The 69,626-nt window shown below is 52.3% G+C and overlaps 3 protein-coding genes across 3 annotated transcripts; 2 read left to right on the top strand and 1 right to left on the bottom strand.

The window, feature by feature from the left end:
• Positions 1-8,943: 8,943 nt before the first annotated feature.
• On the top strand, positions 8,944-13,271 carry PROK1 (prokineticin 1). The gene is made up of 3 exons (XM_036076397.2): positions 8,944-9,015; positions 11,576-11,701; positions 13,152-13,271. Exons 1-3 carry the CDS (start codon positions 8,944-8,946, stop codon positions 13,269-13,271), a joined length of 318 nt encoding a protein of 105 aa, XP_035932290.1.
• A 19,819-nt stretch (positions 13,272-33,090) lies between these two features.
• LOC118525621 (chymosin-like) lies at positions 33,091-44,805 on the top strand. Its single transcript, XM_036076396.1, has 9 exons — positions 33,091-33,152; positions 35,596-35,746; positions 36,609-36,726; positions 38,058-38,176; positions 40,297-40,496; positions 41,985-42,098; positions 43,041-43,185; positions 43,708-43,806; positions 44,543-44,805. The coding sequence occupies exons 1-9, from the start codon at positions 33,091-33,093 to the stop codon at positions 44,678-44,680; spliced, it is 1,146 nt and encodes a 381-aa protein (XP_035932289.1). The 3' UTR covers positions 44,681-44,805.
• Positions 44,806-67,736: 22,931 nt separating this feature from the next.
• KCNA10 (potassium voltage-gated channel subfamily A member 10) lies at positions 67,737-69,272 on the bottom strand. Its single transcript, XM_036076405.1, has one exon. The coding sequence runs from the start codon at positions 69,270-69,272 to the stop codon at positions 67,737-67,739; it is 1,536 nt and encodes a 511-aa protein (XP_035932298.1).
• Positions 69,273-69,626: the final 354 nt, after the last annotated feature.

The following is a 69,626-nucleotide window of genomic DNA, read 5'->3' as shown; positions in this document are numbered from 1 at the left end:
CTTTTTAGTGGGATTTTTGTCTGGTTCTGGAATCAAGGTAATGCTGGCCTCATACAATGAGTTTGGAAGTTATCCTTCCATTTGTATGTTTTAGAACAGTTTGAGAAGAATAGGTATTAACTCTTCTTCAAATGTCTTATAGAGGGGCACCTGGGTGGCTCAGTCGACTAAAGTTCTGCCTTCGGCTCAGGTCATGATGCCAGGGTCCTGGGATTGAGCCCCGCATCTGGCTCTCTGCTCAGTCAGGAGCCTGCTTCTCGCTCTCCCGCTCCCCCTACTTGTGTTCCCTCTCTAGCTGTTTCTTTCTCTGTGTCAAATAAATAAGTAAAATCTTAAAAAAAAATGTCTTGTAGAATTCCCCTGGGAAGCCATCTGGCCCTGCACTTTTGTTTGTGAGGAGATTTTTTTATTACTGATTCAATTTCTTTGCTGGTTAGGAGTCTGTTCAAATTTTCTATTGTTTCCTGTTTCAGTTTTGGTAGTTTGTATGTTTCTAGGAATTTGTCCATTTCTTCCAGATTGCCCCGTTTGTTGGCATATAATTTTTCATAATATTCTCTTTGATTGTTTTTATTTCTGTGGTGTTGGTTGTGATTTCTCCTCTTTCATCATGATTTTATTTATTTGGGTCCTTTCTCTTTTCTTTTTGATAAGTCTGGCTAGGTGTTTATCAATTTTATTAATTCTTTCAAAAAATCAGCTCTTAGTTTTGTTGATCTGTTCTACTAGGTTTTTTTGTTGTTGTTTGTTTATTTCTGCTCTAATCTTCTGCTGCCTTTAGGCTTTATTTGCTATTCCTTTTCTAGCTCCTTTAGGTGTAATGTTAGGTTGTGTATTTGAGACTTTCCTTGTTTCTTGAGGTAGGCCTGTATTGCTATATACTTCCCTCTTAGGATCACGTTTGCTGCATCCCAAAGATTTTAGACTGTCATGTTTTCATTTGCATTTGCTTCCATGTATTTTTTTTATTTCTTCTTTGATTTCCTGGTTGACCCATTTATTCTTTAGAAGGATGTTCTTTAACCTCCAAGTATTTGTGGTCTTTCCAAATTTTTTGTTGTGGTTGACTTCAAGTTTCATAGCATTGTAGTCTGAAAATATTCATGGTATGATCTCAATCTTTTTGTACTTGTGAAGGGCTGATTTGTGACCCAGTAAGTAATCTATTCTGGAGAATGTTTCATGTGCACTTGAGAAGAATATGTACTCTGTTGCTTTAGGATGAAATGTTCCGAATATATCTGTTAAGTCCATCTGGTCCAGGGTGTCATTCAAAGCCATTGTTTCCTTGTTGATTTTCTGCTTAGATGATCTGTCCAGTGCTGTAATGGGGTGTTAGAGTCCCCTATTATTCTTGTATAATTATCAATGAGTTTCATTGTTTGTTATTAATTGATTTACATATTTGGGCGCATAAATACTTACAATTGTTAGATCTTCTTGACTGATATACCCCTTAATTATGACAGAATGCCCTTCTTCATCTCATGTTACAGTCTTTGGTTTAAAATCTAGTTTGTCTGATGTAAGTATGGCTACTCCAGCTTTCTTTTGATGTCATTAGCATCCCCTCACTTCCAATCTCCAGATGTCTTTAGGTCTAAACTGAGTCTCTTGTAGGCTGCATACAGATGGGGCTTGTTTTCTTTATCCATTCTGATACCCTATGTCTTTTGATTGGAACATTTAGTCCATTTACATTCAGAAAGATTATTGCTAGATATGAATTTAGTGTCATTGTGTTACCTGTAAAGTTGGTGTTTCTGGTGATGTTCTCTGTTCCTGTCTAGCTTTTGTTGCTTTTGGTCTTTCTTTCCCACTCAAAGAGTCCCCTTTAACATTTCTTGCAGGGTTGGTTTAGTGGTCACCAACTCTTTTAGTTTTTGTTTGCCTGGGAAACTCTTTACCCCTCCTTCTATTCTGAATGACAGATTTGCTGAATAAGGTATTCTTGCCTGTATATTTTTCCCATTCAGCATGTTGAATATATCATGCCATTTTCTTCTGACCTGCTAAGTTTCTGTGGATAGATCTGCTGCGAACCTGAGTTGTCTTGCCTTTTAAGTTAAGGACTATTTTTTCCCTTGCTGCTTTCAGGATTCTTTCTTTGTCTGTGCATTTTTTGAATTTGACTATGATATGTTTTGGCGTCGGCCAGCTATTCTTGAATTTGTTGAGAGTTCTCTATGCCTCCTGGATTTCGATGTCTGTTTCTTTCCCCCGATTAGGGAAGTTTTCAGGTATAATTTGCTCAAATAAACCTTCTGCCCCCTTTTCCCTCTCTTCTTCTTCTGCGACTCCTATGATATGAATGTTATTATGCCTTAATGCGTTGCTGAGTTCACTAAGTCTGCATTCATGATCCAATGCCTTTCTTTCCCTCTTTTTTTTAGCTTCATCATTTTCAAGAATTTTATCTTCTATATCACTGATTCGTTCCTCTGCTTCATCCTCCTCGTTGTCATTTCATTTAGTCAGTTTTGCATCCCAGTTATAACATTTTTGTTTTGGCGGGACTAGTTTTTAGTTCTTTTATCTCTGCAATAAGGGATTCTCTAGTGTCTTCTATGCTTTTCTTGAGCCCAGCTAGTATCCTTATGATTGTTGTTTTAAATTCTGGTTTAGACATCTTACTTATATCTGTTTTGATTAAATCCCTGACTGTGACTTCTTCCTGTCCTTTTTCTTGGGGTGAATTTCTCCATCTTGTCATTTTGTCTAGGTCACTGTTTGTGTATGTGTTAGGAAGGCCTGTTATATTCCTGCTCTTGAGAGTAATGGCTATATTAAGAAGAAGTCCTATGCTGTCTTGGGCCTGGTGCTTCAGGAAGTGTTTCAGAGTGTGCACTCTGCTGCTGTGTTTTGGCTGCTCCTTCCCTCAGGTCAGTCCTCTGCAGAGTTTCTCCTTGCCTGCAGTGGGGGGTGTTTGGACCTTGTGAACTGGTGGCAAGTTTTAATGAGGTGTGTTTTGGTCTGCTTGTTAAAAGATGCTAGATCCTATTTCTCCTAAAGCTGAAGCTCTGCAGTGCTCTATGATCAGTAGACCTGGTGCGTGTGAGGTATTTGTGCTGGTCTTCTGGAGGAGGGTCCTGTTGCGCTGGTTCTCAGGGGGACTTGCCCTAATAAAGACGCACTTTCAGGGCACAGGCTGTGGGGACTGGTGTCAGTGGCTCACGTTGCTCACTGAAATTGGTCTATGCTGATGGGCGGGGATTGGGGGGTAACGGCATCGCCCTGCTCTCTCATCCCGGAGCTGGGAGTTTGCACCCACCACTCTTCAGGAAGCCCTCACAGAAGAGCAAACAATCTTTCCTCTTGTGTCCCCAGCTTCCATCAGATCCCTGCCTTCATCCTGTCTGTGTCCAAGCTGTCTGCCTGCCAGGTGGCATAGTACTCCTGTGTGGCTGGATTTATCTTGGGGCATGGCTGGGTTTCAAAACTCCAAATTTTAGGGATCTGCATGGCGTGATCCCATGCTGATCTCTTGGGGGAGGGTCTCGCCTCGCTGTGGCCGGTGCTGGTTTGTCACAGAAAAGCACTCGCACAACTGCACAGTGGTTCAGAGTTTATGATAAAGTGCAGCAAAAAGTCGGCACCAAGGTTTGCTGCCCTCAACAGGTGTCTCTCTGTTCCTATGCTAATAAACAGGGCAGCACATTGGCTCCCACCAGCTTTTTTGTCCCTGGAGAGGCTGTGCCTTTCCCAAAAGCACTCCAAGCGGGGGAACTGTTTCTACCCATGTGACACAGGGGATCTTCAGACCCTGTTGTCTGCTCCAAGGCCTCTGCCCTCCTTCACCACAGAAGTACTGCTAAGTCTGCCAGGCACATCCCTGGCAATGGTGTGGACTTCAAAAACTTCAGACTTTGATCTCTGCTGCTTATAAAAACTTGCAGTAATCAGCCCCTCTCCTTTTCCCAGTCAATGGTTTTGGGGAAGAGTTTTTCTTGTGTAATCCCCTGCATGTTGTTTTCACTCTGTCTCTGTCAGTCTCTCTCTCTCTCATTCTTCCCTCCATTATCAGAGCTCCCTCCCCTCCACAGCACCCACGATTCTTTTCTCCCCCAAATCACCCCTCTGTAGCTCCTATCTGCCATGGTGTGTCCATTTTTCTACCTCTAGATGTGCAGTTTGTTCTCTCAATCCTCAGATGGATTTCTTGGGTGTTCACAATGATTTGATATTTATTTAGCTGTGTTCAAGGGAGGAGGCAAGCCTAGAGTCCCCTTACTCCTCCGTCATCTTAACTCTTCCTCCCAGAATAATGTTTTTAAATGTATAGAATAAAGTGTGCAAGATTACAAAGGAAATCAATATGTTAAAATTTAGTTATCAAACATCTTAAGAACACATGTCTGACATGGTAATAGATGTGCTTCTTTATTAACACTTCAAGTAGCACAGTCCAGCAGTGGGCCCAGTAACTCCCATGACTTTAATATAATGATGAGCTGAAATCTTTTGACCTGTTTGCAACAACAGTGATAGGATATGAAAACATCTGCAACTTCTTTTGGTGACAATGACCTAGGTTTTACTGATACCTTTGTGTTTGTGGCTTATGGTTAGAATCAAAGAAAATGTTCAAATTTGGTTAGACCTTAGTGAGGATGAAGACGCAATTCTTTTCTCTAGCCAAGTGCATGGGTCCTCCGAATTCTGCTCATGAACTCCTTGGGAGTCTGTGACCCCAGGTTTAGAACTCCTGGTCCCAGTGCTTTGGTTTCCATTGTTTGTTGATTTCTTTCTTCCATATCGTTCTTTTTTTTTTTTTTTTTAAAGATTTTATTTATTTATTTGATAGAGAATGAGAGACAGAGAGCATGAGAGGGAGGAGGGTCAGAGGGAGAAGCAGACTCCCTGCCGAGCAGGGAGCCCGATGCGGGACTCGATCCCGGGACTCCAGGATCATGACCTGAGCCGAAGGCAGTTGCTTAACCTCTTCCTATCATTCTTAAATGAGCCAGAGTCAATTCACATTAATCATTGGCAAGGAACCAATGGTAGTGATCACATTCTGTCACACTCAGGCAGGGGCTGGGAGGCCCCTGGACATGCACTGCTTTGTAGCTTGCAGAACAAGGACCTCATGGTGGAGCTGGAAGGGAACGCCAATGCCCTCAGAGTCAATTTATTCCGTGGATGAACGTTAACCTTAGGAGAGGATGCCAGGTCAGCGCTGACCTGGGCCCAGAGAGTGGCCCTTGCTCGCCACACATGCATGCACATGAAAACACACACACACACACACACACACACACACACACACACAGCTGTACAGTCTGGAAAATGGTGACACTGGCATCAGCTAGAGTGAGAAGTAGGGTGACACTGGCATCAGCTAGAGCGAGAAGTAGGGTGACACTGGCATCAGCTAGAGCGAGAAGTAGGGCCAGGTCCCAGTCACAAGGCACGTGACATGGAGCCCTCTCGTACAATCACTCAGCAGCAGGCTGTCCCCGTCCACCTGCCTCACCCCCTCTGGCCCCACACATCTCACCAGCTTTCTTGTCCTTGGGGGACGCAAGGTCATTGTTAGTACTTGTCACTGTGTTTTTCTCCTCACCACTCACTTCTCCTTTGTCTCCTGGGGTTCCTGCCTGTCTAGTTCAGGGCCTCCCCCCTCCTGCTCTCTCTTCTGTGCTACATCTGTCAGCCCAAAGTGACCCTGATTTGGCTAAAACGTGCCAAGAATACTATTGAAATCCACATGTACACAGGAACAGGAGAGCTTCAAGTGCCCGAGAGAAATCAGACCTGGGAACCATGAGCTCCTGGGCCTGGCATGTGGAAGGCATTCGGCGAATGTTTGCTTCATCAAGTTATCAGGTAAAGAACCCTGAAAGCTCCCCAAAAACCTCTTCTGGGTTTCCACCAAAGTCACTAGCTATCCCTTACCTTCCTCTAATTAAGCTGGCTTTTCCTCAAGTGCCAGCGTTCAAGGTGAATACAAGGCTTTCAGTCAATGTTATTGGCTTTGTTTGCAACAGTATTTCTTGCTACCATTCTTCACCAGGTGCATGGGATAATTAGTTTTGTGTTGAAGGGAGGGGTGAGAATGGGAGGCGGGGGAGGACTGGGGGTGATCAGCCATCATCTACTCTTGTCTCATGGAGGGCGGCCTGTGTGAGGTGGCATCTGTGGGGACACCCAGAGCCCACAGGACTGCTTCGGGAGCTCCTCCAGCACCCAGTGTGACCCTGCTTTCTTCCTCCGGGTAAGCGTCTGACAGGCCGGGTGGTCCCTCAGTTCTCTGGCTGTGCACCTGACTCAGTGCTCAGTGTACACGTGGGCCGAACAGGTTCATTTTTTTTTTTTTTAAGATTTTATTTATTTATTTGACAGAGAGAGAGACAGCAAGAGCAGGAACATAAGCAGGGGGAGTGGGAGAGGGAGAAGCAGGCCTCCCACCGAACAGGGAGCCCGATGTGGGACTCGATCCCAGGACCCTGGGATCATGACCCGAGCTGAAGGCAGACGCTTAACGACTGAGCCACCCAGGCGCCCCAGGTTCATTATTTTGATGCCCACCTCACAGGAGATATATTAAGGCAGATAGGCCCATCTTTTTTTTTGTGACACAAATTGCTAATAGTTAGCAAAGCGCTGCTCTATACGGGGCATGGTGATAAGCATGTCACACGCATTAGCTCGGGTAATTCTCTATATGCAGCCAGAGAGAGCCTTTCAAAGTATAAATGACATCCCCCCCTTCCCCTGCCCCAAACCGTCCAAGATCTCTGGCACATTTGCAGTCAGGCCCCTACCGTGTCTGCAAGGCTGGCGGGGCATGGCCCCAGCTCCTGCTCCAACTGTAACCCCTCCCTTCCCCTGCCCACCACCCTCCTTGCTGCTCCTGGAACTGGCCAAGAAGGCCCTGCCACAGGGCCTTTGCTCTGGTTCGCCTCCCCGGGTGCTGCCCAGATCATTCCTTCATTTTATTAGGCCTTCTCTAGTGTCTCTTCGGAAAGACACTCACCCCATCCAAAATATCACCTGTTGTTAAGCTCTGTTGTCTTCTGTTTCTGATAGAACTCAGCACACCTAGGGCGCCTGGGTGGCTCAGTCGTTAGGCATCTGCCTTCGGCTCAGGTCATGGTCCCAGGGTCCTGGGATCGAGCCCTGCATCGGGCTCCCTGCTCCGCAGGAAGGCTTCTTCTCCTGCTCCCACTCCCCCTGCTTGTGTTCCCTCTCTCTAGCTGTGTCTCTCTCTGTCAAATAAATAAAATCTTAAAAAAAAAAAAAAAAAAAAAAAAAAGAACTCAGCACACCTAGCCATTTTATTATAAATCTGTTTGGTTGTCTATTACCTATCTCCTCACTAGAAGAGAAGCTACATGAAAGCAGGAACCTTGTTTTGTTAACTGCTTTATTTCCACCACCAAGAACAGTGCCTTCAATGGAATAGTCATAAATAAATACGTAGTCAATGAAAAAATAAATGGGTGAATACTCACAAAACCTTGTAATGTAAGTGGTACTATCACCCCCATGTTATAGATGAGAAGACTGAGGTTTAGAGAGACTGACAGTATTCTTGGAGTCATAAAATGAATGAGCCATCTGGGATCAGAAGTCAAGATGTCTTGCCTCTGGGGTCTAGCTCTTAGTACTGTGCTAGTTCATCTCTCTTTGCACTCATAAATGCCTGCCAGTGTTTCTATGTAGGAACCCTATTTCCCTGAGACACTCCAAGAAAAAAGCATTTGATGGATGATTCGGTTTGGGAGATACTACAAATTGCATTTCCTGCTCTGTAGCCTATGAAAGGCTCTGAAAAGTCCTGCAGTAAAAAATCCTAGTTGAACTCGTATAATCAGTGTTTCCCTAAGTGTTGACTATAGACATCTTTTATTTATTCATTGGTGTATGTAACATCTATTAACATATGGCAAAGCATGCCTTGGAAATAATAGCTTTTTATCCTTGTGGAGGGAAGCAGATTGCCTGATACAGGATTCTGGGAGCTCTCTCTGGGTTGGCTGGCATGGGAAGTCTGGGACCGGGGGCTTCCTCACCCAGCAGGAGGGACCATGCCCCAAGTCAGCCTCCTACCAGACTGGCACCTGAGCTCACCGTGTTTGTTCGCCCACTCTCAGGCTCACTCCAAATCCAAGAAGGCAGTGGGGAGGCTCCTGGTGCCGTTTAGCTGAAGTCGCGCCCAAGCGGAGACCTGTGCTCATCTTCTGCCCTCTGGTTCCCGTATCAAGTGACACTGAGTCCTGTACCAAGTGACTCCTGAGCCTCTTAGAGAGCTACTCTTCATGTGTGTCTCTCAGAGACATCAACCCCACCGGCATGGCCTTGTCTTCTCACTGTCTTACGTCTCCCTATTGGACTTTTAACCTTCTAGAGAACCAGGGACACTGCCTTACCCATCCGTGTCCTCTGGGCCACCAACTCGGTGCTGAACAAATGGTAAATGCCCAGATAATTCTTGTTGGCTTGACTGTGAGGGGACTGATGATCCTGTATGTTGCATGGTTTGGAGCAGGAAAGGATTAATGGTGATGTTGTAAACCCCTTAATTCATTGCCAGAGCCACCCCCCACCCCCTGCCCCAAGCAGAATAGCAGGATGTCCCAGAGGCGCAGAAGACCATGGAGTGAAATGTATGTAACTGACTGCATCTCTGCGCTCCTCGGAGAGTTCGAGCCACTGTCAATGCCCCCGATGTGCTCATTTTTTATTGGTTTTGATGGTGATTTGATGTCATCAGGGATTCAGGTCTCATGTTCATCCCTGAGATCATCTGAATAGCACTGGTGACGGGGAAGGGAAAAGCAGAGCGAGGCATCCACAGGCAGCCTAGATCGGACTGCATAAATCTGGGAGAAGGGAGGGGGCCAGACAGCCTGGCCTTCCCAGCCGGCGCAGGAGGCTGAGCGGGAGCAAGCAAGAGGCCGTGGAACGGGCAGCGTCGTGCCTTCACCCCAAGTGACCATGAGAGGTGCCATGCGAGTCTCAATTATGTTTCTTCTGGTGACCGTGTCGGACTGTGCCGTGATCACAGGGGTAAGGCGTCCAACTCCCTCTCTGCCCTAGGTTTTGGGAGGGTGTCAGGGTCTGCATGGAGGGGAGCCAGCAACCACGCAGGGGGCAAACCAAAAAAACTGGGGAGTCAGCGGTCAGCCAGCATTTCAGAGAGGCATTCCACATGCTTTTCGGATTAGTTGGACCTTACCCCCCTCCTAGACAGGATCTACTTTGGAGAGGCTGTGTGTAAATCCAATCTAAAATTTTCAATTGCATTAGGAGAACATCGAACATTTTGAAGTTTAGACCTTGGGGAACATGAAGATTCCTAATTGTGTAATAAGGAATTCTTTCATAAAGTTGATTAGCACCCCATAATTTATCTTTTGTGTAAATTTTGGTTTTTATATAATCTGGTCCACATGTCAAGTGTAATTTACACAGCATGTTGACTTAATTAAAGGCAGTGACCTTATTAGCTTTAATTGGGGATGTTTAACCTCTGCTTTTTCTACTCTTAAGAAAGATTGTCTTGAAATTCTTTCCTTCCTTTATTATTTGTATATTTTAACTGTGCCTGGTTCTGATCAGAGCATTTGGCTGGGTGTACCCAAAAGCAGGCATTGGATAACAAGTGGAAATCTAGCCTCCCAGTGGAGGCTCCCCACACAGGGGCGCTTGCCTGCCTTCACACTGGGGCTTTCCCCGGGACCACCCTCAAATGTGTTACGGTGGTGGGACCATTCTTACTAAAACGGAGAGTAATACCTGAGAGCTTTCAGATCAAAGCCACTAGGACAAAAAAAAAGAGAGAGAGAGAGAGAGGGAAATTTATTTTTTTTTCCCCAGCGTCCTTCAACTTTTCACATAGAGAATGGAAATGTAGAAAAATGCCAAATGTCTCTTGGAATCACATTAGTTTTCATGATCACAGAAAGGAAAACTTCTTTCTTCTCCTTTTTAAAGGAAAAAGACTTGAGTTTCAAAGACGAACACATATTAAAGGCAAGTCAATGCTTTTGAGACCCAGAGCATGAATAACATTGTTAGGGCAAAATTATACCTAATGAATCAGCCTCTGAATCCTCCTATTGTGTAGCCTGATGATTGGGGAGGCTAAGAACAAAGGAGAGAAGCCACCAAAAGGGATGGGAGCTGCGGGTTGACCTTGACGCCCAGGTGACCTCATGGGGCCAGCTCCAACATCTGGCCAAGTGGTGGTGGGAAAATCTCTTTCTAGTAAACCCTTCAAGAGGACCCTTTGAATAGCACAGTGAGAGAGAAATCTAGGGTAGGAGGACATGCATGACAGACAGGACAAGGAGAGGGTGGGACCCAGTCCTCAGGGGGTGAGGATCTCTTTCCACTCTCCATGCCTTGCTGAGGCCCCAAGGCTGACTCCCAGGAAGAGGCTGGGCGGACACCACCACACGCCCCTGCTCCCTGGACTGTGACCATCCCGGATTCAGGCTTGGATGGGCCCTCCTGCCAGAGTGGGACAATGATGCTCCAGCTCTGTAGAAAAAGAGTCAGGGAAGGTCTGCTTTGCCCTAACCCCGGGCTTGCAGGACCTCGTGGGTGTGTGACATGTGCCCTCACTGGGCTGGAGACCTGCACAGCCAGGTGACTTCACTTGCACCTCCTCTGGGTGGCAAGCAGACCCCGCACCCCCACTTTCCCTCCCGGGGCTGAGCAAGTTGGCTGCTTCCAGTTTCTGCCAGGTCCCACCCAGGTAGCCAGAGGGTGCTCCGCAGCTGTGAATCTCAGTTCAGAAAAGCCACCCAGCTTCTCTGGGAGTGCCAAGATCGGGTGCTTCTCCATCGTGGCCCTGCTTGAGGCTGGAGCAGTTCAGAGGTCTATTTCCCCCCGTTCAGGCTTTTGTTTAAAGCAGGCTTGGGTGGGCTCGTTTACAAATGGCAACTTCCGGAAACCAGCCAAGGCCGCTTAGCTCCTGTTCTGGGGCCCAACCCAGAGGGGTCCATCCCTATCTGGGGATCAAGGAGGCCAGCAGAGAAGCCCCGGGGGAGCCCCTTGTTCTCTGGGGTGCTGGCACCTCGGGTGAGGCTGAGCTTCTGGTGAGGACCAAGGGGAGGGCTGAGGTGGGGGCCGGCATGGGGAAGGGAGGCACCATCCCCGGGTGTGGGGTCAAGGTTGGGACCTTGCTTCCGGGTCACCACGCCATCCTGGGTGAGCCGAGGGCAGGGTCCAGATGGGAGGAGCTTGGACTAACCAAGGACTGAGCCCCTGGGGCTTGGGCCATCAATGCCCCTCCCACCTCTAGGAACTCAGATCGTCCCATTTCACCAGCATCCTTGGAGCATGTCCTGGGGCTGGAAGAGCTGTGTCTCCTGACCTCTGCATTGGTCTGAAGAGGAGCGTTGCCTCCCTACTGGGTGGCCTCCGAGGAGCTGGGAGGGGTCCCCAGACTCAGTGCTGATGCCCCGCTGAGCCCTGAGCATCCCGGCGCAAGTGAGGCAGGAGCACGGATGTGCGGCATGGGGTGCGAGGCTGCCGTGAGGGTTTTGGATGTACCTCTCCCTTCTGCTTTCTCTTGGGGGGCACTAACGGGCACGAATGGCCGCTTTGTCTCCCCTCGCAGGCCTGTGAGCGGGATGTCCAGTGTGGGGCGGGCACATGCTGTGCCATCAGCCTGTGGCTACGTGGGCTTCGGATGTGCACCCCGCTGGGGCGGGAAGGAGAGGAGTGTCACCCCGGCAGCCATAAGGTACCGCGCAGACCTGCTCAGGGCCCAGAGCCAGACGGCTGACATCTCAGGGGGGTTGGGCACCGCCTCCTTGCTCCTTGGAGGCAGCCTGGGGTGGAGTGGGGGGGTACTAATCACACAGCCTGTTAGACCTGGGGGCCGGAACCCCAGCTGCTCACTTGCTGAGTGGCCTTGGGCAATTAGCATGACTGCTCTGGGCCTCAGTCGCCTCATGTATATGAGGGAAGATACCGATCGCCCCTGAAGTCTCTTTCAGATCTGATGAGCTCAGATTCTCAAGGGGGCCTGAATGCTCTCTACCCATAGGAACTTTCCCTCAAGAACATGAAATAAGACTCACAAAATGGCCTCCCATCCAAGGGATGGGTCTGGTTAGGGTGAGGCAAGCCATGGGCCCAGGGCATATGCTTCAAGGAGGGACTTGTACTCTTTTGGGCCCTACGCACCCTACTCCGGTCCACTGACAGGCAGCTCCCAGCCCAGGGGGCATAGAAGGGCCGGGGACAGGAGCAACAACAGGTGTGCATGGGGACCCCGCATGCCAGCTCCCTCCCCCGGGCTCCCTGCGCTTCGGGAGTCTGTCATGCTCCTCAGGGAAGCACACCTGCACCCAGGAGCCCCGTTTCTTCTGGGCTCAGCATCCTCCGGTGGTCACCCTCCTGATCCGGGCCTCTTGGGGGATGGGGAGGTGGGGTGGCGAGGCAGTCCTTGCCGCCTCGGGGTATGCTGAGTGCTTACTACGGGCCACTTGTCAGACTAAGTCCTTTCGCAGTTGTATAGTTTAAACCTCTTTACAGCTGTATGTGGTAGGTGCTATTATTAACCCATTTTGCAGATAATAAAGTTGAGACACAGAGACTAAAGAACTTGCCAGTTGTCACGCAGCTGGGAAGTGGCAGACCTAGGATTTGAACCTGGGCAGTCTGACCCTACCTGTGATCATAACCGTTCCTGTTCACCCTCCGCTGAGGAAACCTCAATAGTTTAGTCTCTGGGTCAGTCACAGGGCAGAGACGGTGCCTGTCCTGTCCCCCGCTGCATCCCTAGCACCCCCTAGCGTTGAGCACATCGTAGGGGTGCTATAAGTGATGTCCGGTCCACCAGCGTGTGTGCGTGCACGTACGCATGTGTCGGCGAGAGGGCCTGGCTAGGCAGCGTGGGGGCTTGTGGTGTTTTAAGGCTGGAGTGGAAGGACAGTGTTGTGGCTGATTACATTGTCCCGAGAGCCAGATTGCCTGGGTTCAAATCCTGGCTCCTCCACAAATTAGCTGCGTGAGCTTGGCATGTCGCTCAGCCACTGTGCCTCAGTTTCCCCCTCTGTCATAACTGTTATTGTCGGGCTGGTCGGAGGGGTGAGACACCAGCCAGGGCTGGTCTGGCCAGAGGCTCCTGCCAGGAGGCCCACCTCCCTTATGGTGAAGGAGTCCTCCTTCTTCTCCTCTTTTCCCAGGTCCCCTTCTTCAGAAAACGCCAGCACCACACCTGCCCCTGCCTGCCCAACCTGCTGTGCTCCAGGTGCCTGGATGGCAGGTACCGCTGCTCCACGGACCTGAAGAGCATCAGCTTCTAGGAGCCTGTCTGTTGTCGGGACACACATCGCGCCTCTGCATGAGCCCAGCCTGGGCTCACCTCTTAGGCCCTATCTGCCCCGTGGCCCAGCTCCCCCACCGCCCCATCCCCGAACTGTCCTCCTCGGTCCCTCCTCCCTAGCACAGCCGTGTGCGTGCATGCTGACGCACAGCACACGGGGTCCCAGCTTCGGGCTGTGGTCCGAGACGGGGCCTGACTGGTTCTCTTCCCTGTTCGGCTGCCTGAAGGGTTGTAAGTAACAGGAAGGGGATTCTTTTCCCTTAGCCTCTGCCTCACTCACCCGTCTGGTCTTCAGAGGTGGCTTGTCCTCTTCCCTGGGCCCATCTCTCCCCCTTCCTGCATGCGCTCTTCTGCCTGAATCCCACATTCCCCAGCACAGGCCCTGGGTGTATTGCTCCGAGTGACAGGTCCTGGACTGAGCCTCAGGCCCTTTCCATGAGGCCTGTGAGGAGCGACCTTTCCGGGGTGGCGGGAGGCCGGGGTGCAGTAGACGGTGATCTCATGGCAGGTGCGGGGAGCCCGCCCACTAGGCCAGAACTGCATTGCCTCCAAGGCCCCTCCCCGCGCACTTGACCAGTTCACTAGTGAAGCCCCCAGTTCCCACGGCCTCCCTATAGAATGCAAGTGGGGGCAGTTTAATCTAATCAGCCATTGACATTTTAGGAGGCAATTAGGGAGTAACCTCAAACAGCTCCTTTCCGAGGATCAGCCCCTGGGAGCATGTCTGTGACCTTGAGGACGGGGGCTTCTGCCCAGCTTGGGGAGGTGGGGAGGCGGGAGGGGAGACAGCAGGCAAGCACATTGATTTTGGACCTGGGGGAGGCAACTACCCCCCAGAGACCAGGCTGCACAGGCCTCACACCCAGAGAAGGCAACTTCTCTAGACAGCAAGGCTTCCCGGAGCTCAAAGCTGTCTGTCTGGGAGTTGTGTCACTGGTCTCCACTGGCCTCTAAAACACCCAGCCCCACCAAGCTCCTCCCAGCTGGACCCTGCCCTCGGCTCACCCAGGACTGCGTGGTGCCCCGGAAGCCCCGGAAGCTGCGCTCCCTGACCTGCCCCCTGCAGAATAAAAGCATGAACAAAGGGCGAGTGGCCGTGGTGTTCCAGCTGGCGTGGGGACATGGGGTAGGGAGGGCAGGACGGGGCCTTTTCCAGGTGGGGAAGGATGCCATTGGTGTTCCTCCTTTTGTTTTGGGCAATTTTTTTGCGAAAGTGGATTCAGGGTTTCTTTGAATGAAGGGTGACAGGCACTGGGCTCTGGGCCCGGAGGGTGCTGCTCAGGTGTGTGGCTCAGGCGCATTGGTGGGTTGGAGACAGGAAGGGAGCCCTGAGCTGGCGGCTGAGTAGGGACTCCATTGGTGAGATCTGGATGGGTTGCAACTCCCATTTCTGCAATTTAGTCTCTTTTGCTTAGTATCCAGGACCTGATGCCCCCAGACCACCATGTGTGGGATGAGGAAGTCTGTATCAGGATGGCCCTGAGCCTGTGTCCGAACCCAGGGGCTGGGAGCATCACCTAAGTGCCAGGCTACTGTCCCCACAGCCCCTCCTCACCCCAATTCCTAGCCTAGAAAAATGCAAAATGTAAGATGAAAGGACATTGTATAAGCCTCCAAGCACATTGTGATTAATGAGGCCCTGGGGGCTCCTGCCCTCCCCCATTTGCCCTGGATCTGCCAGCGCCTTGCTCAGGGATGCTCAGAACAGGCTTTACTGCAGGACCCACTCAAGCCAGACCTGAGCCCCACTCAGGGCTCCCTCTCTTTGTTTTCGGCTCCTTTGATAGACATCACTGCCTGCTTTGCTGACTCTTGGCCCTTCTTGCAGCCCATGCACAAATCTCTCCCCCCTGCACTCAGCCTCAGGGGCTGGACATAGAACTACTGTCCATGTCTAGGGTTCCAATCTGCCCATCCTTGTCCTTTGGGTCTCTAGGTACCGCTGATTGCTGCCACGTCATGCTGGCGTGCGGGGCCCTCCCCAATCAAGCCGTGTCCTCGGCAGGCAGAGCCATCCTGGGTGAGACAATGGCCACGTGCTTTCAGCACAGCAGAGACGGGGTGATGGCAGAGGGGTGCCCATGACGTGGCGCGCACTGACTTGCCACCTGGAGCACCCCCCATCTCTGTCCCCATCTGGGAGCTGGCCAGTCTGCAGACCCTATTTAGTTTAACTGGAACAATTCTCATTTTTTATACCAGAATGCCAAGGAATGTATAATTGACCTCTGCCCCAGTTTCTTGCTGCTTTTTTTCTGAAGCCCTAAGAGGAGAGATGGGGAGACTGGGGGGATGGTGGTGGGGTAAGAAAAGTGTATTTGTGAGAATTCTTTATATTCAAGAATACACTCTTCAGAAATACAATTATAAGAAGAACCTACTTATAAGAATAATATATCCAAGATAAGAACGTATTCCTGAAGAATTAAATTAAATCAGGGTTAAGTGAAAAGGACACCCCTTCAGGATGTGGGCCCCTTCAGTGACTGCCTTACCTCCCCTTAGTCCAAGCCCCTTCCTCCCCGACAGGTGGAGTCTCGTGCCATCTAGTGACCAACCTGGGGATGGCAAGGAAGAGTCAAAGATGCACCCTTCTCAAAGCAGACAGGGACCATTCCCCAGATGTCCCCAAGATTCAACCAGAGGCTTAGAGGGACAGTGCTTCCACCTGTGGAAAGAAATCTGTCAACCTAAGGAGCACAGGAGAAATATTTAATTGCCCCTTTGGGTCCCGTCCCTCCTAGATGCTTCTTTCCTAGAAGCTACTGTCATCTTCCAGTGAGACACGCTCCAGCTTCCCCCGGAGTGGGACCGTGGAGGTGGGCGGGGCCAGACGAGGATGATGGGATGCCCCTTCCCCCTACCTGCGCCCCTGAATCTCCATCTTCTTTGCCAGTCATCTGGGTCAGTGCTCCCATCACCCCCAGGATCCAAGTCGGAAGCTCAAGAGCAGTCTAGATTTCTTCTCTCTTCTACTGTCCCTTCTCACGGCAGCCATGGCCAAGTCTAAGCAGTCATCCTGCCCAGAATGGCCTGTGGCAACTGCTTCCGACCTATTCTCTCTGCCTCCAGTTTTCCCCTTAAAATCCACCCTGGCCTGTCTACCAGCATCTTTCTAGGCGGCACATTTACCTGGTTTGTGCTCCCCGATGGCCCTTATCAGCTCCAAAGGAGAAAGCCCAGCCCTTGGTAGGGAGCGACAAGCCCCCGCCCACCTTTCTCTGCCTCTCCCATGCTCCCCACCAGGCTTCTCAGCTTCGGGACTGCCTATGGTCTGTGGAAGCGGCTACATGTGTCTTTGCCTGAGCTGTTCCTCTGCGGGGAATGCTCTGCTTCTCTTCTGTTGTCTGGGGACTTCAACACCTCCTTCAAGAGCCACTCAAATGCACCCCCTTGCCCCATCCTCATCCATCAACACAAAAACACCTGGGATGCATCTCAGGCCCCGAGTTGGCACCTGCTCTTAGAGAGCACCCCCCACCCCTCGAGAGAAGGAAGGGCAGTGTCTGCGTCCTGCCTATGTCCCCGGGTTGAATAGTGGGGGCCAGGGCTGGAGCAGCTGCATAGCCAGAGGATGGAGGCTCACCTGGGGGCAGACCCAGCCCCAGCCTATCCTCTCGGTGGCCTCACTTCCCAGGACCTGGACTCGCCTCCTGTGCCCAGTAGACAGCAGACTGCATCCGCAGGGGCATGAGGTCGAGGGACTGAGAACAGCCAGGCCTGTGGTGGAGGTGGGGGATGGAGGGGGGGCAGGAGGGGCTTCTGGGCCCAGCTCCTTGCCAAGTGTCTGCACCGCCCTGTCGGCCACAGATCCCTTCATTTACTGAGGCCAGAGGCTGCCCTCTGCCGGGGCTGGCTTCAGGGCGTGGGGGCCAGGGTTCTTCTCATCACAGACCAAGCCCAGTATCAGGTGTACCGAGTCCAAGTACCAGGTGTACTGAGTACTTGACAGAGGATGTTGGTGGGCTGCCTGCCATCCGGCAGCCCTTCTCCAGACCCCAAGCTACACAGGTGGTGTCCTCCTGCTGTCTGCACTGTGGTCTGTCACTGCGGGCAGAAGGGAGCTGAGGGGAGGAGGCAGGGGTGTTCTGGGCTGGCTGGCCTGGCCCAGACTCCTCCCCACAATGTTTGGAGTGGAGACGTGGGACGTGGCAGGGTGCTTGCTTTCAGGATCTGGGTACACGCCATGGATGGGGAGGAGGGGGGGACACCTTGGCAGATCTGAAGGGAGGGCCCACGGAGGACTGAGAAGTTTCTGGTCATCTGAAGTGGAGCCCCCAGTTAATTTATGTATTAATTAATTAGTTTATTACTAGTTTATGAGCTAAGGGGTCCCTTTATTGCATGGTTAACAGAGGACCATGAGCTGCTGGAGGGCGGAGACCATGGTTTTCTCCTGTGTCTGGTGCCTGGCTTAGAGCTGGGCTCAACAGACATCTACTGAATGAACAAATGAACGAAAGAAAGAACAAATGAATGAATGAATGAAACCGCAGTGGCATTTCCTAGGAGGAGACAGGCTGGCGAGGGTCTCAGGGGCCTCTGGTATGTAGGGTTCATAGCTGCCACGTGTCACAGACCTTCTCCCCCCAGAGTCCCCACACCCCAGCGCTCACCTCCCGCCCCCTTGCAGTTTCTGGCTCAGCAGAGGGAGGCCCTCTGAGGTCCTGGAGATTGGGCGAGCCATACACAAAGCCCACGATAGCCCTGAGAGACCAGGACGGGCCCCGGGGTGCAGACTAGGAGTGGGAAAGTACAGGATCTGTGAGTGAGAACATCTTAAGTTGTACAAATTCCATTTACTTTTGTCGGATGGACTTTGCCATTGGGGACACAAAGACAAAAAAGGACCGTCCCCTCTAAGAGAATGCTAGCGGAAGGTAGGGCAGAGGGAGGGGACCCAGCTGCTGGCACCAGTGAGGGGAGATGTCACCAGTTGGGGGCTGGAACTGAGCTGAGCAAGGGGAGGGCCTAAGGGAAGCCGGGTGCGCTAGCACGGAGGGTGGGGGTAGGTGAGTTCGTGGGTGCTCCTCATGGAGGACCAAGGGCCAGACACTGAGTGGCTGAGCAGAGCCGAGCATCTGCCTGGAGCTCTCTCAAGGGCCTAAAATGCTAGAGGATTCAATGGAAGTCTGCCGCTAAGCCCCGCTCCCCCTGAATACCGAAGGATGAACTCGAGATAGTGTATTGGGTAGGATTCCAACTGGCCGGCACCAAGCAAGCACACGAGTGCGTGTTGCTCAGTGTCTCTCCCCGGCACTTCTTCCATCTCACAGACTCTGGCCACCAGGCTCCGGGGGCAATGAGCAGAGGGAAGACCCAAGGCGGAAGCAGGAAGCCTCCCTCAGCCAGAGAGAAAGGTCAGCTCAGGGGAGGCTCTGGGGCTGGGCACTCGCCTCAGAGCCGAGTCTGCACAGCAAACACACTGTTTTACTTCGACTGTGTATTTACCCAGCGTGGTTTTGGTTGGGGGTGGGTTAAGCTGGGGCCAAGGCCTCAAGCCCCCACAAGGACAACACTTGGCATTCTTACTCTTTCGGAGCTTTGACAGTGATAAACCCTGGGATTGAGGAATTGCTCTTGAAAATTTGCCCTGTGTCCGATCTGAGACCAGCCCAAGAGTCAACCTGGAGAATTCTCCTGGAGTGTACCAAAACCTCGGATCCCACCAGATGAGGAGGGAAGCACAAGGTGGTCTGGGGCCCGCTCTGCATAGGGTTTTTCCAGTGGGGAATCAGAAAGAAAAGTGAAGGACCATCTTTACACAAACAGCTTGCCTCCATCAACTGGGGAATGAATGAAAGATGCTGTGCCCATACAGTGGAATGTCATTGAGTCGTAAACTGGAACCTAGTACTGCTATTACCACAACAAGGGCGGACCTTGAGAATGCTGTGCTAAATGACAGAAGCCAGGGGCCCCTGGGCGGTGCAGTCCGGCTCAGGCTGTGATCTCAGGGTCTTGAGATGGAGCCCCGTGTCCTGCTCTGTGCTCAGTGCTTGGGACTCTCTCTGCCACCCTCCCCCTCCCCCACTCTTGCGCTCTCTCTAAAATAAATTAATAAATCTTAAAAAAAAAAAAAAAAGAAAAGAAAGAAGCCAGACACAAAACATACACATTTCGTATGATTCTCTTTATGCGAAATGCCCACAATGGGTAAATCTCCAGAGACAGACAGCAGATTGGTCATTGCCTGGAGCCGAGTGTAAGAAAATAGAGAGTGACTGTTGGTGGGTACAGGGTTTCTTTTTGGGGTGGCAAGAATGTTCTAAAATTAGGTTGTAGCGATGGCTGCATAACTGTGAATATCTAAGGAATATGGAATTCTAGATGTTAAGTGGACGAGTTCCCATGGGATGTGAATTATGTCTCAATGAAGCCGTTTAAAAAAAATCAATATTAAAATCCATAAAGTAAAAAAAAAACAAAAACCTTTCCAACTTGTTGGCAGAGGTCCGGCCAATGTGCCCAGGCTGAAGAGAATGAGGCCAGGCCCTGTCTCAGCACTGCCCGAGGCTGCACAAAATGGCCCGTGTTTCATGAAACCAGGCTTTGGCTTCTGAGGTTTGGGGCCTGCAGGCACCTGGGAGGTCCTCAGGGTCTCGGGCACAGCAGGACTGGAATATTCCAGGCTGGCAAACGATTTGGTATCTCTTAATGTTCATTTGACATTTATCTTGTGGGCCGGGGAGAAAGATGCACCCAATAAAGCATTGTAATGAGTGGTTTTCTATACCCGACAGCTCTTTGAATGGTATACTCAACTGTTTACAATTTGGATAATAAAAGAAATCCCTCATTAGCAGGACAAAAGCGCTATGTGGTGCACTGTGCAGCTTGGGCTTTCGGGTTCCTGGTGCCTGCATCTTAAAATGAGTGGCAGCTCGCTGCACCTGGAGCTGGGAGCTGGCGGAGCTCGGGGAGGGACACTGGCCTAGAGCTGCCCTTCGGTCCTCCACGAGCCTGCTGCAAAGATGTTACGTGGAGGCAGGATGTCTCCTGCAAAGAAGGTTTTTTCTTTTACCACTACTGGGCACTGCCCACCTTGGCAGGAGTGGAGAAGTTCCTATGTAGCAGCTGAGTTAACTGGCACCGAATCTTCTTTCTTGCAGGGATGTTTGTGCCTCTTTAAGAACCGTACCCTGGGGCGCCTGGGTGGCTCAGTCGGTTAAGCGTCTGCCTTCAGCTCAGGTCATGATCTCAGGGTCCTGGGATTGAGCCCCAAATCCGGCTCTCTGCTCAGCGGGGAGCCTGCTTCTCGCTCTCTCTCTCTCCCTCTGTGCTCTCTCTCTTTCAAATAAATAAATAAAATCTTAAAAAAAAAAAAAAAAAAAGGAACTATACCCTGGACAGCTGACCCTGGGTGGGAATAAGGTTGCAGGATGACCCATTCCCTGTTCCAGTCCTGGTTGGGGCCACACCTAGCCTCAGAAGCCCAAAGCCACAGAGTCACCGGGAGAACAACTTGTAGGTGGTGTCCACCTTAAAAACGAAACACAAAGTTTCTCCTGCAGCAAATGAGTGTATTCGGGAACAGCAGAGGAATTGCAATTCAGGACAAGCCAACTTCGGTGAAGCATAGGCGAGTCTGGAGAACACAGCGGGAGAGCCTCCTTTTTTAGAGGAAAGGAGGGAAGTTGGGAGGGGTCACTTTAAATGAAATTGGCTGGAGGAAAATGAGATTCAAAGCGGTGGCAGCTACTCATTGCCCACAGGCAGGGCCTCTTGCTGTTGCCAGGCTGAGGAAATCTTCCTTCTTCCTGCTGGGCGAGGCAATCTTCGATGATGTTCCTGACACCTCTCCCATCCTGGCTTCCCAACTCCATTTTTTTTTTTTTAAGATTTTATTTATTTATTTGACAGAGAGAGACAGAGCAAGAGAGGGAACACAAGCAGGGGGAGTGGGAGAGGGAGAAGCAGGCTTCCCGCCGAGCAGTGAGCCCGATGCGGGGCTCGATCCCAGGACCCTGGGACCATGACCTGAGCCCAAGGCAGATGCTTAACAACTGAGCCACCCAGGCGCCCCTGACTCCATTTTGAATGCTCTTTCTTTTATTCATTTTCATGGTTTCCCCCTCAGCTCTCCTGAGGCCCCTTTCGACTACCTTTCAAAGTTCCCTGGTGGAGCCTGCAGCCAGCTACCGGCCTGAGAGCGCAGTGCCCGGGCCTCAAGAAGACCACGTGGCCCAGGCCACAGGAGGGCCACAGCTTATGGCCCTCTGTCCAGAAGATTCTTTCTTATCTTCGCCTCTGCCTGTTTTCCAATAGGCCCTGTGGCCCATGGATCATAGGGACATTTGTTTCGTTTAAATATGAGTGCACCTTGGAAGAAAAACCTGGGTGTTGTTCTCAGAAGGGATCAGAGCCCCCCCGAGCCCCTCCCCTGTCCTACCGAGGACAGGGGAACCTTTACTTGGGGGCTGAAGATTCATGAGGAGGAGGAAGTGGGTCTACACGGAGAGAAACACTGATGAGTAAGAAGCTGTGGGCACAGTTCTGACAGAGACAAGGTGGAGAGGAGCCTGTGGAATTCTATCACAAAACTAAGCCCCGAAGACTAAGTAAACAAATATGTTGAATGGCAGCTTGACGTTTCCTCGTCATTTTGCATTTTGCTCTGTTGGCATTCCTCGGGGAATTTGCGGCAAACTTACCCTGTTTCTGCTTCCCGACAGGTGGCGCAGCCCGGTGGTGGATGGCGCAGACAGTGTGGGTCTGAGCCCTGGTCAGGCCACTTCCTAGCTGGGTACTTTGGGCAAGTTGCTAAACTTCTCTGCCTCAGTGTCCGCATCTGTAAAATGGCAAGAACAATAATAGTATCTGCCTCCTAGGGTTGCAGTGCAAGCCCATGCAAAGTGCTTAGGACAGGCTGTGCATGAGGAAGCGTACTGGGCATGCTTTATGCTTTTTTGTTTATTTATGAAAACATCTTGGTCAGCCCGCACTGGGATCTCTCTGCCCAGAGCCTGCACCTCCTGGAACCGGCTCACCAAGCCCGTGTTACTTGGAGGCACCTCCTGGACGTGCTTTAGGTTCCCAGGATTGGAATGTGGTAGGAAGAAATTACAGTTTGTCCAGATCAGGTTCTGTTAATATTATGAAATTTAGAAGCACAGGTTTATGTAGGCAAAGCTCAATAACAACCCTGTTTGGGAACATAGATACACAAATCTTATCTAAGTGCCTCTTAATACCTTGCTTAAACATGTGAGTCACTGTTTTAAAGTAATGTTTGCTCAATATGGGCCGTGATCTTAATACTGCGCTATGCAATTTTTTTTTCCTAGAAAAAGCATAAGGAGAGTGGGCTCTGAATTCTAATCTGGCTCTTCTCAAATTGGGTTCAAATTAAACCAGCCAAAGCATGTATGTCCCCTGAGACAGGTGTCACTGTGGCTGGTGACCACCCCCCTCCCCCCCAGGAGCAGGCGATCCTAGGAAATGTCATTTGCCCCATAAACCTGCAGTCCCCAAACTTCAATGTACATAGAAGCAGCAAAGGAAGATGCCAAAATGCTGAGTCCTGGAGACTCAATTCGAGGGGCCTCTAACAAGCTCTTCTTCAGTGAGGGGCTGCAAGTCTTCCCCGCACCTCCACCTCCAGGGAGCCACTGTCCTACCTGATCACCCTAACCTTTGGAGGAAATCAAATAGGCCTATAATGAAAATTCCAATTGTCTTCCCAGGGGGGACAGAGAGGTTAGCTTCCATTAAGAAAAGTTCCATCCAGCTAGAGCTGATCTTCATGTTAAAACAAGGACTAGCAAGACAGGAGTTGGGGAGGGGAGTGGGTGTGTGTGTGGCTACGCCTGGGTCTGCATCCATCCAGAATTAGGTTTCCAAGGGGGCATAATTGTCCCTGAGGAAACTTCCATCATCAGAGTGGCGAAGCAGGAAGAGGAATACGTAGAGGGGTGACAGTGGAACAGAGAGAGGAGGCTCCTCTAAGGGGCTGTAATTTCCAAGTGCTTGAAGGCCAGCAGCTGGGCCCACACCTGGATGCTGCAAAGCCTGCAGGTGAGGAGGCATGCTGGATGGCCCGGGGCCCCAGCCAGGAGGCAAACACATGTCCTGCGTGCGTCCCGCAGGTGCTCTCCAGTCCCCAGCTGGGGGCCAGCTGCAAAAGGGAGCGAGGGGGATCTGACCGACCAAACGGGATGCTCGGTGTTTGGAGGGAGTGTTAGGGAGTCAGGCAATAGAAAAATGGGTCCCAGACCTCTGCTGGGGTCCCCCACTCTGGGGCCTGCTGGGGGCAGCTATCTCGGTAAGTAGCAGTCACACCTGCTCCCAGGTGACAGAAAGGGACCATACACCTCCTCTGCCAGGTGCGCCTACCTGGTCGCCTTTGTCTCCAAGGAGGGACACAGAGAGGAGGCCCCGGTGCATGCCCAGTGAGGTGGGGTCGGAGGGAAGACCTGGGAATGTTCTCAGGGGTACTAAGCACTGGGGACGATGGGATCCCAGCCTGGTGGCCAGGCCGCAGCTGGAGAAAGATGGGAGAGAATGTTCTTGCTCCCTGCTGCAGTTCTGTGTGGACAGGAGGATCTCCCAGGGCCCTAACTGGCAAGGGACAGCTGTGAAATGACTAAGAGGTGTACTATCAGTGGTCTGCTCTTGAGATATCCATTTCCTTCCTCCCCTTAAGCTCCATGGGTGCCTGGGATCATGGGGAAGCCCGCCAATGGCCACCATGCCCCCGGACAGCCTGCACCCTCCCAGACGCCCTGGGGTGGTGGAGCCCTGTGGAGACCGCCTCATCGCAAAGCTTGTGTGCCAGGAGGGGCTTTGCTGGCTGGCCCCAGGGATGCCCTGAGCCACTGGGGAGCTGGAGACTATCAAAAATGGGGCCCCCAGCATCTCTTGCCCTCCTTCCCAGACACTGCCCTCCCCACTCCTACCTGCCTTCTCCCCTCCATGAGGTGCTCTGTCTCTCCCTGCCCTTCCATCTGGTTGTCCAATCCCACCTGGTGGCACTGGGACCAAAGCTTCAGATTCTCCGCTCAGCTGCCTGAGGGGTCAGGCAACTCCCAGCGTCCGTTAGCACATCTGATGCATGAGGACAGTCATTCCTGCTGCCTCCCAGGGGGGGGAGTGAAGCCGGCCCCTGCCAACAGCGAGGAAGCAGCCCAGAGCCCCTCCCTGCCCCTGCCCCTCCAGCGCCCTGCCTCCCACTCCAAGATCTCTGTCTTTAAAAAACAATTTTAGGGGCGTCTGGGTGGCTCATTCACTTAAGCATCTGCCTTCGGCTCAGGTCACGGTCCCAGGGTCCTGGGATTGAGCCCCGCATTAGGCTTCCTGCTCAGCGGGAAGCCTGCTTCTCCCTCTCCCACTCCCCCTGCTTGCGTTCCCTCTCTGTCAAATAAATAAATAAAATCTTAAAAAAAAAAAAAAGCAATAAACGCCACCACCCCAAACAGACCCACCCAGGACTTCACTGCGCACTGCAGCCGTCTTCATTCTGTAAACCACCCCATGGAGCCCGTCTGTTTGGTTCAAGGTGAAGATTTGAACTCAGGCTAATTATAATTCCCGCGATGGAGTGGGTGTCAGTTTCAAAGCAGTCAGGCCAGATGTCGCCGTGGAAGTTGAGAGGGAGACAAGCATTATTATAAATTAATGTTGCCAGTGATTAATATTTGATATTTTTAACACGCATTCACCTCAGAGGAAAAAAATCCTCTTTAATTAATGTGGCTGGATGGTGTGCGTCTTCCCAGCCAGGAGGAGGGGTTGCAGAAAATCTTTGGGTGTAGCTTCAGGCAAAGATCTGACGGAGGAAAATTAGTGAACCCTGAATATAAGTGAACCCTACAAAGATTTGCTTGTCGTCCTGACTCTGTAGGCTGAGACTGTCAGGTTTGGGCATCCTGCACTTCCTTCCCTCTGCCCATCCTCTCCGCTGTGTCTCTTGCTCTTCGGCTGGGGAAGACCACTGGTGGGCTTCATTGGAGTCTGCAAAGCCAGAGCTTCTCTTTTGTCTGAGCTCTGCCGATAAACCATGCGACTTCCTACTGGAGCCCGACACTGAAGGGCTTGCCTGCACGCCTGCCTTATTTTGTCTGCATGGTATCAGAATAAGGGTCACCTTTATTTGGAAGTTGGTACATTTTCCCCAGAGGCCACATTTTCTGCATCTCTTGGAAAATGGAAAGTTCTGGCATCCCTGCATTGGGTTCCCATGGTGGCATGAAGGAACTGGTGGTTGGGGTAGCCAGTCGTTGGCAGGAGTGTAGACATTCCCTGAACCCACCACTCGTGGGGGCCTCCATCACACCTGCCTCTGGGGTTTGCATCGGACCTGCAGATAATGTATTGGGTCTGCACAGCGTTGGCATGCATCGTGCTGAAAAATTTTTTTTGGAAGGGAATTAAATGAATTGAAAATTTATATTTTTTGATACTTATTTATAAATTAGAATCAGAAACACAATCATCAGTATCATGAGGCTCCTCTTATGTTATATGCCTAACCGGTGGAGTGAAAACAAAGACTATTTTGGTAGAGTCTTGGCAGATGATTTTTCTCACACTGCCTACCAGACTCTTCTGCGTTACCCGCCCAGCCATCGGCCTCTGAGTTTCTCCCCTTGCCAATGTCGCCGTGCCATAGGTCTCTCCTCTGTTAAATGAGGCCCGAGAAGGGTGGAGTGGAAAGCTCACGGGTCCTGGATTAAAATCCTGGCACCACCACATTCTGATCTGGGAGCGGGGTAAGTGACTTAACCTCTTTCCACTTCATTTCCCTCATTTGTAGAATATGGGTAATAATACCTACTCTGAATACTTTTGGGGATGATTGGAGAAGAGCATAATAATAGGAGCTGGTGATTACTGAGTGCCGGCTGTCTACCATGTACTTTACATGGCCTCATTGATCATCACAAAAACCCTATGAGGTGGAAGATGTTTACGGATGAGGATGATGAGACTGGCAATCACCTAACGAAGGGCAAAGCTGGGGTGCCCAGCATACAGGGGTGCAGGGACTGAGGGCCATGTAGTAGATACCTGGCCAAGTTCTCCAGTTCTGAAAACCCCATGACTCAGACCCCAGGTCCTTTCTTTTCTACAATGACAAATGTCCTTGGGGAAAGCATACCAGGAAGGGGCAGGTTTTCCAGATGTTCAGAGAGAGGATGTGACATGTGAAGTCATCCATCTCTCAGATGGTGAGTTGTAAAGAGATGTGTATTACATTTTCTATTTGGTTCACAAGATGGTATTTCTTTTTGTTTACAAGTAAACTTCAATTTTTTTATGGTCAAATATATGCAACAGAAAAGTTACCCATTTAAGCCATTTTTTTTACTTTTATTTTTTTTCTATTTTATTATGTTATGTTAATCACCATACATTACATCATTAGTTTTGATGTAGTGTTCCATGATTCATTGTTTGCGTATAACACCCAGTGCTCCATTCAATACGTGCCCTCTTTAATACCCATCACCAGGCTAACCCATCCCCCCACCCCCTCCCCTCTAGAACCCTCAGTTTGTTTCTCAGAGTCCATAGTCTCTCATGGTTAGTCTCCCCCTCCAATTTCCGCCCCCCTTTAAGCTATTTTTAAGTGTACAGTTCTACTGCATGAAGTCCGTTCACATTGTTATCCAATGGTGTTAACCATCACCACCATCCATCTCCAGAACTCTTTTCATCTTGCAAAACTGAAACTCTACACCCATTAAACAGGAAGTCTCCATTTCCCCCTCCCCGCCAGCCCCTGGCAACCACCATTCCACGCTGTGTCTCTTTGAATGTGACTACTCTAAGTACTCCATATAAGGGGAATCATACAGTATTTGTGCTTTTGAGATTGGCTTCTTTCACTTGGTATACTGTTCTTTTTCTGTTTTTATATTTACTTATTTATTTTAGAGAGAGAGAGAGAGTGAGAGAGAGAGAGAGCATGAGCAGGGGGAGGGGCAGAGGGAAAGGGAGAATCTCCAGCACTGAGCTATGGGGGTGGGGGTGGGGGGGAGGCATTCATTCCCACGATCCTGAGATTATGACCTGAGCCAAAATCAAGAGTTGGACGCTCAACCGACTGAGGCGCCCAGGCGCCCCTCACTTGGTATAATTCTTAAGGTTCATCCATATTGCAGCATGTGTCAGAATTTCTTTCCTTTTTAAGGCTGAATAATATTCTGTTGTATGTGTACATCACAGTTTGTTTATCCAGTCATCCAGCTGTGGATGGAGGCTTGGGTTGCTTCCACCTTTTGGCTAGTATATAATGCTGCCATCAACACGGGTGTACGAATATCTTTTTTGAGATTTTAATTTCAGTGCTTCGGGGTATACATCCAGAAGTAGAATTGCTGGATCATATGGTAATTCTGTTTAATTTTTTTGAGGAACTGCCACACTGTTTTCCATCATGACTGCAAGGCTTTACATTCTCAGCCATAATATACAACAGTTGCAATTTCTCCACATTGTTGCCAACACTTGTTATTTTCTGTTTGTTTGTTTGTTTTGATAGCAGCCATCCTAATGAGTGTGAGCTGATATCTCATTGTGGTTTGATCTGCATTTCCCTAGTGATGAGCGATGTTGAGCATCTTTTCATGTGCTTGTTGGTCATTGGTACATCTTCTTGGGAGAAATGTCTATTTAAGTCCTTTGCCCCTTTTGTAATCGAGTTACTTGTTTTTTGTCTGTTGTTCAGTTGTAGGAACTCTTGATATATTCTGGCTATTAACCCCTTATCAGATATTTGATTTGCAAATATTTTCTTCCATCCCGTGAGTTGCGTTATCACTCTGCCGGGAGTGTCCTTTGATGCACAAGCCTTTAGTTTTGGTGTAGTCTAATATATCTATTTCCTTTCTTTTTTTGTCTATGGTTTTGGTGTCATATACAAACAATAATTGCCAAGTCCAATGTCACAAAGTTTTTGAAGCTGAAATTTTGGACCAGGTCCTCTTCTCCAACTATTTAATGATTCCTTAAAACTGTATTTATAAAGTAAAACTTTCATGATCTCAAGATGCGTGACACTGTGATTCTGTTTCATTGTCCTGCAATGGCCTCGAGTTCCCCAGGTCCACCTTCAGCGTCCCATTTCAGTACTGCCTTGCTCGGTCATGAGGCGTAGGCACCACGGAGAGGTGCAGGCACCATTGGGAGAGGCCTGATTTCTACCAGAGAACCTTTCTATCCCATCCTTCCTCTCCCTCATTCTATTTTCTTCCTCTTTTCACCTCCCCACCTGAAAAACTGTCCGGAATGGGATTTAGGGCCGGCTGTGCGCCCCCTTCCCCGCAGCCTCAGCTGAAGGGCTTTCCCTGGAGCAGGGCCCTGGGCTGCTCTGATGTGGTTTGGTTTCCATCCTCCTCCTTCTAGAAGTGCTGGACGCCATGTGTCAAAGTAGTAAATATGGAATTTCTTTGGAGAAGTGTTTGAGTTATTTCAATCTTTAAAATCTTTTTATTTATCAATAATTTCCAACGTACAGAAACAGTACAAAGAATTCCTGTATACCTTCCCCAGACATCACAAATGCTGACACCTTACCACATTTGTTTTATTCTCTTTTCTCTCCCTGTAAATTTTCTGATCTGTGAGAAATTCTGTTAGAACTTACAGACACAATACTCCTTTACTTTGGCGTGTCTCCCAAATCAAGGACATTTTCTTATAGTTATTAAAATAAGAATCAGTACAAATATCAAATCTGGGAAATTGACATCAATACAACACTATTACTTAAAATTTTGACCAAGCCTCCCCCCCCAACTATATAGTGATTCCTTAAAACTATATTTATAAAGCAAAACATGGTCTCAAGATGCGTGACACAGTGATCTAGACACCGGATCTGGCTGAGTGCCCAGTTGGGACAGCCTTGACTCTTTCCTACTTCTTCCCATCCCGTTCAGGAAGCTGGATGGGCTTCCCCATTGCTGTTTCCCATAACTAATAACACCCTCTCCCGTGTGCAGGGTGGGACTCCCACCCTACCCTTCTCCCAAGAGGACCTGGCAATTCCATGATGCGTTGGACAGATTTTTCCAGGGCTTAGGGTGCTTACTATAGAACAAATAGAAGTGCATTTTTGGAGGCTGGGAGCTATTCTCCCCCCAAAGTTCTGCTGACCATGGATGGTAGACAGGCCAGTGTATCACTCACAGAGATCACTAGGGGGCAGGAAGGGAGAAGGGTGGTGTGCAGGGCAGCCTTCTGATGCATTTTCCAGGTCTCTTCCCTCTCAAGGTCTCTCCCAGTTGAGTCTTTGCTCTTCCTGGGTCCTGCATTAAAGACCCCAGGACCCCTTCATCTTCAGCCTGAGACTCATCAAGTGTGGACACGGTGTGGCCCTCTTTGCTGACGTGCAGAACTGTGGTGCTGTGAGAGTCACGTGGTCCAACTGAGAGCATGTGCGGTCAAGGACCAAACAGACCCAAGTTTGCATCCTAAATCCATTTGCTGTTAGCTGAGTGACTTGGAAGATCCGTTGAGCTTTCCAAGCTCCTGCTCACTCGTCTGTAACATGGAGGTATTTTAAAGGGCTCACGCACAGGGTCTGGCGCTAGGTAAGCACACGATACGTGTTATGGTAGTATGGCTGGGCAATATTTAGAGATAATGATTTATGATTTTTAAAAAATCCTCTCATTTTGTCCTTTCTCTTTTCCTCAGGAAAGGAAAAGCCAACGCTGCGGGAAGATGTGGGCAGGGCAGAAACCAGAGGTGACTTGCAGGACCTCCAGCTCAGGATGTTGTGCCCTGAAGCCTAAGCCAGAGGGAAACTCAGGGTTCCTCGGAGGGTGTAGAAGGAAGAGGTGGGGGGCGGGGAGACAGGCAGGTCCTGAGTGACAGGGACCTGGAGTCTGCTTCCTGGTGGTGGTCCAGAGGGGTGGCAAGACCAGAGAGGAGGGAATGTGTGGCCCATCTTGGGGAGTGTGACCAAGGCAGCTTCCAGAAGGCTGGGCTGGCCCAGGTGAAGCATGGAGACAACAGGGGCCCAGGCAGGGGCGAGGAAAGACTACCGAGCACTGCCCCCACCCCCAAACTCAGCATGCTGGAGAGTCATGGGTGCCAAAGCATATCTGTGGGGCACTATGTAAAAATGGCTAAGATTAATTTGCCCCCAGCATGCAGGGACGATGCAGAAATTCAGTTGATTTCTAGAACAGGAAAAGAACCGATGGTCTGTACATACCTGAGCTTCAGACCAGCTCCAGGGGCTTGTGAATCCCACATTTTGAGGTTGGGCAGGGGGGTGACTTGGAACATTCAAGGTCACACAATGGCAGTCATTTATGACTCAGATTTGTAGAAGTCCTAACACACGGCAGCACTGGACTGTCCTGTCTTTGATCCTCCCATGAGCATCTCAGTGTCAGAAAAGGAAACTGAGGCACCAAGAAGTAAAGGGACTTGCTCAAGGCCATACCACCACGTGGCAGACAGACCCAGGATTGAAACCCAGGACAGTCACACATGCCCTTTCCAGGAACCACGCTCCCCTGTCAGCTGGCTCCTTGCCATGGAAGATGTTTGTCCCTTTGGATTTCCCCCTATACTGCTTGTCACAGCAGGGTCCCGCATATGGGATCCTATCTGTCCCCACCCGACTGTGGGCTCCCCAGGCATGGAAATGACACCAGCTCCATATCTCTGTGGCCCTCGTGAGCACATTGAAGATCCTGCGTCGAACCGGCTTTGAGGTTGCTCATGTCTGAGTGGAGATCATGGTGGGGGTGGGTAACCCAGGACAGGTCATCCCCAGGCCCTGATTTAGTTTGGCCACTTTTGTGGGTCAGTCCCCAGGCACAAAGAATCTAGACCAAGGGGAGTCGTCCCCACTTGGTGCTGGGTAGCCAGTGATGAAATCTTATCACGGTTTTTCTAAAAGCTTTTGGCAGTTCTCGCCCTGCCCCCGTGGATAAGCAGTTCTGACGCTCTGTGAAGCCTGGGCAGCATTCCTGATAGCGCGCACTTGAATGCTGTTAGAATGATCCCAATCTCCTGAGTAAACCCAGAGCAACCAGTGCTAAGGGATCTTTAGTTTTTGGCTTCAAGGGTCACCTTCCAGCGGGAGGGATGGCTGAGCCTGACTTGCCAGGCTCATTGTTCAGGAGTGTTTGCTGCTGGGTCAGGCTGGGCCCCTGGGGTATGGAGCAGAGTGCTCCGGTGCATGTTGACCCAGGAGGGGCCCGGCCCCAGGTGCTGCACACAGGCCTGCCCGTCCCAAGCAGAACCGCCCCAGACTTGATCTTGCAAACTCGTGAGATTCCCATAGCATGCCGGGCCCCGGGGGGCTGTGTGTAGTGTGTCAGACCAGGGCTATTGTGACAGTTCAAGGTCTTCTTCCTCAGGGGCAAGTCCATCAACCTCTCTGAGTCTCCATCTCATCATCTGTAGCTCGTCATAAAGACGGGGCCCTGCTGTGCTTTCAGAGTGCTGGCAAGACCGTTCATTCAACTCATTTGCTTAACCAAACGTTTAGTGAGCATCTACTATTCGGCGTGCTCCAGGCTGGTGTGGGGCAGGAAAGACCACTCAGATGCAGGGCCGCTGGGACCGGGATACACAAGCCTTCTGAGGAGGGACGAGGATGGCTGGGTGGGGCATTGCCATGGGAGGGATCCCATCTGGCTGTCTTCCTAGCTCCTGCCATAAAACTCTCAGTTCCCCTGTTGGCGGGCCTCATCAAATACAAGAAGCTTCTGGGTCTGTCCCTCCTGTGTGCCCCTGTGTCCGGGGCCCACCGCATGCCCACCTCTTTGGCTACCCAGCCTGCCCTCTCTGTTCCACTCCCTTGCTACCCAGACATCTGTCCCGCAGGGCACACTCTCCCACACACCTGTGGCCCCAAAACCCCTGCTGAATCCTGATTTGATCCTGACTTTCCAGTTTATAGCCTCCCCTCACCCTGGGATGTGGTCTTCTCTACCTCTTCTGTGGCTGAGGCTTTGTTTCCCTTTCTGCCCTAATTCTCTCTCGGGGGGCCGTCTACTCATCACAAAGCCCTGCATGTATCCTTCTGAGAAGCTCGGCTTAGGCCTATGTGTGGGACTAGGGTGCCAGCTCTTGGCCTCACCTCTTGACAAAATCTGACCATGGCGCCATGTCCTCCTTCCTCTGTGTGTGTGATGCACATCTGCCTTCCCTGTTCACCCTCGACAGCCCCCCCAGGGGCTAATGGGTTCTGGCATCTACCCCCCATCTTCCCAACACCCTTCTAACATAGAACCAGGGGACACAGGCCAGACGGTGCAGGAGTCTTGGGCCTGCCGTCTCTCTTAGACTGGGGTGACAGATTGAAGGAGCACTCTCTGCCTCAGGAGTAGACGGAGTGTCCCCTGGAACGTGGGCCCGGGAGCACTGAGCTGGAGGTTCCTGGATAGGGCAGGCTGCGGGCTCCCTGTGAAGTCAGGCCCAGGGAGGAGAGGCAGCTAGGGCAGGAGAGGGGTCTGCCACTAAGAAACCTCTTTACAGACCACCAGGGGGAACATGAGAAGGGTTTCTGGCGGTGGCCCCATCTGTGTTAGCTCAAGAAGTCCCATCTGGAAGGGGAAATCAGTCGGGGAGGCCTCTGTGGTATTTCCAAGCCTAAAGATCAAGCACGTGTACCCTTTGGCTTTGAAGTCCCGCGGTGGTGGAGTCTGGGGCCCTTATCGCGGTGGGTGTTGGGTACTCGGGGTACTATCTTAATGTGTTTGTGGAGCAGCCCGAAGTCAGGGGGTCATCTCTGCAGCCCGGGCTTGCAGCCAGAGGGGACCCAGTACTCTCTATAAAGGCTGTGGGAAGGGGGACTGGCTCCAGCAGTGGCCAGCCCGCGGTCCAGGATGAGGTGTCTCGTGGTGCTACTTGCAGTCCTCGCCCTCTCCCAGGGCAGTGGGATCTCCAGGTGGGTGTCAGGCGCCCGGGGCTGGAGGGGGGAGGGCGTCACAGGCACCTGCTCTGGGTGGGTCTCTCCTGTGGTCTTCCACCCTGCCCCCAAGGAATCTTCAGAGGCCCTGCTGCGGGTTCCCAGGATAGTCTTGCCTTTGCATTTGGAACCTTTCCCTCAAGGTATGCCCCCACCACTGCAGGGGTGGTGAGCAGCAACACAGGGTCAGATGGGCAGCCTGGGAAACCAAGGGCATGGCTTCTGGGGTCAAACTGCCTGTGATTTGATCCCCAGCTCCATCACTAACCTGACTTCCTGTGCCCTATTTCCTCTTCTGTTGTAAAATCAGGATAACAGACAGCATCCATCTTGCAGGGTTGTTATGAGGAATATATGAGTTGGTATTTGTAAAATGCTTTGAATGGTGCCTGGCACATGATAAGAGCTATGTATGCATTTCTTAAACAAAATAAAGTTCCCTCTATGGGTGAGATTCCCAAGTTTTCCTCCAAAATTAATAACTGATATTTCTTTTTTTGATACTTTTGTTTGAAATGATTTTTTAAAAAAGTCATCTCTATACCCAACATGGGGCTCGAACTCATGACCCCAAGATCGAGTCACATGCTCTACCGACTGAGCCAGCCAGGTGCCTCATAACTGATATTTCTTGAGCTGCTTGCTGCTAGGTGCCACTAAACCTCCTGGATTAGGTAGGTATTATTATTTGCATTTTACAGATGAGGAAGCTGTTGCTCGGGGAGGGTCCCTGAGCTACCCAAGGCCACATGGTTCATAATGGAAGAGCTAGGACTTGGTCCCAAGTGGACTTAGCTCTTGCCACAACATCACACTATCTCCAGTTCCCAGGCTCGAGCCCCATCAAGCCATGAGCCTGGGGTAACCTGAATCCATCCCTGGGAAACTGGATCCCTGAAAAGGACCCAGGGTACCTTTGACCAGTCAGAGCTCCTTGTGTCTTGAAAGTGAAGTTCTTTCTAACCAGGCATTGGGTGATCTCAGTGCAGGGGGGCAGCCCTGGGGGGATGGAGGTTTCCACGTGGTTGGAGCCTCCTGGTTCTCGGCGTGGGGCAGTGGGCTGTCGGCGCCCCTCTGAGGGAGGCTCTCTGGGGCCTCATACTGGACACAGCAGCTCAGCGGAGAAGAAGCTGCTGCTATGGGGGTCACCAGGCATTCCACGAGTGGGTCCTGAGCTGAGTGGGAGCAGGAGGCCAGCAAGCAGAACGCTTTGGGGACCTGGAGATGAGGACACAGGAAAGGGCAGCTGAAGGATTGGGCCCCGGAGCCTCCTTCCTTTTCTATCATCCGAGACAAAGGCTGAGAAATGTCTCAAGGACCTTTTATTTCTGTTGGGTCCTGGCTGAAGCCACACTTGAGGGCTGGGGAAGGGAGGCACCAGAGGAGAGACCATAATTCACATACAGGGCTGTTCCATATGGGATCTGTTTGGCATGTGAACAACACGAGAAAACCCATTTTCTCTGAGGGTCTTAGAACTCCTGCCATTTTATTACTCTCAAAGGACTTTCATAGCTGTGGTCTCTGCTTGTCCTTAAATCAGCCCCGCAGAGGAGGACCACATGGCCCTTAGAACTGGAGGGACACCAGGATCATCAGCCTACATTCCTTCAACCTAGAGGAGGGGAAACTAGGAACCAGAGAGGTGAAGCTACTCTGTTGGTCAAAGGCAGGGCTGGAGAGAGGCTGGAAAGGAAGGAGGTCGCCCATTTTGCAGAGACAGAGCTGAAGCTCAGAGGGCCTTGGGGGGGGGGCGGGGGAGGCTACCCCAGGGGCCACAGCCTACAGAGCAGGGTCTAGAACCTTTCTGCTGTTCTCTCCCTCTCGATGCTCTTCTGTTGATTTGCTTCCATCATCCAACTCCTAAACTCTATCAGAAGCTCCCTGAGGACCACACTCTGTACTGAAACTCTGAAGAATTTCCACACACTTCAGGCTACCCAGAGAGCCAATCACAGGGGTCGCAAGGGAGGGAGCATTTTTACAGCATTTAGCAGAGTGTGGGGGACATCATTTCCTCTCCAGACAGCCTGCTCCCAGACAGCAGAGGCTGCAGTCCTGAGCCCAGTACAATGCCTGGCACATGGTAGGCAGGCAGCAAGAGTTTGGAGACTGAACGAATGATACTGTGTCTCTCAAACCTCGGAGTTGCGAAACTTATTAGCAGGCTATAAAATACATATATTGAGTCTCCACCAGCATTAAGAAAAGAGAAAGGAATAGGGAACATCAGAGCGCATCGTGTTTAGTAAGGGTAGGCACTGAATTGTGAACTGATGTAAAATCTAATTTTTCCTTTGAGTTATGTTTAAAAAAATGTGAGGGCAGAGCTTACAGAGCCCAGAGTCTGGGCAATTCTCTGAGGCGGGGCAGCCCTGAGGAGATGCCCACCGGCATCACGAATTGTTCCCTGTCTCCTCAGGGTCCCTCTGCACAAAGGCAAGTCGCTGAGAAAGGCCCTGAAGGAGCGTGGGCTCCTGGAGGACTTTCTGAAGACATACCCGTATTCCTTCAGCAAGAAGTACTCCAACTTGGAGAAGGTGGCCAGCGAGCCCTTGACCAACTACCTGGACGTAAGTGGCTCTGCCCCCCTTCCAATAATGCTTCTCACATAGAGTGTGATGGATGCTCCCTCCCGGCCCCTGCCTCTTTCCTCCCTTCTAGGAATCATGGAGCCCCACGGGCTGTGGAGGCTGTCCCCCCGCCCCTCAGTCAGCTCCGCACGGGGCCAGCAGACCCGGCAAAGGCGAGGCTCTGAAGGTCACGGCCAGGAGGGTCTGAGCTCAAGCCAGCAGACAACATCCCTCGGGGGCACGTAATTTGCTCCCAGGTGCACCCCCATGCCTGTCTCTCCCAGCCCAGAGGACCCATGTCTTAGTCTGGACTCAGCAGGGATGGGGCTCTGGTGCCCATCTATAGCCGCCCCTGGTGTCCTCTTCCTTCCTGGAGCCTGTCTCTCCCTCATCTGTCACTCTTGGCAATAAACAGCCTGCCTTGTCTTTCCTGTGTTCTCGTTGCCTTATCTAGGTCATGCTCACCCCTGCCCCGACCTAAGTTCTGACACATGGGGAGGCTGGCCAGGAGGGGTGGCAGGGACAGCTTGGGTCGGGATCTGGGGTCCGTACCTCGCTGGTGTCCTATCTCTATGTCCCTGGCCCTGGTAGGCAGGGCCCAGTCTTCCTACCGGGAAGGGCTGATGTTTTGATCTAATGTTTGCTTCTGGGTCTGATTCCAGCGGTGGTTGTAGGGCTTGTGGGAGGGGCAGGCCAGCACAGCTGGGTGGGCGGTGGGGGGGAGCCCAGTGTGGTCACTGGAGATGGAGAACCCTCCCCAGTGATCCTCATTTCCCCCTCTTCCCCTTTTCTCCATGCCAAGCATTGACCCTTATCCCTATGCTGTACTCCCCACCCCTGACCCCGTGCTATCTGTCCCCAGTGTCAGTACTTTGGGAAGATCTACATCGGGACCCCACCCCAGGAATTCACTGTGGTGTTTGACACCGGCTCCTCGGACCTCTGGGTGCCCTCTGTCTACTGCAAGAGTTATGCTTGCCGTGAGTGATCTCCCTTTCCGGCCTGCCCCTCCAGGCTTAGACCCCAGGGCCACTGTCAGCCCTGCGTAGTGAAAGGAGAAGGCTGGACTCCTTTGGAGCCTACTCTGCAAGTCTGTGAATCTCAGTGACATCAACAGATGATTATGGAGGCCTGGCCACTTTGGAAAAAAAGATGTTATATGCCGCTAGGCAGAGATGGGGTCAGGCTTCATGTTTTAAACGTCAGAAAGCAATGTCAGATGTTGGTCTCGTGGATTCGGGCTGCATCAGAAGCTACGCTGGAGGCTTTTGGACAAGAGGTTGGGTCAGCTTGGAAACAAGGAGAGGGTTTGCTTAGATTCTGGCCACCACTCTTGAGTTGCAGCGTGCTGGGGAGAACGTGGGTATAGGAGAGCTTGCTTCGACATTCCCAGCCTCCTGGTTGCGCCCCATCTCCTTGCTCAGCCCTTCCAACTGCTCACAGATTGAGAAGGTGTGCAAATCACGGGTCTGATGTATAAAGCACCAGTTGGAAATTAGGGAAGCTTAGGCTATTTATTTATTTTAAAAATATTTTATTTATTTATTTGAGAGAGAGCACAAGAGAGAACAGAGAGCACAAGCTGGGGGAGCGGCAGGCAGAGAGAGAAGCAGACTCCCCGCTGAGCAGGGAGCCCGATGCGGGACTCGATCCCAGGACTTGGGATCATGATCTAAGCCAAAGGCAGATGCTTAACCTACTGAGCCACCCAGGAGCCCTGATATTTACTTATTTAGTCTTTATCAAGAAGCAAGACAAGCTGCTGACCCTCCTGGGTCTTCAGTTCTCCTTTCTATAAAATGGGGCTATGATATGCCAGTGGGTGCTGGGAGAATAAAGTGACAGGGTCTATTGCTAGTGATGAGTAAACGTTTAATACATGTTAATAATTTAATTTAATACATGTTAATAATTTATTTCTCCAACAATCCTGGGAGATTGGTGCTCTTGTTATCCCTCTTTACCAGAGAGGGGAAGCAAAGTTCAGAGAAGAAAAGTCTTGCCTAGGGTTACAAAGCTGGTAAAAGTGACAAGTCTATGGAAACCACAAGGATGGCTTTTTTCTTTCTTATTTCGTTTGGAAGCCACACAGGTTACACTGGGGTTCCGAGAGGTGGGTGGAGCAGCAAAAGATAATTTTTCTTTACCAGACTATGGGGGATCAAGAGAGAGTGGGCTGCTTGTTTTCTGCAGTGAGAATGGTTAGTATGTAGACCACATTCTTACAAGACCCAGGGAGGGTCTCAGCCCTGGCTGGCGCTGTCAGCAGCGAGATTCTGCAGGCCTCACTAACCCTGGGTCTGTGTTTCAGAAAACCATCACCGCTTCAACCCGGCCAAGTCCTCCACCTTCCAGAACCTGAACCAGCCTCTGTCCATCCAGTACGGCACGGGCAGCATGCAGGGCTTCCTGGGCCTTGACACCGTCACGGTGAGTGGGGCTGGGGGCCAGTGGGGCTGCCACGCAGACACCCAGGCTCTGGTGGGCCGCACCTCCAGCCGGGGCAGAGAGACCCTCTGCGTCCTGCCCCTGGGGAGCCTGCTGGGTAGGGATTCTGGGAGGGATCTTAGGCAGTAGGGACCGTGGCTGGTCCTTCCCTCCTCTCCTTCCCATGCCAGCCCCCAGAGTCCCCCCTGAGAGGCTTCTCCGTGCCCAGTTTCCACCTTCCCCAACCTTTTTCATCTGTCCTGGCCATAGTTGGTTCCGAATCCCGAGCCCGTGCCAGCACCGAGCTCCCCAGTGTCACCTGTGGGATCTCACTGTAAACGGAGTTCTTAGGAAGGTACTTTACCCCATTGTGCAGACGAGGAAACTGAAGCGCCCAGGTGTTGGTCCCTTGCTGGAATCACACAGCTGGTGGCTGGGAGCTGAGTGTCAGACCCACGCCCCGACCCTCTGAGCAGTGCCCTTGGCTTGCGCTCACTCCTTCGCCTGGGAAGGCGAGTCCCCTGCCCAGGCGCCGTGGAGCAGCATCTCCTTTCAGTCAGGGAGCATCTGTGCCCTCTGGACAAGGGTTCCCCTGCCTTTGGCCGCTTTTTGGCTTCTAAAGTACTCAACACAGTGGTGGGCACATAAGAAGTGCTCAGTACACATTAGCCTCCTGCTTTCCTTCCTCACCCACTATCCAAGACTAAAAATCAAGCGGCATCCCCTGGGGCATCTTCCTGGAGTTCTTCCTGGGTCTGGCTGAAGGCTCGTTTGCTTTGAGCCCGAAGGGACACGGCTCCTCTCTGCTGACGGCCCTCTCCTCAGCCTCATCCACTGGCAGGGCAGGTGCCCACCCAGCTCAGGCCTCCCCAGGGGTCGGCGCCAGACAGCGGAGGCCCCAGGGCCACCGGCTGAGGTGGTCCCAGCAGACAGGGCCCGGGAAGGCGAATCCCCTGCCCGGGGGTCCTACTTCCTCTGAGGCCTGGAGTCATTTGCTTTCTTTTCTGCGGTTCTGAGTTCAGGGGGGAAACCCCACATCTTCATGAAGGAGTTGGTCTGAGCCTGCTGGCCTCAGCTGTGGTGTGCTGGGCGGCCTTCACCTGCCCACCTTGGGCAGAGGGTGGGAGAGAGAGCCACGGGGGTCAGGCCCTCCTCAGCACGGTCACATGCAAATGAGGACAAGTTGGGGCACTGGAGGAGGAGAAAGAAGATTGGCGTGGGGGAAGAAGTGTGGGTCAAGGGCTCAGAGGCAAGAGATGAGGTGTGAAAAACAGGGTCAGCACGTGAGGGGACTCTAGGACAAAGGGTTCCTCCTGAGTGCCATTGGGGGCCTCTGGAGGGTCGTTGCAAGGGGTGACATGACTGGACGTCCATTTTCAAAGATCACTTTGGCTGTATGTGTGGAGGATGGTTTGGCTATAAGGGGACAGAGTGGAAGCTGGAGGCCCCTGTGAGCTCAGAAAGGGCTGGTGGGCACAGCAGCCTTCCAGGAAGTGGGCAGATTAACAGGAGATTTGGAGGTAGCGCTTCCTTAGCATAGTGCCATTAATGTCCACGGGCCAAACATTTCCTAAGTGCTCCATACAGGTTCAGCATTCGTATTATATGGGCCTCAGCATTGCCTTGAGATGCAGGTGGTGGCTCAGAGAGGTGCTTGTTCAAGGTCACACCATCAGCACTCAACAGAGCAAGGACGCACAGCTAGGTCTATTAGATGCAAAGTGGGTGCATGTTCTTTCTGTCCGTTGTGCTGCCCCCAGCTGCTCCCTGGCAGATGCCCCAGGTGCAGCTAATGATAAGGCTGCAGGCTGGCAGGGGGCCTTGGAGCCTCCCTCACCCCACCCCCTTCTTTGGGCTCACCCCCCAACTTCTGCACCGTGAGCACTGCTGTCTGCACCCTTCACCGGGCCCTCGATTCCTCCATCCCTGACCTCTCCAGGATCATTCCCTCACAACACAGCGCAGAGCTGGGGAATGAGGGCTTTTCGTCTTAAGCTCACACAACTACCTTGCCTGGAGGAGGGAGGGTGGGGGGTGGCCTCCAAGGCTGATCCCGATACCGGCCTGCCCTGGGATCTTCTTGCCTCTGACCCCTGGTGGAGGACACTCGGCTTCTCTTGCAGGTCTCCGATATCGTGGACTCCCAGCAGACTGTGGGCCTGAGCACCCAGGAGCCTGGCGACGTCTTTACCTACTCTGAGTTCGATGGGATCCTGGGGCTGGCCTACCCCTCTCTGGCCTCCGAGTACTCAGTGCCAGTTTTTGACAACATCATGCAGAAGCACCTGGTGGCCCAAGACCTGTTCTCTGTGTATTTGTCCAGGTAGGAGCTGTCCCCAGCCAGAGCCAGACTTTCATGGCCTGGCAAGGTCTGTCGGCTGAGGAATGTCCACCCCTCTGGGAGCCTGCAACTCCAGGGTGGTGGTCAGAATCCAAGCAAACCCTCTCCTTGTTTCCAGGCTGACTTAACCACTTTTCCAAAAGCCCCTAGTGTAGCCTCTGCTGCAGCCCGAATCCACGGGACCAACATCTGACATTGCTTTCTGGCATTTAAAACATGAAGCCTGACCCCTCTCAGCCTAGGGGCATTTAACATCTTTTTTTCCAAAGTGGCCAGGCCTCCATAATCATCTGTTGATGTCACTGAGATTCACAGACTTTCCAGAGTAGGCTCCAAAGGAGTCCAGCCTTCTCCTGTCCCTACGCAGGAAACTGAGGCCTGGGAGGACAGTCACCCTGGGAACTGGTGGCTAAGTCACACGTGGAACCCAGGGCTCCTGACTCCCAGTCCAGTGCTCCCTCCTCTGTCCTCCTGCCCCCGTGCTGGTGCAGCTCAGCTGGACAGAAGGGCGGGTGGCAGGATGGGGAGAAGGGCACCACACTCAGGAGAAGGAAGGTGCTGGGCCACTGAGGTCAAGGGCACCCAGGCAAGGGGTACACTGGTGCGTTCATGCATTCATTCACTCCATCAATATTTATGGGCTGTTACTATGTGCAGGTGCTCTGCCAGAAGAAGGGGATACATCAGCAAAGAAGACAGAGTTAACTTTCTAGCAGGTGGAGCAGACAACACACAATCACACAATTACACTTACAGTTGTGAAAAGGGCACTCACTGCAGGCAGATCTGGGTGCAGGGAAACCTTAGCACTGAGGAAAGCCCAGTTGGATGGAGGTGCATGCGCAGGGTGGGCAGGGGAAGCTTCTCTGAGGCACGAGGGGGAGCTCTCCAGGTGAGACAGAGGACAGCATGCTTCAGGCAGTGGGGACAGCATGTGCTAGAGCCCGGGGGGTGAGACAGAGCTTGCTGCGGTCTAGGAACTAAAAACTGCAGAGTGGGAGCAGGTGACCCATGCTTCTTGGCCGCGAGGAAAGCCCCAGAAGGAACAGAGGGGTGGAGGGGGGCAGTTTTAATCCAAAGTCTGTGGGACCTGGTTGAAGACCTTCTCTCCTACTTGAAGCCAAAGGGCTGGGGACAGGGGGGTGGGCACAGGGCGACAGCTGTGGTTGGCCCCAGCCGAGCCTGGTGCTCATGTGAACTGTGTGATGGTTACTTCCTGCGTCCGCCCAGGCTGCAGGTTCTGCCTCAGCCTGGGGGCTGCAGAGCTCAGAGAGAGGACGCTGTTATCAGGGAAAAGCCCTGAAGAGCAGGGAGGCCGGGAGAGCTCACTTGAAGCCTGCGGGGTGGAGGTGGGGGTTGAGGGCAGGGAGGGTGGTGGGGCCCGGTCTCAATGGCATCTGCCCCCCTCCGTGTGGGGCTGCACCCAGCCAGGGTGTCCGAGTGCCACTACTCGCCTTTCCATGGTTTCAGGAATGGCCAGGGGAGCATGCTCACGCTGGGAGCCATTGACCCGTCCTACTACACAGGCTCCCTGCACTGGGTGCCCGTGACCGTGCAAGAATACTGGCAGTTCACCGTGGACAGGTGAGTGAGCGGCAGCCCTGGGCCCCAGCCACAGGCCCGCCTCCAGGTGTGGGGACGCCAGGGCCTGGGGATCAGCCCGCGAGGCTCCGAGAAGGGCCGCAACACAGGAGCTCCTAAGCCCATCACATCAGATTCTGAACTGGACCCTTGCAAGGCCAGTGAGCTTTGTCAGCAAGAATGCTGATGTTCCCCGCTACTTTATTAATAAGAGCCCTGCCCTTCCTGAGCCCTTACTACCTGCTAGGCATTGGGCTGAGGGATAACAGGACTGTCTCGTTCATTCCTCACTAAAACCCTAGGAGGTGGGTGCCACCCTAGTATCCTCATTTTATAATTTACTAACATCAAGTCTGAACCTCACGACCATCCCTGGAGGAAGTCAAGGAAGGGGTTGTTAAGGTACCCGTTTTGTGGATGAGAAGCCCGAGGTCAGGAAGGTTGGTAATTTGCACAAGGCTTGCAGCAAGTGACTGGCAGGGAGGAAGCCTGAAACCAGACCTTTAGGCAACTAGTGTGGTACTCATTCCATCCCTTAATCACATGACTCCGCTGGTTTTTTAAAAGAAGATTTATTTATTTATTTGAGGGTTGGGGAGAGGCAGAGAGTCTTTTTTTTTTTTTTTTAAGATTTTATTTATTTATTTGACAGAGAGAGACAAAGAGAGAGAAGGAACACAAGCAGGGGGAGTGGGAGAGGGAGAAGCAGGCCTCCCGCGGAGGAGGGAGCCCGATATGGGGCTCGATCCCAGGACCCTGGGATCATGACCTGAGCTGAAGGCAGACGCTTAATGACTGAGCCACCCCGGTGCCCCAAGAGGCAGAGAGTCTTAAGCTTGGGCTTCCTCCCTGCCTGAGGATCCTGGCAGGGGAGGATGGGAGGGGCCAAGGAGGGCGTGCCGGATGCTGGACGCACTGCGAGGCTGTCCTTTTTCCACTCTGCAGGGTTACTGTCAATGGCGTGGTGGTGGCCTGTGATGGTGGCTGTCAGGCCATCCTGGACACAGGCACCTCCATGCTGGTCGGGCCCAGCAGTGACATCCTCAACATCCAGACAGCCATTGGAGCCACAAAGGACCAATATGGCGAGGTGAGGCCAGGCCCATTTCCCTGGAGGGGCTGGGATGTCTCAGGAGGCCTCCGCCGTGGTCTTCCAGCTTGGCCCACCATGGCTGTGGGAGCTCTTCCATCTCATGCAGAGGCCGAGGTCTGGCTTCCTGTCCCCCAGGAGGATGGTGCATCCCTGACTCACTGAGCTCGGCTGTACCCCCTTGTTCCTCATCTACCCACGGGTCTCCTTGCTTCCTCCCTGACTCCTAAGGGTTCCCAGGGTCCTGGGGGAGCTCTGGCTGAGCCTGGAGGGGAAACATGGAGGCCAATCCCCCTTTGTCTCAAGCTGGGGTCTGTTCCTGTGTTGGCTGACAGCAGGTCCCACTCAATGTAACTCTTTTGAGGCCTCAGGGCCTCCCTAGAGTCCTCTGCGTGGGCAGACATCCGCCCCCCCTCCCCCGCACTTGACTCCAGTGCAGAGGAGGGGGTCCTGCCCTTCTCTGCCTCATGGAGCTCGATCAGATCCATTGCCCATCTAAGATGACTTTCTTCTGGTCTTTAGTTTAACATCAACTGCGGGAGCCTGAGCAGCATGCCTGAGGTGGTCTTTGAGATCCACGGCCAAAAGTACCCACTGCCCTCCTCCGCCTATACCAGCACGGTAGGAGTTCTCAGGAGAGGAAGCCTGGGTTCACCTAGGCCCCCTCCTCTCTCCTGGCAGGTCAGCCAGTTGTAAAGTGGGAGAATGCAGGAGGTGCATCTAGACAAACTGGCCTTTCTGAGTGGGGCCCTGCTGTCCTCGGGCCTCGTCTGTGGCCAATACAGCCTCATCCTGGGAGAAATGGGTCAAACAGAAAGTACAGAGCCTGGCAACCTGAGGGAGGGTGGGGTAGGCAGGACCGCAGCCTCTGTGGGAACCTCCATCTACTGCTCTAGCTTCTAAGCCCAGGAGCCTGGAGCGTTGTCTAGGACTTTCGTAGGTAGCCTGGGCTTTGTGGGGACCCACCTGACCCACTGGCCTCAGCTTTGACCTAGCCCTGAATTCACACAACTGGTAAGGCCTCGGGCCTCCAGGCCTGGTGTGGCTGGTCAGCAGGGCAGTAGGTGATGAAGAGGATGGAGGGTGCTGGAGAGGACAAGTAAGGGGGAATGGGGTGAGGGGACCCCACCGAGTTCTCCTGCATTAAGTCACTTGATTTTCTGAATATCAATTTCTTCATCTGTTGAGTGGGATGAATCTGATACTTGTCTGCTTCCCTCGGAAGGTGATTTCAAGGATATGAAAAGAAATGCTAGCTGGGAGAGGGACTGTGGGGTTTGGTGGGGGGAGGGGGGGCCACCTACAGACACGGTGACCGGGCTTGGGCCCAGCTTCATCTCAGCCTTGCCTTTCCCAGGATATGGGCTTCTGCACCAGTGGCTTCCAGGGTGAAGGGGATTCCCAGCTGTGGATCCTGGGGGATGTCTTCATCCGCGAGTATTACAGCGTCTTTGACAGGGTCAACAACCGCTTGGGGCTGGCCAAGGCCATCTGATGGCACTGCAGAGCACGGACCACGCACGCATGCCCCAAACACGTGTGCGTGCACACACACGCACATGTACACATACAGATCAGGTTTTCAGGCGCATGGTTCAATAAATACCATACCTCTGCAAAGTGTGGCTTCTGTGCGGCCGGAGCCCTGCGCCGTTATGGGGGTGGGGCCGTGGCATCATGTGGTGTCCGGCGGCATTGGGGCTACATGGGTGGGGGAGGGTTGGGGACACTGTTGGTGGGTGGAAACTTTCACAAGAGATTTGGCCACTTCAAGCTTAGGTCAGGTAAAATCAAGACCTGTCTTGCCTTTGTGTTCTCCCACTCGGTCTTTCTGGGGAAAGGGTACAATAGGAGAGACCTTTGCAGGGTGACGCTTCTACCTGGGGATCAAGGGCTTGGGTGTGGGGCTGCGTAGAGAACACTGGCCCAGGGAGAGGCAAGCTCTAGGTCTGTTAAGAAAAGGGCTTCAGGGCATTTTAGAGAACACAGTGGAATAGGCAGAAGGCACCTAGGAAGGTCTGAGGGTCCTGAGGTTGCCATTAATGAGGAAGAACCACAGCTGAAAGTCCCATCCTCAGTCTTGGACTCTGACCCTGACTCACCAGCACATGGAGAGTGGCTCCGCAGCTGGGGCAGACCCACCTGCAAGGGCTCTGGGAGGCTGTGAATCAAAATAAACACCAGTGCTCAGTGAGGACCCTAGTAGTCAAGGGAGACCCTCTAGTGCTCAGTGAAGACCCTCTAGTACTCAGCAAGGACCCCTAGCTCTCAGAGGGGACCCTAGTGCTCAGTGAAGACTCCCTAGTGCTCAGGGGGGACCCCTAGCTCTCAGAGAGGACCCCTAGTGCTCAGTAAGGACGCCTAGCTCTCAAAGAGGACCCTAGCGCTCAGTAAGGACCCCTAGCTCTCAAAGAGGACCCTAGTGCTCAGTCCAGACCCCCCTAGTGCTCAGGAGGGACCCCTAGCTCTCAGAGAGGACCCCTAGTGCTCAGTAAGGACCCCTAGCTCTCAAAGAGGACCCTAGCGCTCAGTAAGGACCCCTAGCTCTCAAAGAGGACCCTAGTGCTCAGTGAAGACTCCCTAGTGCTCTGGGGGGACCCCTGGCTCTCAGAGAGGACCCCTAGTGCTCAGTAAGGACCCCTAGTACTTAGTGAGCACCTTTAGTTCTCAGCAAGGACCCCCTAGTCCACAGCTGTCAGTGGACGGATCACTCCTGCTCTGAGGTTCCTGCAACTCCTTTCAGGAGGGGAGAGGCCACATGGGAAATGCAGACCAGAGGGTTAGAACAGAGGGATCCAGGTGGGTTTAAGGGGTTTTCCCAGTTACGTTACCCTGAGGCCCCATGGGGGTCAGGCAGACAAGCTTCCTGGGGGGGATTTCAGTGCTCAGAGCCCCCTTGGTGGGCTCCCTGGACAGTTCTCGGCTGAGCTGCACACATTTGCTCCCTTGACCCTCCTTCCTTTTTCTTTGTGCCCCTTCTCTTGGCAGTCTCCCGACAGGCTTCTGTTTTCTAAACCACAGCCAGTCGGGCCCCCAATTTTGTGATTGGGCTTCAAGTCACACCTTTATAGTGGCTGGACTCTCAGACGGCTTGGAAAGGGGGCTGGGGCCAGGTTCATATCTAGTCTCCGCCCCATCTTATCCTGACCACACTTGCCCTGCAAACAGCTGGGGAGCAGGGGAGTCATGCATGCAGCAGTCTCAGAGAACCAGATGGAAGCTACAGATCTGGCCATGACACTTGACAAAGGAGACTGTTCTTTAGGAAGAGGAGTGGGGGGCGGGGGGCTTCCAGCGGGAGCTGCTGATGGGGTCCTGTTAAGAGGCTCCCCTGGGGGCATCTCTTGGGGTCTTTCTCAGCTGTATGCAAAGACAGACAAGATGAGGGATGCAGGGCAGTGCCTACCTGGGTCTGTGGCTGAGCACCCAGGGGCCTCTAGCTGGGAAGGAGCAGGGTTGGGCTGTGGGGGGTGGGAGTACATAGAGGAGGAAGAGCTCAGGTGAACTGAGGAGCCTGGGGTGGGTTGGGGCAGAGACTACAGGAGAAGGTTCCAGGACTTTAAGGATAGAGGGTAGGCCTTGGTGCTTGAGTCTTACACGGTCAGGGAGGACAGCATGGTGCCAAGGAGTAAGTTCTGGCTTTGAGAGACTTCTCTAAGCCTCACTTTTCTTATCCAAGACCAATACTGCCTGTTTGCCAAGAATGAGACAGAACTGGGCCACTCTCATTATTTTTAGGCTTCTTGTAGATTAAAAAAAATGCCGAACAAGCTCACAAAAAAAATTGTGTCATATTTCAATGGTTTACACTTAGCAAATTGCATTTTAAACATCCAAACTTCCAGAAGGTCTGTACATGATGACTTTCATAAACGGGAAGCTGGGACCGAATGGCCCTCCACTGCAGCCCCCGGCCCACCTGACCCCAGTGGCAGTCCCTGTCCTGAGCAGGTAGTGACCAGACAGTGGAAGCAGGCCCTCCCGGGATGTCTCCTGGCTGCAGAGGATGCCCTGCCTGCAATGTTCTCCACACCCCCCCACCCCTTTGACCAGCTTTTGCTTGTCCTTTGAACCTCAGCTGGGCGCAAATCTCTCCAGGATGCTCCCGATCAGGCTGGGTTTGGGGCCCTCCCCCAGGCCCCCTCTGCCCAGTGCTCTCCTTAGCATAGTGCTCAGCGTTCTAACATTTGTTTCCTGTCTGTGTCCCTCACTGACTGTGGGCTCCCTGAGGACACACACTGCACCTCTCATTTTGATATCTTGGGTCCCTAATTCACGGAATGCCCTCATTGAGGATTACTGAATGAACGAGGGAATGAACCAATGATTCAATCAGTGAGGTCCTCAAGAGTGGCGCTGCGTGCTGCTGGTCTCCCCCTTGGATCCTTCCAGCCATGCACCACGCCCCACATTTAGGCCTGCTCTGCATCCTCCCCCTGGTGCAAAGCCTAGAACACTCCCCATTCTTTGCTGTTCCTGGGGAACGGCTCAGCCAGTGTGGGAGGATAATGAGGGGGAGAGAAGGCAGCCCAGCAGGCTCCAGGGTTTTAAGGTTCTGGGGGAGCACACTGGGCTCTGCACCAGGCCCGGCTCTCTGGGGGGTCTGCCAAGTGAGGAAGGGGCCTTGGAAGGGCTGTCAGCACATCCGCTATTTGCTTGTGAAGAGGGGCAACCCCGAGGCCAGTGGGGAGCTGTGATGCTGGGCGCGGGTTCCTGCAGGACCGGGCTGATCCTTCCCACTCTCCCACCTGCACTGTCTACCTGTGAGAGCCGGGGTAGGGACGCCACGGCTGAGAAAGCCTCAGTCGCTGCTCCTGTCCCTGCAGGACCCTGACCGGCTGTCCGCTGCCTCTGCAGCCACACCTAACCCCCTGCAGCGCCGGCCTCCGGGCCTTTGTGCCTGCCGCTCCCTTGTCCCGTTATTCTCTCCATTCTCCCTGACCTGTGAATTGCTCCTCATCCTTCAAGATCAGCTTATGCGTCCCCTGAGGTGACAGCCCTCTCGGCCAGACTTCTCTCCCGGCTTCCTAATTGCTTCGCAGGGATCTTTACAACCGACTCCTCCTGTTGTCACTATTCACTTACACACGGGTCTCTGCCCGGGTCCCTGATGGGCCGCACAGGCGTCTCACCTCTCTGGATCCTCAGCACCCCGGCGGGGGTGGGCAGTCCTGGCACGCCCTGGAGGCTGAGCAGGCGCCCAAGGGTGGCTTGTGCTTTGTGACGTGAGCAGGTGAATCTATGACCGGGTAGTGTGCACCGTGAGTGCTGAGAAACACAAGTTCACAAAGCCATGAGCGTGCACATGTGCGTGCACACACACGCGCATGCACCCCCTCAGGTGCGCGTGCCAGCCCAGCGCCCCTCCTTGCCACCCCCCCCCACACACACGCAGGCAGAGAGAGGCCTCAGCCCCAGACGGGTTTCCTGTCCCTCTCTCCCCCGCCTCCCCCTTGTCACTCAACTGCCTGCCGGTTCCTCTCATGCTAATGAGAGGAAGCTTTGGCCAGAGAGAAGCTTGGAAAGGAAGTCTTTGAAATGGAAATGTTATGACAAAATGATGGATTGTTTTCTGAGCTGTGCAGTTGGTTTCTTGCTGGCGGCAGCAGAAGGGAGGATATAACTGAACCGAGAGTGGTAGAGGTTGCCCCTTGTCAGGAAGCCCGAGGCAGCAAGACAGGCAAGCAAGACCCACTCCCAGAGCTGGAGGTGGGCCATGGGGATGTGGGCTGAGGGACAGCGGCCCGGGGCACGCAGAAGGGCATGGCTGAGGCTGCTCCCCCTGTCCTCTGTCTCCCCCCCCCCCCCAGGGCATGCTGCAGCTTCCAGCTGAGAACAGCAGGGTCTGACCTTCTGCCCGGCCCTACCTAGCACCCTGCAGGCCTGGCCTCTGGGCCTTTGCATAGGTCATTCCCTTTGCTAGAAGCCCTATCCACTGTCTCCAACCTGGGAACTGCACCTTCTCCTTCAAGACCGGCTTAAACGTCACCACCTCTGAGAAGACCTCTACTGCATGTGATGCCCACCTCACCCAGACCCTCCAAATCTCGGCAAGACCTGCTGACTGACCCCTGGCTGCTCGGTTTACTGGGGGCTACTTAGAATTGTCACCTGTCTTATTTATTAAAAAATAGTTTTTGAATATGTACCGTGTATGAAATATTGTCCTCTGCACCGTGTCCCTCAATAAACACGACAGATAGAAGCCTCCACTCTCACGGAGCTCTGCGGGGACACGGACGATGGAGATAGTACATGTGTTCACTGTGTAGGGTGTGGGATGGTTTTGGCTACCATGGGAGAAAGTAGAGAGGGTTCATGAATGCTTGAGAACAGCATAGGCTTTAAAATGAGGTGGGCAAGACAGGCTTCACGAGAAGGTGACATTTGAGCAAAGACATGCAAGAGGGGGTAAGGCATGCCGGTATGAAAGAGGGATAAGCATTATAGATAGAAGGAACAGCGTGTGAAGACTGATCAACACTTAACAAACAGAAGTTACCAGTAGATAAATACGGATACATTATTATTTGCTTACACCTCTTACCTTTCTGAGATAACCCTTTGAGGGCAGGGGTCACATCTCGATCCTTCTGAATCCTTCATAGCACTTAGTGTTTGACACAGCGTAATTGTTCAGTGGATATGTGTTGAATGAATAAACAAACTCCAAATTGTCCTTTCTAAACTACACAGGGTGAGGGCTGCCCAGACTCAGCTCTTGTCCTGGAGCGCCCTCTAGTGAGCTAATTTCAAATGCCAGCTTTGTACCTCTTCATAGTTTTGCAACATTCTTTCCATCCTAGGCCACTTTGCAGGAGGTCGGGGTGAGGGTGGGGCCCCGCAATGCCCAACAAAATCACAGAATTTACTACTAAGTCCAGGGCACAATGTCAGCTTCTGCAGGAGGCACAGACACAGGGGGCATGGTCCCTGCCCTCAAACCCCTCGCTGGCTAGCCTTCCCCTTCTCTGTTTTCGGGTATCCTCCCGCTCCGATCTTTCTGGATCATCTGTAATCCCAGGATTACATTTTGAGCTAGAGCTGGCCAGGCGAGGATGTGGCTGCTGTGTGTGCAGAGGGGCTTGGGGACGGCATTGGCCCTTCCCGGGGGTTAGGACTGGCCTTCACCCAGAGGAGTTAGAGCTCCGGGGAGCCTGGGCAGCAGGCAGGGTCCGCTGAGCTAGACACTCCCTTGATCCTCAGGGCTGGGGCTAGGGCTAGATGAGATGCAGCCCAAAGTTGTCTCCCCGCTCTGGCTGGTCCTTTTGGAGGACTGCTCATGGCCCTGGCCACCTCCTCTGGGCTGGTGGCCTTGGTCTCCTCTGCACGACTCTGAAGTTCCATCTATAGGTGTTGAGCTCCCCACACCTTTTGTTCTTGCCCTGTCCTCTGGCCCCAGCCATGAAACCTGAGAGCCCCTTTCTTTCCCAAGGCTCTGTTTAGCATTGAGACCAGAATAACTGTGTCCTTAGAACTTTATTTTTAGGACGTCTGAGAGGGAACAAGGAGCCTCCAGAGAGGCTGCTCCTGTGTTGGGGAGGGTCCTGGGCAGGGACCAGCCATATCTTCCATACTTTCTGCAGCTTTGAACTGTTGCCTGGGAATTTCTATAAGCCTGGCCCTCCCGGGGGAGTGCCAAATCTCAGCCACAGTTCCCGCATCAGCTCCCCGGGGGGGCATTTCTCATCCAAGAGCATCATTCATTAACAATGAAGTGCCCCTGGGACTCCCTGAGTCGCCTTGGGGGCCAGTCTCTCGGCCTCAGCTCCTGAGACAGTGAGGCAGGCGGCCCCACACTGAAGCGATGTGGGGGCCAGAGCTCTGGTACCTGGGCTATGGCCCTGCTGGGTTTGGATCATGTGCAAAGAGTGGAGAATCCCCAGGCACTTTTCTGAGTCTGCACATGCCCAGGGCGTGGCCACAGGCCACTCCGGGAGACATAAGCCAGTTGGAACCCGAGAAACCATTGCCTTTGGCCTGAGAGTCAGTCAGATGGACCGATGAGCAGGCTGGGGCAGGCGCCCTGTAGATGTTCTACTCACTTGGTGGCAGTTGGACTAGAGGTTTGGACTGGATCCCAGGGACTGATGTAAGCCCATGCTGCCCATGGGGGGCTCCCTGGCAAAGGTCACCAGGCACTTGAGCCTGTGTCTCCCCGACCCCTTGTGCTCTCTGACCACCTTGTGACCTGGTGTGGTGTCCTACAACAGATCACCACCAACTGGGCAGCTTAAACAATAGACATTTGTTTCTCAGGTTCTGGAGGCTGGAAGTCCTGAGATCAAGGTGCTGGTGGGGTTGGTTTCTCCTGAGGCCTCGATCCGTGGCTTCAGAGGGCTGCCTTCTGTACACACACCCCCCTCACGGCTCTTCCTCTTCTCATAAGGACACCAGTCGTCTTGGATCAGGGCCCCACCCTTATGACCTCACTTAACCTTAGCTATCTCTTTAAAGGCGCATCTCCAAATGTAGTCCCACTGGGGACTGGGCTTCAGCATATCGAGTTTGGAGGGACAGTTCCATCTATTACAAGTGGCATCCTGGAAGGGTGTCCTCCCCTCCCCCACTGTGCCTGTCACCTCCACGCTGCCCTGCTGCTCATCAGTCCTGCTCCATTCGGCCCCCAAAGCAGCCCCTCCCCCAGGGCTGCAGCTGCCCTGACTTTTCTGAACCCCCCAGCTCGTTCTGAGGGGTACGGGTTCCAGGTGGGGTTCAGCATGAATCCCCAAGCTAGGGCAGAGGAACACTGGAGAGTCACTTGTCCCATCGGAAGAACCTGAGCAGAGTGATGCAAGAGGGTGACATGGAGGACTCTGTTCTTTCCCACACAGCTGGGGGGCCAGGACTGAGGTCTGGGACTGATCCCCTGGACGTGGGCCTGGGCCTTGTCAAAGTGCCTTCTCCCTTTCTCTCCCATTGGAGATTTACAAAATGTCTAACACTAAGATCTTTGCGTCCCACTGGTGAGTGAAACATGACCTTTGTCCTCAGAGGGTTTTGCAGGGGTGAGAGCTATTGGGAGCTTCATCGTGGTGAGATTCATGGAGAGGGACCATATTATACATTTTAAATATTTTGTCCTATTGTTCTCTCCATTGATTGCAGTGTCCTAAAAAAGGCTGGTAATTCTGAAATCAGACTCCATCTGCCAGATTGTTTCTTACGCCAATGAGTGTCCCAGTTTCTAGTCTAGAAGGTATGGCCCCCGTTCAGTCTGTGCTTCTGAGCCCCTGATGTGGGGCAGGGATCTGAGTGGAGGAAAGGGGGGCAGGCCTGGCACCTGGAAACTGTCCCCAGTCGGGGGGGCCCCCAGGCGTGTGCTATGTTGGCTCATGGAAGCCTGTCCCTTTCTCAGGCAGCCCTCGGACCCGCGTCCCCTGCTCTGCGGCTCCAGACCAGCCACCTGGACTTCGACATCTTTTGGACAACCTCCAGAGGGCCCCCAGATGCGATGTGACCTTTATAATCGCGACAGGGTCTGTTGGAGGGTCTGAGAGCTGAAGCCAGAGGGCGGCCGAGAGCTGTGACCTACGGGGAGAGGGGAGAGCGAGGAAGGGGAGTTGCTGCGGGCTGCAGGGTGGGCGACTGGGGCTCACCAGGCACTCGAGTCTGTGCCCAAAGCTGGGCCCGGCAGAGCGGAGAGGGGCAGCCTCCCCACGACTTTCCCTTGAGGATTTGGCACCTTTGGCTATCTCCTTAGGTCTGTTGGTGGGCAGCCCCCTGTGTGCAGGGTCCTGGAGCTGAGGACTCTTGCAGCAGGCTTCACTATAGGGGATGTCGGGGAGGGGGGACCCCAAAAGCTTTCCTTGATGAAATAAGACCTGATTCTCCAGGGTGGGCATTTCCAGAGGCTCTCTCACTGGACAGCAGAGGCTGGACCTCCCAGGTGAGTCACCTCTTCTTCGGGAGGTTGGGGGGGTGTCTCTGGTAATCACCGATGCCATCGCCACCTGACCCCCCGAAGGGGCTGCTCCCTTGAACTCTCTGGCCCCAGTGTGGGTGCACGACTGTAGCCCACGGGCTCTGGGTGACTCAGAGGGGAGTAAACCAGAGCAACACGTCCCTAGACGGCTGGGGTTCAGAGCTGTGCTGTGAACCCACTCTGTCTCCTGACTGATTTCTTTTTAACGGATATGATTGCCGTGGCATTGAATTAGCACAAACTTAGTGGCTTGAAACAGCGCAAATGTACAATCTCATAGTTCTGGAGGTTGGAAGTCAGTGAGCTAAAATTGAGGTGTCAGTAGGACTGCCTTCTTTTGGGGAATTCTAGGGGGCAATGTTGTTGCCTCTTCCAGTGTCCATGGGCTGCCAGCATTCCTTGGCTGGCGGCCTCATCACTCTGACCTCTGCTTCCATTGGCACATCTCCTGACCCTCCGGAACCCCACATCTTCTGCCTCCCTCTTGTAAGGGCCCTTGTGATTACATTGGGCCCATCCACATAATCCAGGATAATCTCACCACCTTGAGATCCTTAGTCACATCTGCAAAGCCCTTTTTGCCATGTTAAGGTAACATATTCAAAGGTTTCAGGGATTAGGATGTGGACATCTTTGGGGGGCCATTATTCTGCCTCCCACGTCATCCTATTGCCCTCACTCTGAAGTGCATATCGAGTTCCCCTCGGTGAGGTCCAGATTCAAGAGAGGGAGGTTCTAGTAGATGTGGGGGCTCCCCCTCTACCTGCCCAAGACCGTCCTCCTTGGATAACTGATCAAGAGTCCACTTCCTTCAGAGCACATCTTGCCCTTATTCTCTGGGGGTGACTTTTCTCTATGGTTTTTGTAGGACAAGCTCATTGGAAGACCATCTAGTACCCCTGACATTGGCACCCCAAACCACAGGAGAATGATCTCCTTATGAAAACTCAGAGAGCCGAGGGCTAAGATGTCATAGTCAGATACTTGTCCGCCCAAATCCCAAATCCCACCCAGTCTATCAAGCCTCGCTGTCTTCTTTACTGAGAATTGTTTCTATGAAGGGAGGGAGAATATTTTGGGGAAAGGGCACCAGTGTGGAGGAAGGGAAGGAAGGAGCCATCTCCAAAACTTGGAATCGCTGAGATCCAGAGGTCCCTTTGAGGTCCCAGGGTTGATGCTTGGGCCCCTTTGGGGGCTGGACTTGATTTCAAGTGGCCAGGGAGCATGTGGTCACTGAAGTCAAGAGTCTAGGGAAGATGGCACTGCCTTGACACTAAGTTTTGGGGAAATAAATAGAAGGGCCTTGTACTCACGGTAGGCTAAAATTGTATAGAACTTCTTTCATTTAGAGGTGGGACTGTCTTGATATAGAAGCAAGTTTTTAAAAGTTGAAATAAATTGGAGGCTGTCAGACAGGGTTCAGTTCCGACCCTGCCATTCATTAGGCTCTGTGATCTTGACTTTTGCGGGCCTCAGTTTCTTCAGCTGTAAAATGGGAATATAAGAACTTATCTGCTGAGGACAGAAATAAGGAAAGTGAGGGAATGAATGTGAGAGTGTTCTGTACAAAGGGGTATGCTATGCGGGGATGTTACTGCTATTAAGGGAATGTGAGCAGGCTAGGGAGCATTCAACAGCAGGAGTCCAGGGACCAGGAACACAGTTGCACCTTGAGACAGCCGTACCTGTGGCAGAAAACCCGGTGGTCACACTGGTCCAGGAATTGAACCATTGTGGGAGACCTTATATTTTCATGTGGTGAAAAGACTCACAGCCCTCCCCGCCCCCCCCCCCCCATGCGCTCTTCTCATTCTGACCGTCCCCTCCTCTGGACCAGCTCCACTTTGGCAAATACTGTCTTATGAAATGCTTTTCCCTGTGTGGTTGACGGCCTCCCAAAATGGCTCCCAGTAACCCCTGCCTCATTGGATTCAATCGCTTGTGTAAGCCCTCCCCTGGAGTGTGGGCTGGAGTTCGTGTTGCAAATAGAAAACCCAAAGCGATGGACTATCCCTTCCAAGATTGTTTTGCAAAGACAAGCAACACTCGCACTTGCTCACTCGGAGGAAGCAAGCTGCCCTGTCGTAACCTGCCTATGAAGAGATTCAGATGGTAAGGAACTGACGGTGGCTTCCAGCCAACAGCCAGAGGGGAACTGCCCCCCTCAGTCCAATGGCTCCTGCTGATGGTCACTTGAGGGAGCTGAGAGCGGACCCACCGCCTTTTGAGCCTTAAGGTCATTGCAGCCCCAGCTGACACCTTGTTCAGCTGCATGACAAACTGGGAGTCAGTGGACCCGACCAAGCTGAGCCTGGACTCCTGACCCACAGAAACCCTGAGACAATAAATGCGTGTTTTGAATTGCTAAATGGGGGGGCAATTTGTTACACAGCCATAGATAGCTAATGCACACTATAAAGTGGTATTCAACACTAAGGACTTGCAGTATCATTACACTTTTTTTTTTTAAAGATTTTATTTATTTATTTGACAGAGAGAGACAGAGAGAGAGGGAACACAAGCAGGGGGAGTGGGAGAGGGAGAAGCAGGCTTCCCGCTGAGCAGGGAGCCCAATGTGGGGCTCGATCCCAGGACACTGGGATCATGACCTGAGCCAAAGGCAGACGCTTAACCAACTGAGCCATCCAGGCACCCCTATCATTACACTTTTAATTTAGTGAATACACCTGAACACTTACTCCATGCCAGGCACATGGTATCAGGGTTCTGAGACTCTGGAGATGAGCCAGAAAAGACCCCGCCCTCCAGGGACTCCCAGTGGAAGGGGACAGGTACACATGGGATAGGCAAGGTGAGATCAGAGCAAGCTTCATGGAGGAATGAGCGTTTGGAATGTCTTGAGGGATGGGTAGGATTTCAAAAGGCAGAAATAAGGTGCCTGGGTGGCTCAGTCGATTGAACGTCTGACTCTTGGTTTTTGCTCAGGTCATGATCCTAGGGTCATGAGATGGAGCCCCACATCGAGCCCCGCACTCAGCATGGAATCTGTTTGGGATTCTCCCTCCCCTGCTCCCTCTGCCCCTCCCCCTGCTCTCTCTCTCTGTCTCTAAAATAAATGACCAAAATCTAAAATACAAGAAATAAGGTAAAGAGTATCTCTCACGGGGGAAGGGACAGAGGTGGTTCAAAGTGTTTTCAAGCATGTGACACTGAGCTGACCACAGAGGAGAAAAAACTGGGCAGATTTAGCTCCTCTTTTTCGGATGGGGTTAGCACTAGGCAAAGTTGGAGGGAGGATGCCTCTTCCCACAGCTTTCTAGCAATGACAACAGCACAAAATGGTCAGGCTAGCAGGGGAGTTGTCCTGTAGGGGGGAGGTGTGGAGGAGGAAGGAGGGGACCCGATGGCTCTGGCTGCCTCCTGGGCTCAGTCATCCTGGCTCTCCTGAGACAGCCCTGTGTGAGGAGAGGTGGTTTGGGGGCACAGGAGAAGCATTGATACCTACCGCTGAGCCCCTGGCTTCCAGTCCTGCCTGGCCACTTGCTAGCTGGAGCATCTCGGACAAGTGATGACAGCACCGCCTCATATATAACGTGCGCTCATGACACGTCCTACCTCATAGGGGGTCATGAGCCTAAGCTGACTCATTTACACCAAGCATCTTGGAATAGGGCATGGCATGCACTGAATGTAATTTACACTGTTATTTTTCAAGGGACATGATCTGCTCTTTGCAACATCCCTCTTTCTTTCTCTTACTCTTTTCCTTCTTTCATCTGTGGAGCATCTGCTGTGCACCAGACGCCGTGTGGGGACGGTAACGTTAAAAGGGCACAGCCGTGGCTCTGGAAGGGTTTGCAACTCACTGGTGAGTTTTCATTCTAGATCTTACCCACCTTTCACATGTCCGTTGAGCATGAACCTGTCACCATCCACCTGCACCCTACTTTGCACAGGACCTTTTACTGTTTGCTAAGCAATATCCTGTATTATCTATTGAATTCTTCCAATCCCTTGGCTGATGGATGACTGCCCCACTGGGCCTTGCAGCCAGCGCAGGGCGTGGGTCTCCCCACTCTCCAGGGCAAACAGAACACAACCCAGACAAAGGAATCCAGTGATGCCTAAACGGGAAGCATCTGCTCTTGCAGAGTGTGCTTGCAGAGTTTTGTTTCCTGGGTGAGTGGGGCAGACATGGAGGGGGTGGTCGGCAAGCTTGGGGTCCCTGTGCTCCCAGCAGAGGGAGGGCAGCAGGTGGGTGTCATCTTGCTGGAAACTGCCTTTGGTGCTGGGCTGCCTGTTCTGCCTCCCTGCTCTGTCCCACGGCCCTTCTTGCACCCCCCACAGGCCCAAATGCTTCTCCGTGTCCCTGGGAAAGGACTTCAGGGACGGTGTGTGTGAGCAAGGCCAGTGGTGTATAGTGTGCGGAGTTAATTCTTGACTTCAGGGATCCTTTACTGGGACTGCAAGGCAGGAACCAGTCCGTTAAGAAACTCCAAAACATGACTCAAGCATCTGAGTAAAAACAGCTTCATTTTACAAGTCTTGAGTGGGAGCTGTTTCCAGAACCCGCGCAGGCTCTCCGCTGAGATGGTGGCACACCAACCAGCCTGGCGAGCTGGGGAAGGGGGGTGGGGCCCACCCCTTGGGGACTTGCCTAGTACCCCCAGCCTCCCCCCACGCGCTGGCTGCCTCCCCTCCTCCCCTTCGCACCCACTCCTTGCCTGTCACGTCTTCCCCTCTCCTGTTCACACCCCCTGGCCTGAGGAGGCAGCAGCAGGGAGGGAGGGGACCCCTTCTCTCCCCTTCCCCTCTCTAATCCTTGACCCAGCCATGAGGGGCAACTCTGCAGCCCAGTGCCCTTTGTGCGCATGGCAGGCGGGGGGCTCCACGGAGGCCTAGCCACTGAGCCAGGGACATGGTGTTGTGGGTGACCACGTAGCCTCTGGCATCCGTGCTGGTGGCTGTCTCTTCTCCTAGCTGTGTGACTTTGGCCATGAGACTTAACCTCTCTGAACTGTTTTCTTCATTTGCAAAAGGGAGATGATAATTTTTATGGATTGAATTGTCCCCCCCACCCCACCCCCAAAAAGATATGTTGGGGTCCTAACAGTATCTCAGAATGTGATCTTATTTGGAGATAGGGTCCTTACAGAGGTAATCAAGTTAAAATGAAGTCATTAGGGGGCTCTTGGGTGGCTCAGTCATTAAGCGGCCACCTTCAGCTCAGGTCATGATCCCCGGGTCCTGGGATCAAGTCCTGCATTGGGCTCCTTGTCAGTGGGGAGCCTGCTTCTCCTTCTCCCTCTGCTCCTCCCCCTGCTTGTGCGCTCTCTCTCTCTCAAATAAATAAATAAATAAATAAATAAAATCTTTAAAAATAAAATAAAATGAAGTCATTTTATTAGGGTGAGCCTAATCCAATATGACTGGTGTCCTTATAAAAAGGAAGGAATGTGGGCAAAGAAACAGACTTGAAAGGGAGATGATGTGAAGAAATTAGAGGGAAGAAAGGCATTTGTACACCAAGGGACCAACCTGCCGACACCATGACTTTGGAATCCTAGCCTCCAGAACTATGAGACAATCCATTTCTGTTGTTTGAGCCACAGGGCCCGTGGTCCTTCGCTATGGCAGCCTAGCATAGTAATGCAATAAAACTCACCAGAAGATGCAGAGTAAACGTCTGACCCCCAGGAAAGGCCAATTCCCCATGGTGTCTAAGGGAGAGGCCCCATTTTCTCTCAGAGCAGATGCTCAGTTACTGATAAGCTGTGTTGGCCAGAATCGCTCACGGGAGACAGCTGCGGTATCGGGGAGAGCCCGCAGGCTCGGGGTTCTGCTCCACCGATGCCTAGATGGTGAGACGCGGCAAGTCACTGACTTTGTCAGAATTTCTGTTTTATCACCTCCAAAATGGGACAAATGCCAAAACCCTCCTGAATACCTCACAGGGTTCTCATGAAGTTCAAAGGAGATAAAAACACACCCGGAACGATTTAATAAACCCCACGGCATTGGTTACTGCTGTTGTTAATCCTGGGATTGGAGGGGATTCTGAGAACGCAGAGAAGTATCCAGGGAAGCTTAGAGGTAGACATTCCTACTTTGCGGGAAAATGTGAGACTCTCTTAGGGGCCCACAGTGATTCCTGGTACTTACTGTCCCATCCTGAATTCAGGTATGCTGCAACCAAGTGGCAACAAGGGCCTTGCTTACATTTTGAGCAATTATTGGAGATCCCACATGAGGGGAGACATCTATTTATTTAGTGCCTCTTCTATGAAAGGGAATTTATAGATGATGTCTTATTTGATTCTCTTGACATCTCTAATAGTCACAAAGAGCCCCAATTTACAGTTGAAAGGATTGGGTCTCAGAGAGTTTGAATACGTTGGTCACAGTCACACAGCAAAACTGGGATCTGAACCCAAGGCTGTAGAACCAGGGCTCCTTCCACATACGGACTCTCCAAATTCAACACGGTGATATCTGCTTTGTGCTTCCTTAGCAAGTAAAGTGATCCACACCTAATTTCCATTAAAAAAAAAAAAAAAGCACCCACCTATTATTAAAACCGTTGAACTTGAGCATTTCACTTACAGATGAGGCTTCAGAGAAAATCCTAACAAGCCTCAAGACATCTGAATACCTCTTTCCTCTCCAAGTAACTATTTTTAATCTTTAGTCTTTCCCCTCTTTTTTCCTCTTTTATCCAGCTTCAAAGGGAAGGCTGCAGCCCATTGCTCTTCCTACTCACTTATTGAAGCTTTTTAAAAAAGCCGCTTCTGTTTCCAACATGCTGGACTTCAGCACCCCTCACCTCCCCCCCTCCAGCCCCGTAGCTCCCAGGCCACAAACCTTCTCTTCCCGTCTGTGCCCCTCTGTTGTCCCAAAGAAGAGAGAGAGAGCCACAGGCCCTGCCTCCTTCTCTATCCCTTGCAGTGAGGTCCCCACTGTCTCCAAGATGAGGCAGATGATGCTGTCCTGGGAAATGTAAACCCTGTTTTCCCTTTCCCCACCCAAAGGGAAGCATCATCATACTTTGTTCTTCAGGACCAGAAGGGACCATCTTTCTCCCTCTGCTCCCTCTGCAAGAGCTCCCTCCCAGACCAGAATTTGTGTCCAGCACTGGTAGGACCCCCTCTCCCTGCCCCAGGGCTTCAGATTCTTTCCCAGTTGAATGTGGTAACACGCTTCCCAATGGGGCTGAACATGGTGGTGAAACTGAGCTTTAATTACTCCCTCAGTTCTGTGGGCTTTGTCCCAGGACTGGCTAGAACATGGGGCCGCTTTCCCTCCAGTGTGAATGAGCCAGGGAGCAGGAGGGGCGGCTTGCTCCCCATTCATAGGGAGAGCTCTAATTCACAGAGAGGCCATTTCTCTTCCCCAAGGGCAGACACCGATCTTGGCCAGTTCTGTAACCCCAGAGCCAATTTGGGCATCTGGCCCACAGCTGGAACTTGGAGAATGTTTGAGGAAAGAATGAGCATGCTGTCTATACCCCCAAGAACGTGAATTGGGGACAAGGTGACTACTCCTTACCTTCTGCTGCTTGGGATCTCGGAAAAAATTGAGAATTCAGGCCTGCACGGAAAATTCTGTGCCAGGAAGTTACTTCAACCCAAAGTCTCCAGGTAACTGGGTCATAAGTATTATCATTTTGGGGCATGTGGGGGGAGTCGGGAGCCTCCGACTCGGCCCTCCTATGGCCCCGGCTCTGCCTTGGATTGTTCCCTTATTTCTCTACCTCCTTCCTTTCCTTCACTTGTTGAGCATCTATTATGCACCAGATGCTGGGCTGGGCTTATCACATGGAAAAGGTACAGCCATGGCCCTTGCAGGGTTTCCAAGCTCTGAGGGACTTTTTATCCTTGGTTCCATCTACCTCTATCTGACCTTCAACATGTTTTACCTTTGCTAAGGAACTTAATGTATTATCTTACGTGAGTCTCACAATAACCTTGGGAGCTTGGTGTTATTTATTATTTGTGTTATTTTTTTTCCTGCTCTATTTATATTTATTATTTCTGTTAGCAGTAGAACAAGAGGGTGGTGGTGGGAAGGAGGGGGCTCAGCCACGGCCCCTCAGGCTCAGAAGAGCAGGAGATCCAGCCCAAAATCCTAACGAGGGTCGCTGCCATTCCCTTGGCGTGCATCTGACTGGCACCTCAGCCATGGGAGTAAAATAGCATTCATTATCCGGTGACATTTCACGGGCAGCTTTTTGCCTCTGCTCCCCCTGAGAGGCACTAACAAAAGCTTGTCTGATCTTCCTTTTACCCATCCCCCCAGGTCCCTGCCACCCCCCCCCCCCAGCCCCGTGCCTTTTCATCTGCACCTTTGAGGGCAAACGTTCTCCTGTCTCTAGGATTTGGCTGGGTAGACACTGTGGTCTCTGGGGGAGACCAGGGTGGCTTTATTCCTCTCACTTCAAAGAGCCTTTGGAGGCTCCACTCCACAAGGGGAATGCATTTTATTTTTTAGGAGGCTGGAATCAGCTGTTGAGAGGGACAAGGGGCATCTTGGATGTCCCCTTCCCTCCTGTCCTCCCCCCAGTCCCCCCAGTCCCCTCAGTCCCCCGGGACCTAAGAGAAAGGGAGGAGGGGGAAGGTGGGCCTTGTCACTGGTGGGCGGGCCGCTGCTGTGAGATGATCTGAGCAGGACTTCCAGGGAGAGGGACCTGCTGAGGGCCTGGGCAGGGGGAGCATGAGGAGAGCAGTTCAAACCGCCCCGGGAGGCTGGACTGCCAGGATGCTTGAGAAGGGTGGCCTTCTGGAGGTCAGGTGTTGCCCTGGAAAGCTGCAAAGCGGTCTACAACCTTCAGAGCCAGGCCTTCAGAGAGAGAGGGATCCTGAGTCCCCTTGGCCTCCTTTAATCCCATCCACCAGGCAGAGCAGCCCCCCCGGGGTGGGGGGGAGGAAGGGAGCTTTCTCGCTACTGGCTGGGAGCGTGCTCCAGGCCAGGCTTCCCCTGTGCCCCTTTCCAGCTGCCCCCCAGGCCCCAGAGCCCCCCCAAATGCTTCAAGGGTCACCTGCAGTCACTCCTCATTAAGGAGTAAGGAGAGGGTAGGGGTGAGGAGAGGGAGACGGTAGGGGTGAAGGAGAACAAAATCTTACCAGGCCGAGAGAGTGGCTTAGTGTGATCTCTTTAGGGTAATTGGGAGGGAGAGATTGAAGGGATCATTTGTTAATTCAACAAATATTTACTGAACACCTGCTACGTGCTATGATAGGCCCTGGGAATATAGTAGTGGGACCGGACAGACCCAAATCTCTACCTTTTGGATCTGACATTTTTGTGAGGAATTATCAATAATAATTAGATGCAAAGGTGATTATATATATATATATGTATATTTGTTTATTTTTGGTTGGACGATGATAAGGCCGTGACCTGGGGGCTGCCACGCTCCCTGCCCCATAGAGAACGTCTGCCTTGAGAGCCGTGACGGCCATCCAGCAGAGGGAAGCAGAGAAAGGCAATGGACAGGAGGGACTCGAGCTCTGAAGGGGGCAGTGTTTGAGACCCCAGACTCAGCTACAATCTGTTCTCATCCTGAATTTCTCCATCACGGGAGCTGATAAAGTTTTCTCTCTTGTTTCGTTTGAGTTGGATGTCTGGCACCTGCCATGGAAAGTAGCCGGCTGGAATGCATTCCTGCACGAGCGTGTGCGCCCTCGCGGAGCAGGTGGTGGGGGAGGGACTGCGTCCCCAGCAGAGTGGGGGCTGGGCAGGGCCACCAGGGCTGAGAGAGTGGGCAGGGAGCCTCATGGGTGAGCAGCGTCTGGGGTGGCCGCCGCTCTGGGCCACATTGCACGGGCAGGTTCACGCCCAGGGTCTGTCCCAGGGGTCCTGCAGAGCCTTCCTTCTTAGAGAGTGGCTGAGCTCCTCTGTGTGGCCTCTGCTTGGGTGGCACGGCCCAGGTGAGACCAGTGCAGTGAGTGGTGGCTCCAACCTCAGCCTCTCTGATGTCCCAGAGCTGCAGGGAATGCTGCCGGCCGGGTGATGGAGTTACCGCCTCTGGTTTGCATGGGGGTGAAGCGAATTGGGTCTTTGGTCAAGAAGGTGAGGGATGGGACAACTGGAGTGCCATCTCTGTCTGATCACCCTGATTTTGTGCTCCTTGAACTGATACCTATGAAATGATACCGACCTCATAGTGGCTGTTTCAGATGAAATGACATGTGTGCAAAGCCGCCTGAACAGGTAGTTGGTTATTGAACATGATCTTATCCGGTTCATACCCCTTTTCCTTTCCCACATCAGTTAATTCTATTTTTATACTGTCTTTGAAATCTGTGGCCTTCCGCTTAGGGTCACGATCTGATGCAGATTGCCAAGGTGAGTTCTGTCTTTATTCCAGGCAGTGTTAATTGATTGGTCCAAAATGACAGCTTTTATTTATTATTTTTTTAAAGATTTTATTTATTTATTTGACAGAGAGATAGAGAGCACAAGTAGGCAGAGTGGCAGGCAGAGGGAGAGGGAGAAGCAGGTTCCCCACTGAGCAGGGAGCCCAATGCGGGGCTCGATCCCAGGACCCTGGGATCATGACCTGAGCAGAAGGCAGACGCTTAACCCATTGAACCACCCAGGTGCCCCGAAAATGACAGTTTTTAAAGAGCAATCATTCCTTTCACTCGTGTGGTGCTTTCCCCCATAATCACCTATAGTCACACCCCATCCCCGCTTCCTCCCCACAGCCTGGGGAGGTGGGTGCCATTCTGCCTATTTTTCAGATTTGGAAGTAAGCTCAAAGAGGGTGAGTACGTGTATGACAGGCAAAGAAGCAGGGAGTCACAGGGGCCGTCTCTAACAGAGGGCAGGTCCTGAGCAGCCACTTTGGTGGCCTGCAGAGGTCCTGAGGCATCCCGTTGGCCAGGTTGGGTGAAGGAGGGTGGCTGGGAGGACTCAGGGCCTTCTCCCTGCCGTCGGGCGGGGAGAATCCTGCCACCTTTGCTGTGAGGTCAGAGGTTGTTTTTATTTTATTTATTTTAATCTCCATCTTCCACATAAGGAAACTGAGACCCCCATCGAGGCCCACTGAAGCCCGAGTCCTACCATTAGCACAAATTCAGCCAGGTCCTTTGATTCCAAGTCTAGAGAGCTTTCCACTCAAAACAATGAAGTTTATGAGAGCCTTTCTGGTTTATAAAGCACTTTTTAAAGAGAATGAATGAATGCAACAATGACTCCTGACTTGCACTGCTTTTTGCAAAGACAGCCGGCATGATGTGGAAAAGAAAATGCAAGATTTGGAAGCCTTCCACAAGCTGTAGCCCCTCTGAAGATGTTTTTTTTGTTTGTTTGTTTCTCTTACATTATTTGCATATTTTTACTGTGAACATTAAAAGGGACCTTTCCCTTCTTTCTATGTCTTTACTCAGCGGCTATAAAATGTGGGCCACACAGTCAGCACTCAGTAAATAGGAACTCACTGAAGGAAGCCTCAGACCTTGCTCTGTTCCTCCCCGGACCTGTCTGGGTCTGGCTGCTGACAAGTCCTTCCCTCCTTGATGGTAGTGAGAGCGCCTTTCACACTTGACCCCCTGGGCAGTGCTGTCCTGTCTGCCCTGACTCTCTTCTTTCCCTTTGTCAGTGAGTCACCTTGGGTGCTCTTCTATAGACAGCAGATCTCATTGCAAACAGGAGGCTGGGCAGATGGATGGAGAGAGGGCCCCATAGCTCATCTCCCTGGGTGGCTAGGGAAGAAATAGATGACTCAGTGCTGGGGACTCAGCATCGGGGATTATGACACCAGCCCCATTGGCAGCAGTGGCATGGGGAATGGAAGGCTTGCTAGTGTAGCCCTATTCCTGGCACCAGCCTAGAGGTCTGGACCTGCTTCCTGGGAGTCAGAACTTATGGGCAGACCTCCTAACTCTCTAGGGGTAACCACACTGGCTAAAGAAATGGAGTGGCTCCCTTCTGTCCTGCTAGTCTACACCCTTTCTGGCTGGGCCCCAGGAAAAGAAAGGCTGGGGCTGCAGACTCTGGGACTCTATCTTGGCCTCTGGGGGCACTGGCCCAACCTGCCCTGGGGTTTTTTCATCCCACCGTTTGCAGCAGGGGAAGGTGTGAGGCCAGCACGTGGCTCTGAATATAGAGTCAGAGAGAAAAAGAAAGCAGGGCCTCGGGAGAAACAGCCTCCCTGCTCCCAGAAATGTGCCAAGACCGTCTGTATGACCACAGCCCCAAATATCTTTGCTCACAGGAAGCTGTTCTGGTTAACAGGCAGCATGGTAGGAGACATTTTGGCATCAAAGAGACCTAAATTTAAATCCCTCTGTACTGCTTCCTGGCCGTGTGCCCATGAACCTCTCTGAACCGGTTTCCGCATGTGACAAAATGGGGGGAATAATGTTTACCTCGGGTGGCTGATGTGAAGGGCAAATGGTCTCACCCATCTGTGGGGAGAGGTTTTGGTGTAAAGAATTGTGATCATGTGGCTCCCAGAAGGCAGAATGTGGGCATGTGGACTCTTGTCAAAACCACCCCAAGGATGCTTGGGATCCTGGAGAAAGAATTTTTGCAAGGACTCAGTGTCTATGAGAATTTGTATCACCCCAAATCAGAGTGCCATCACCTTTCTGGCACCTAAGCTTGTGTGATCCTGTAAAAGAAATGCCACACCAGCCAGTGGGAGCAATCTGCTCACCAGGCCACCATCCTGCAACTGGAACCCAGTGTAGGGCTTCAGCATGATCCCACGTGTGTGAATCTAGGAGTGCCTTGGGACATCTGGTCAACCCCACGTGCTTGGGTGTGAGGGATGGGTAGGGAATTGGAAAGTGGCCTGAAGGAGAGCAATTAGAAAGGAACTTAGAAAATTGTGAGCAAGGCACTCTAAGGCCTAGAACCCTGAGGCTCAGGCCTGGAACAGGAGTCCTGCTTGCCCAGGTCTTAGGGCAGTGATGTCTTATGTAAAGCCCAGGCTCTATGTGACTCTGTGCTAAGTGAGAGCTTGAGGCTAAAGTACAAGAAGGAGATTGGGGTTTTTAGAGCAGCAAGGGGCCTTAAAGATAACTAAGTCCAGCTTCTTAAGGCATGCACTCAGGACAACAAGAAGGAAGAGAAGCAGCTTTCTCTCACACGGGTGCATTTGTTAGGCTGTCATGGAGTGGAAGATGTGTGGCGGGGTCTGTGGCTGTAGCTCTGTGTCTTGCAGGGTTGTGTGGAGCTGGGTGTGTTCCAGGATTAGGTGTTGTGGATTGTGTGGTTTGGGCTGTGTGAAGTGGAGCTGGGCAGTGACCTGCGGCCCAGAGGCCCAGAGTTCTTATGCTGACTCACCTTTGAGGTATGGCCAGACTTGGGTACCGGGTCAGAGGAAGGCGCAGGCCTCCTTCCTTGAGGGGATGAATGGGGGTGGGTTGGGGGGAACAGAGTAAAAATTTCTTTCTCTGCCTTTTGGGGAATTCCAACTCCACTCCCTCATCCTGGGAGTGTAGTGGGCTGAGCAGGACCCACTCCCAAGAGGGCAGTTTCTCAGGTGAGCCTGCCACAACCACCCTCCTTGGGTGGGCCTAGAATCTGGGCACATGTCTCAGGGCCCTGCTGCTCCCTGCCAAGCTGCCCGTACAGGCTACTAGTCAATTCCTCATGACTCAGTGGGAGCTGAACCTCGAGGCAGGTGGACAGGTCTATTTTCCTGAGGCCGTGCTCTGAGACCACGGTACACACACTTCCCACACTCAGGATCACCAGCCTGTGCATAAACTCACAGAGATGGGCCTGGTAAAAAGCACCTGAGAGTGTTTCTGCTTGCCCACTACCCAAGGAAAGGACTGACGAGCAAGGGGCCAGGCAGGTTCTGTCTTCCCAGGATGCATGGAGATGCAGGAGTCCCCAGGAAAGAGTGTTCCTGCCCAGAGGTTTGCTGCCTGGATCCTCTGAAAGACAGAGCTCTTGCATCCCTCTCCCTCTAATTCCAGAGCATCCACAAGCAGAAAGAGCACTAGACCAGTAGGTAGGTGTGGGTTCCAGCATCGACTGTGTCACTGTTTCTGGGTAAGTCGCTGTCCTTGGGTTTGTTCATCTACAATGTAAGAATAATAACCAAATCTGTTCTACTGGTTATTTTGAGATGCGGTGAGATACTGTTGGTGAAAGTGCTTTGGAAAATTTATGCAACGTGACACAAGTGTAAGATATTATTATTAAACAACCTGCAGCTCCTACTCATTGCTCACAACATTCCCCAGCCTTTTAATATGCCTCCTCTTGGGAAGACCAAAGCCAGTGCTTCTTCATCTTTAATGTGGAAATGAATCACTTAGGATCTTGTTAAAATGAGAATTCTGATTCAGTAGGTCTGTGGTGGGCTCAGATTCTGCATTTCCTTGCTCCCAGGTAATGCCAGTACTGCTGATCTTGGGGACCACAGGCAAGCAGCAAGGACCAGAATTATTCCTCACAGGAAAGGAGAATGAAATCTTGATCTGATCATTGGTTGAGAGAAAACAGCTTAGAAAAAGCAGCAGAAGTATGGGTTTATTCAAACAGCTTGCAGTCCAAGAGAGCAAGAGGCAGGGAGGGGAGGGGGAGAGAGAAGCTGTGGGACAGAGAGAGAGAAGGGGAGAGACAGAGAGACACACAGAGAAAAACAGAGAGAGACAAAGAAACACAGACAGGGAGACTCAGGGAGCAAGTAGCCCTGGACAGGTCACTTCCTGGACCTCTCTGTGGAGCAGGCACCGTTGGTCTTACTAAGAGAGTCTGTGCTGCCCATTTTTGAGCCAACACTGTTAAGGATTTTGTCAATTTCACCTGGGATGTTTTGCTTCTCCTCATTCTCAGTCTCACGATGGTAGAAGTAGTTAAAGTTGGAGACGATGACAGGCACAGGGAGGGCAATGGTGAGTACCCCTGCGATGGCGCACAGAGTGCCCACAATCTTCCCCCCGGGGGTGGTTGGGCACATGTCACCATAGCCCACAGTTGTCATGGTGACTACTGCCCACCAGAAGCCATCAGGAATGCTAGAGAAATGGGACTCTGGCTCATCCACCTCGGCAAAGTAGATGGCACTAGAAAAGAGGATGACCCCAATGAAGAGGAAGAAGATAAGCAGCCCCAGTTCCTGCATGGAAGCCTTCAGCGTCTGGCCCAGGATCTGCAGCCCCTTGGAGTGCCGGGAGAGCTTGAAGATGCGGAAGACCCGCACCAGCCGGATGATCCTCAGGGTGGCCAGGGACATGTTCTGTTGGGTGCTGGGCTCTGTCTCCTGGACCAGCTCTGTGATGAGGGTTGCAAAGTAGGGGATGATGGAGATGATATCGATGATGTTCATGACGTTCCTGAAGAAGTCGGTCTTGCTGGGGCAGACCACAAACCGGAGCACCAGTTCGAAGGTGAACCACATGATGCAGATGGACTCGACCATGAAGAAAGGGTCAGTGAACATGGTGTGGGAGAGGACTGACTTGCTTGTGTTGAGGCTGGGGTCTCTCACCACCTTTAGCTCCCTCTCCTCCCGGAACTCCGGTAGTGTTTCCAGGCAGAAGATGGTGATGGAGATGACCACAACAAGCACAGAGACCACGGCCACACCCCGGGCAGCACTGGAGCTCTCTGGGTACTCGAAGAGTAGCCAGAACTGCCGGTGGAAGTCATTGGTGGGGAGCAGCGTTTCAGGGTCTTTGATGAAGCCTTCATCCTCCCGGAACTGGTCCATGGCCTCGATCCCCAGTTCATAGAAGGAGATTTCATCAGCAAACACGTCGATGGGGACATTGGCAGGGCGCCGGATTTTCCCACCTGATTGGTAATAATACAGGATTCCATCAAAACTGGGCCGGTTCCTGTCAAAAAAATACTCATTTCTCATGGAATCGAAGAACTGCATCCTTTTCTCCCGGTCTCCCAGGAGGGTCTCGGGGAACTGATTGAGGGTTCTGAGCTGGGTCTCAAATCTCAGCCCAGCAATGTTGATGATCACCCGCTGGTTTCCTTCATTCAGGACCACTGGCTCAGGCCCAGGGGAATCGACATAGTCTTCTGGGAGCTTGGAGAAGGCCGTCTCATGGTTGGTGCTGTCACCGATGAGGATCTTCCAGTTGGAGAAGGGGCTGCTCCCAGGCCGGCCTTTTGGGTTGGTTGGGTCAAAGTCTGTGGCATAGCCTGGCTCTTCCTGGATTTCATCTGAGTTATTGAAATTGACCAGAGCAACCTCCATTTCTTTCCAGCCACACACATCCATCATAAGGGAGTCAGGAAAGCAGCATGAAGACCCTCAGTCTTCCTGGCCTGCAGCGAACTGTGGAGAGGAGGAAGGTCATCATGCAGGAGCCAGGATGGGCTACAGTGGGCTCTGGATCATTGAGGTGAGATATACCAACAGGTTAAAAAATGACTTACTTTTAGCTGGGGAAGGAACCTCAGGGCTGCTTGGGCACCATTCTTCCCTCGAAAGCCACCTGCACCCCCTGAGCTTGCCTCCACTAATCACTAGAGGAGATCGCAAAGAAGGAGCCTGGCTGAGAGGACAACTCTTCCTCCAGCAAAACAGGGTCTCCCTACACAACAGCAGAGAGAGGCCATAATGAAAGAGGAA

This window comes from Halichoerus grypus, chromosome 5, assembly GCF_964656455.1.
Source record: "Halichoerus grypus chromosome 5, mHalGry1.hap1.1, whole genome shotgun sequence".
Taxonomy (NCBI): domain Eukaryota; kingdom Metazoa; phylum Chordata; class Mammalia; order Carnivora; family Phocidae; genus Halichoerus; species Halichoerus grypus.
The sequence above is the reverse complement of the archived record's forward strand: the minus strand, read 5'-3'. Positions and strand labels throughout refer to the sequence as shown.

Coding starts and splice junctions, on each gene's coding strand:
- PROK1 (XM_036076397.2), top strand. CDS start 8,944: ATGAGAGGTGCCATGCGAGTCTCAATTATGTTTCTTCTGGTGACCGTG. Junction 9,016..11,575: donor ACTGTGCCGTGATCACAGGG/GTAAGGCGTCCA, acceptor CTCCCCTCGCAG/GCCTGTGAGCGGGATGTCCA. Junction 11,702..13,151: donor GTCACCCCGGCAGCCATAAG/GTACCGCGCAGA, acceptor CTCTTTTCCCAG/GTCCCCTTCTTCAGAAAACG.
- LOC118525621 (XM_036076396.1), top strand. CDS start 33,091: ATGAGGTGTCTCGTGGTGCTACTTGCAGTCCTCGCCCTCTCCCAGGGC. Junction 33,153..35,595: donor CAGGGCAGTGGGATCTCCAG/GTGGGTGTCAGG, acceptor CTGTCTCCTCAG/GGTCCCTCTGCACAAAGGCA. Junction 35,747..36,608: donor CCTTGACCAACTACCTGGAC/GTAAGTGGCTCT, acceptor ATCTGTCCCCAG/TGTCAGTACTTTGGGAAGAT.
- KCNA10 (XM_036076405.1), bottom strand. CDS start 69,272: ATGGATGTGTGTGGCTGGAAAGAAATGGAGGTTGCTCTGGTCAATTTC.